This window comes from Narcine bancroftii, chromosome 12 (assembly GCF_036971445.1).
Source record: "Narcine bancroftii isolate sNarBan1 chromosome 12, sNarBan1.hap1, whole genome shotgun sequence".
Lineage (NCBI taxonomy): Eukaryota > Metazoa > Chordata > Chondrichthyes > Torpediniformes > Narcinidae > Narcine > Narcine bancroftii.
Window position 1 is genome coordinate 80,550,506 of NC_091480.1, and position 71,300 is coordinate 80,621,805.

The 71,300-nt window shown below is 42.9% G+C and overlaps 2 protein-coding genes across 4 annotated transcripts; one reads left to right on the top strand and one right to left on the bottom strand.

Annotated features, from left to right (window-relative positions):
- The first annotated feature begins 20,009 nt into the window (after positions 1 to 20,009).
- prr15lb (proline rich 15 like b) lies at positions 20,010 to 21,264 on the top strand. The gene has a single exon (XM_069907089.1). It carries the CDS (start codon positions 20,182 to 20,184, stop codon positions 20,497 to 20,499), a length of 318 nt encoding a protein of 105 aa, XP_069763190.1. The 5' UTR covers positions 20,010 to 20,181; the 3' UTR covers positions 20,500 to 21,264.
- A 7,648-nt stretch (positions 21,265 to 28,912) lies between these two features.
- Positions 28,913 to 53,625, bottom strand: pnpo (pyridoxamine 5'-phosphate oxidase). Of its 3 annotated transcripts, none has more exons than XM_069907086.1 (8): positions 53,216 to 53,624; positions 48,374 to 48,498; positions 46,975 to 47,074; positions 46,500 to 46,553; positions 45,227 to 45,355; positions 43,863 to 43,933; positions 41,397 to 41,530; positions 28,913 to 29,067 (listed from the first exon to the last, which is right to left on the bottom strand). In XM_069907086.1, the coding sequence occupies exons 1-8, from the start codon at positions 53,393 to 53,395 to the stop codon at positions 28,928 to 28,930; spliced, it is 933 nt and encodes a 310-aa protein (XP_069763187.1). In that variant the 5' UTR covers positions 53,396 to 53,624; the 3' UTR covers positions 28,913 to 28,927. The 3 variants fall into 3 exon arrangements, with proteins under 3 accessions (XP_069763187.1, XP_069763186.1, XP_069763189.1); XM_069907085.1 differs by lacking the exon at positions 28,913 to 29,067 and adding an exon at positions 33,663 to 37,176 and having other exon boundaries at positions 53,216 to 53,625; XM_069907088.1 differs by lacking the exon at positions 28,913 to 29,067 and having other exon boundaries at positions 37,564 to 41,530; positions 53,216 to 53,615.
- Positions 53,626 to 71,300: the final 17,675 nt, after the last annotated feature.

Here is a 71,300-nt window from a genome sequence, read left to right on the forward strand (position 1 = left end):
ACGCCAATACCACAACAAGATCATAGACTTTGATTGGTGAGAGGTTGGGGCATTAGGGTTATGGAGAGGGTTTGATATAGAGAAAGGTCAGGATTGAGAATGAGCAAAGAACCAACTCTCAAACCAGTCTTTCTTTCTTTACCTCCCATGGACCTACTGAGTTCCTCCATAATTCTTATGTTCTTACTCTTTCTGTTGAAGTCTGTGCTATTTTAACACTTTTTATTTTGTTTTTAAACAAGTTAGAATTTTTTTATAGCCACAATGATCTCACCACCACTACCTTTCCAGAAGAGATTGCCAACTGGACAAAATTAAATTAATTGCTGTATGAAATTTCTACACGTGACAGAGCAACTGTTAGTGAGAGAGTGAGCATGGTTAATAATTGATCTTCTCTGTTAAACATTCACAGGGAATCAGCAAACTCGCATTTCTCCACAGCCGCAATTTAACCCTCGACATGCTGTCACTCCCAGAATTCCTTTTTGCGGAAAGCACTGTTTGCCCTTTGTGATCTCAGGAAACTGGGTAAAGTGGGGGGGAGACAGTAAATAAAAGACCTTGTAAAAGCCGGACAGCAACATCAAATTCTTCCTCTCTCACCCCGTTCCCTGAATCCAGTGTGGTCTCACCCGCTGGCTTGACATATTCTTGAAACTTCCACTGTGTGACCCCAATTTCACCTCCTCACCAGCGCCTTCATTCCTTCAGCATCAGTGTCGCTGACATGGAAAGGGAGCAATCTCTACCATATTGTAGCTTAAGTCCTGTGTGTTCCACAGACCCCTTTTTGGAAATATTTTGGAATGAATCAGCAAAGACGCATACATCTGGATGCTCTTTATTGACACAGCCAACATTCAACGCCATCATTCCCTCAAAAAATGATCAGCAAACTCCAAGACACAGGCCTCAATACCCCACTGTGTAGTAGGATCCTGGATTTCCTCACCTCCAGACCCCAGTCAGTGTGGATTGGCAAGAACATCTCCTGCACAATCTCCATTAGCACCACAGGGCTGTGTACTTAGGCCACTTCTCTACTTGCTACACACCTACGACTGAGCTCAGTCCGACAACCCCATTTACAAATTTGCTGATACCACAGTTTAGAAAGGGGTGTTGAGTCAGCACGAAGGAGGGAGATTGAAAACTTGTCTGAATAGTGCACCAACAACAACCTAGCACTCAATGTCACCAAAACCAAGGGGGTGATTGTAGATTTTGGAAAGGAAACCCAGAGGTGTACGATCTGGTGATCATTGGGGGATCAGAGGTGGAGAGGGGGTGAGCAAATTTAAATTCCTGGGAGTGATTCTCTCAGGGGCCCTTTCCTTGTCCCAACACACTAATGTCATCGTGAAGAAAGCACGTCAGTGCCTCTACTTCCTCAGGAGTTTGCAGAGGTTATGACATCGGAAACCTTGGCAAATTTTTGCAGGTGTGCAGTGGAAAGTGTGCTGACTGGCTGCATCACCACCTTTATTGGACGTACCAATATTTCTGAGTGGAAAACTGTGCAAAAGGTAGTGAACACAGCCCATTACATCACAGACAAAACTTTTACCATCATCGAGAAAATGTGCGTGGAACGCTGACGACAGAGAGCAGCTGCAATCATCAAGATTCTATGCCATCCAGGACATGCTCTATTCTCACTGCTGCCATCAGGAAAGAGGTATAGGTGCCACAAGACTCATACCAGGAATAGTTGCTACCCCTTCACCATCAGATTCCTGAACAAGATTCAATCAGAGTCTCATTTAAGGAATCTTTCTTTGCACATTATTTATTTTACTGAATATTTTCTTCTGTATTTTCACAGTCAGTTTATTTCTTTGTTTACATTTCTCTCTTTTGCATACTGTTTGTCTCATTTTCTTGAATACAGTTTACATTACTGATAAGTCGAAATTCTGCCTGGCCCACAGGGGAAAAAAAAGAATCTCAGGATTGTATGTGAAGTCATGTATGGACTCTGACAATAAATTTGAACCTTGATTTGACCCTAAAGTTTTCAGACAAAACTAGAACAACTCTGTAACTTTGGAAATGGTACAGACAGGATTTACCAGAATTTTAAATTTAAATTTAGCAATACAGCACGGTAACAAGCCATTTCATCCAGGAGTCCATGCCACCCAATTTACACCCAATTAACCTACATCCTCAGTACATTTTCAGTACATTTCGAATGGTGGGTGGGAAACAGGAGCCCCTGGGGAAATCCTGGGGAGAATGTACAAATTCCTTACACACAATGTGGGATTAGTGGGCAAATGTTTAAAGGGAATATGCAGAGTGAGATTTTTACCCAGAGAATTATGGGTGCCTGGAATAGGCTGCCAGGAGTAGTGGTGGAAACAGATACAATAGTAGTGTTTAAGGGGCTTCTGGATAGGCACATGAATATGCAGGGAATAAAGGGATATGTGCAAACAGCGCAGTTTTACTTTAAATTGGACATCATGTTCAGCACAGACAGGTGGGCTGAAGGGCCTGTTCCTGTGCCGTATTCTTCTATGTTCTAAATGATGTTATTCTGTCTATTCTGATTAATTTCACAAATATTTTGGAGGGTGTGTCGCATTCTGAGAGACGTGGAGCCCAATATTGGCCTCATATGCACACACACACTTGTTTCAATCTCTCCTGGCTTGCACTCCTTCATGGATGCTCCCTTTTGTTTCTTTCTCCCCTCCCTCTGTATCAGGTTAATGATCTTTCAAGAGGAAGATTCCATCAACTCTATGAACATCCCTTGGTGCCTCTGGAAACCTTGGGAAAGCTGCCAATATACTAAAGGACCCATCCCACCCTGGTCATACTCCCTGCTCCCCACTTCCACCAGGCAGAAGATACATGAACTTGAAAACACAAATCTTCTGTTTCAATGTTTCTTTCCAGCTGTTATTAAACTTTTGAAAGGACCTCCCATTTGTAAAGATGATGCCCCTGCACTGTTTAACTGTAGCTTCTTTACATCCTGTACAGTGTCTTTGTCTCACTACACCCTGCACTCTCTGACTTACTGTAACACTACACCCTGCAGTTTTTCTTATTGCACTACCGGCTGGAGTTAAGTATGGGTTGACTTGCCTGGACAGCATGAAAAACAAAGCTTTTCATTGTATCTTGGTACACGTGACAATAAACAATACAAATCAATAAGAACATTTCCTTTTATAACCATTCCCCACGATTTCTCGTCTGACTTTTGGTCGTCCTGGTGTCCAGCCTAGGCAGTCTTCATCCCCAGTGCTGCTCAGGTTGTGATTTCTTTTGGTCGTCCTGGTGTCCAGCCTAGGCAGTCTTCATCCCCAGTGCTGCTCAGGTTGTGATTTCTTTAAAGTTAACTTACCTTTTCAGTGAATGGGGTATATATTTGGTCAAGTCACCATTCTAAATATTTCTGCCGTTGCCTTTGTTTCAAAGCCACACAATTTCTCAAAATTACATTCTCTTAAAAAGGCTCAAAAGCTTACAGCAGTGTCTGGGGATATAAACAAATGTGTTCAGTGTCAAGTGCAGGAGGTTGAGATGGGGCCCCAAGCTGCTGTTCCAAAAAACAGAGATTATTGATACATAAAATTCCACATCATTTTATTACTGCACAGGATCAGGCTGTTCAGCTTGATTCCAACTCTCATTAAATTGTTTGCATATCAAATGGTTTCAGTTATTATTTAGGGATGTGTTTAATCCTAGATAGGATCTGCCTCTTTTACAGACTTCTGCCAGATGAAATGGGATGTTATCAAAATGCTGGCGTACTTTAACCCTGAAAGTATGAGGTGAGTCATTGCTATGAATCTGGCTGCTTGTGTTGGACTGATGTCACCTTCAACCACACTGCTATGATGGGCATTAGATCATGTACATCGACCTTGCCTTTGTCAAGTGCCCCCTCTTGTTATTTGCCTTGCCCACAGATGAACTGACCTCTCCCTGAAAGCAAGAGACACTATGACCCAGAACGCCAGCCCTCTCTGGTTCAAGTATAAGATCACGCGGCAGTATTTTGAAAAGAGCAGGGGGATTCTCCCCAGCGAGGCTCTGGTATTCAATGATCTCACTTCTGCCTGGGTGATCCTGTGTACCCACTAGGTGCTCTTGTTTCCACACTGCAGTATGTAACTACAATTATTCTGTTATCTCCCTGTTAATGTAAAGCACTTTCAGTCATCCTGTAACTGTGAAGAAAGCTTTAGTCTTTGTTTTAATTAAAACAAGCGTGGTGATACACTGTCTGTGACTGCCTGCACCTGTCTGCATTCCTGCCTGCCTACTGCAGGGGGCAACCCACTATACCTGCAGGGAGGTAACATGGGAGGCTGGCTCCATCTTCTCCCTGCCATTCACCGGCCCCATTATAAAGGCTCATGCCGGCCCTTGGGTAGGAGTAGAGCACATGGAGCCAGAAGAGCTATTGAACCTTGTGTGCAAGTTTTAAGCTAATTAAAGCCTGTAGTACAGCCTTCATAGTTTGAGCGTGTTTGTTCACACTAAGGTGCATCTCAACAAGAGTGGTGTTTCTGCTATTCAAGAGGCTTGTGATCTTGCTGCTCTATAAACTACTACAGTATTAACAATAATCATTGTTATGAACATGTCACGAAATTCGTTGATTTGCAGCACCATCACAGGTGCAAATATTGCTCTAAGATTACATTTAAAAATAAATAAAGTAGTGCAAAAAGAAGAGAAAGTGAGGTCGTGGCTGCCTGTTCAGAAATCTGATGGCGGAGGGGAAGAAGCTGTCCTTGTGCCGCTGGATGTTCGCCTTCAGGCTCCTGCACCTCCTTCCTGATGGTAGCAGTGAAGAGAGGCATGGCCTGGGTAGTGAGGGTCCTTGACGATAGAGGCTGCAATAGACACTGTCTCCAATACAATGGAAGCATAAAAACGTATGGCACATTTTTAAAACATCATTCAGCCCGTTCCAAACATATTGGCCAAGGCTACACAAACTAATCCCATCCCCCGGCCTTGTAAGTTACTGCTCCTCACATCAATGAAGGATTCTGCTTCCACTACACTTTCGGGAAGTGAGGCTCTACTTCTTATAACTGATCAAATTTCATCACCTCCCTCTAATCCTGTTACCAATGACCTCATCTCTATCTAACCAAGTTATTGACCTTCATGTTCATTCTATAACTGTGGTTCTCAACCATTTCTTTCCACTCACATACCACTTTAATATTCCCTATGCCATCAATGTTCTGTGATTAGTAAGGGATTGCTTAAGGTGGGATGTGGGTGGAAAGAAAAAGTTTGAAAACTACTGTTTTAATTGTACCTCATTGACTCAGTATGTGCACGGTTTCATAACTCCCAAGGAAATGGGCCAATGACCATTTTTCTCAAGTAAAATATTTCAGTAAAAATTGGGTCTGGAGCAGTGATTTTCAACCTTCCCTTCCCACTCACATATCACCTGAAGCAATCCTTTACTAATCACAGAGGCATAGGGATTACCTCAAGTGGTGGAAAGAAAAAGGTTGAGAACCACTGTTCTATAGAGACCTCTTACAGTTTTATAAACCTCAATTAAATGTCCTATTGAAAAATATTGATTGGACAGAATCCACAATGTATTTTATCTTTCATTGTAAATATAGGAGAGTCTGCAATTCAAGTATTGCTTTTATCAGGGATAGTCCATGGCATGCAGCCCATAATAGAGGCAGCTATTGTTATCTTTTGAGTTTCGCTTCATTGTATCCCACTACGAGTTGGTTTCTTTTGGCACAATTTACATTCAAATGTGAAAGGACAAGTCTAACTTGTCCCTTGGAGCTTGTTTCATGTCTAACTGCTGGAGACTGCCCAGAATAGGGACTAACTCAAATAAATAATAGCAGAGTTAAGGAAGTTCTATGCCCTTTAGGCACAAGTTGTGTGTTTCATTTATTCCCCTTTTTGAAAATCTCCTGGCACTGCTTACTGTACTTTTTATATATCTCCACCCAGATCAACAAAGCAGATTGTTCTGTTGGCCATGCATCTTTTGCTGTTTAGGAGTGCAAATTGGCTGCTTTGTAGACTTTAGAGCTGATTGGGGAATCAGAGGGTGAGCAACTTTAAATTCCTGGGGGGGGGGGGGGGCGGGGGGAAGGCTGCTATCTCAGAGGACCTATCCTGGACCCATCATATTAACTCTTTCAGGAGTTCACAGAGGTTCAGCATGTCATCAGAAATCTTTGCAAACTTCTGCAGATGTGTCGTGGAAAGTGCGCTAACCGGCTCCATCACAATTGGTACGGAGGCACCAATGCCTCTGAGCGGAAAGCTCTGCAGAAGATACTTGACTCATCCCAGAACATCACAGATAAAACCCTGCCCACCATCAAGAACATCCACAAGGAAATTTGCCATCGGAGAGCATCAGCAATTATCAAGGATCTGCACCATGCTCTGTTCTCGCTGCTGCCTTCAAGAAGGAAGTGCAGGTACCACTGGACTCGTACCTGCAGGTTCAGAAATAGTTGCTACCCCTCAACTATCAGATTCCTGAACAACAGACTCAATCAGAGACTCATTTAAGGACGTAGTTTGCTCATTATTTATTCGTACTTCATACTTATTTAAATTTATACTTCTGTATTTGCACAGTCAGTTTGTTTACAGTTCTTTCTTTGAGTACAGTTTACAGTTACCGGTAATTGAAATTCAGTCTAGCCCATGGAAAAAGAATCCCCTGATTATATGTGATATCAGGCATGTTTTCTAACAATAAATTTGAACTTTGATCTTTGAACCCACTTCTTAGGTGGAACACACTGTAAGGTATTTTGGAATCCAATAGTTTAATGGATATGCAAATGTTTTATTTGTAACCATAACAAAACCAGGTTGGCAACTTCATCAAGAGTGAGCAATGACTGAATAAACACAATCTGACAGGAGGAAGCATCAGCAAACAATGAGCTGCTGAAGGGGCTCAGCAGGTCGCAAAGCATCTGTGGGCAAAAGTGGTCAGTCAGCATTTCGGGTTGGGGCCACTTTCTAGACCAGTGGTTCTCAACCTTTTTCTTTCCACTCACATACCACTTTAAGTAATCCCTATGCCATCAGTGCTCAGAAAAGGATCGCTTAAGGTGGGATGTGAGTGGGAAGGGAAGGTTGAGAATCACTGCTCTAGACCAAATTGTCACTGAAATATTTTGCTTGAGAAAAATTGTCATTGGCCCATTTCCTTTGGAGTTATGAAACCATGCACATAACGAGTCAATGAGGTACGATTAAAACAGTGGTTTTCAACCTTTTTCTTTCCACCCACTTACCTCCTTAAGCAATCCCTTACTAATCACAGAGCACCTATGGCATAGGGAATACTTAAAGTGGTATGTGAGTGGAAAGAAAAAGGTTGAGAACCACTGATTTCTAGACAAAGTAGGAGGAGATGATACCAGGTATATGATGGGAGAAAGAAACTGGGAGGGATCACGAGGAGATAGGGTATAGGACAGATGGGAGGAGAGGTGGAGAGACAGGAGGAGGGGAAAGACCACTGGAGTGGGAAAGGTCAAGAGGAAAATTAAGAGTAGATAGAGATAGAAACAGTGGATCTACATTGGTGTGGAGGTTACTTAAAACTAGAAAAAAGTAATGTTTGTGATGTTAGCTTTAAGGCTGTCCAGGAGGAATAGATGTGTTTTTCCTCACATTTATGTTTGGCCTCACCCTGACAATGGATGAGGTCAAGGACAGACATGTCTGTGTGGGAATGCTGAGGAGAGTTGAAATGGTTGGCGACCGGGAGTTTTAGCTTTGGCCCACGGACAGAGTGCATGAGTTCGGTGAAGCGCTACCCTCTGCTGGTAGATCAGCACCAACTATCTCCTTCTGGTTTCCTTCTACCCTCCAAAAACATAGAGGGTTGGAGGTTAGTTGGGCGACATAAGCTTCATGGACCGGAAGGACCTTCTACTGCGCTGAATAATTAAAATAAAAGTCCCATCAACTCGAGATTCTTCCACTCACAAGGAACAATTTATAGCAGCAGTGTAACCTACCAACCTACCAGTGGGATGAAACCCATGTGATCACAGGAAAAGTGAAAACTCCACTAAGATAGCACCGCAGATCAGGTTTGAACCTCAGTCTCTGGTGGTGTGAGGCAGTGGCTCTATGTGGTATGCCACTGTACATCCTTCCTCCTATGAGGGTAGAGTAGTACAGGGCCCAGACTGTTCAGTCAAAATACCATCAAACAAAGGGCAGGGAACTTTGGCACACGGTTAGTGTCATGATTAGCGTGACTCTATTACAGTGCCAGCAACCAAGGTTCGAATCCGACACTGTCTGTAAGGAGTTCTCCCCATGTCTGCATGGGTTTCCTCCCACCCTTTAAAATATACGGCATTGTAGGTTAATTTGGGAGTAATTGGGAGTCACAGGTTTAAATAGACAGAATTGGCTTCTACCGTGCTGTGAATAAAATTTCAATTTAGAAATCTCCCTTAAAAAGCCATTGAGGCTGGAGATCGACATGAAATGACAGAACTTTAGGTTTTGTGAAAGAAATGTATTTAAGATTACAGACCAATGGATTTTGGCTACTCTGCACCTTCACTCTAATTGACCGTGGATCAGTCTGAGGAGGTCAATGGCCTTTTCTTGACTCTTTGGATAGGCTCAGGTTGAAGAAATTCCAGATGAAATTTCATTGACTTGCAATTGAGAAAGGAAATTGGTGATTGATAGAAAGGTGTGGTGGTCAGTGGAATTTCTCAAACTCCATCCACGTCCCCTGAAGGACGAGGGGTGTGACTAAAGCCTTCTTGAGTGATTCATAAGCTACTGAATTTATTGATTTATTTTTAATCTAGACATACAGCACTGTAACAGGCCAATTTAGCCCTATGAGCCTGTTCCGCCCAATTTACACCCCAGTAAGGAATAACCACGTAGACATGGGGAGAATGTACAAACTCCTTTAAGACAGTGCGGGATTCGAACCCCGGTCCCGATTGCTGGTGCTGCAAAGGTGTTGCACTAACCGCTATGCCAATCGTGCCACCCATTGGCAGATATTGGAGAAGCCACACAGGGTACTGTGAAATTAAGCATGGGTGCATTAGTGGGAAATGGCTCACCCATTCAACAAATTCATAGGGAGGAGGGGAGGACATCCACAGAGGGTAAATTTTGGGTTCAAAGTGTCAATCAAACAGTCGATTCTTAGAACAGTCAGTTCTTTCACATACCTTGCTGGTTTCACTACCCTCAAGAACAAAGGAGATAACGAAAGTTAAACAGGAATCTCCACCCTTGCGCATACATTCCAGCTGAGGACTGGAATGAAGTAAGAGGGGGCAAAGCCTCCAACTGATACTGGCGAGAAAGTTTCATACAATTCCTCCCACACTGCCACAGGCAAACAAATGAGCACCTGCACCTTTCCCTGCTTCCACATTCTGTGGAAGCATCACCCAACAACCAATGGGAACCCCTCCCATTCACTGCAGGAGGTCCAATGGGCTGGAAGGGGTAATATGACAAATTCAAGGACACCATGTGGAGGCCTGGGGGCAGAGTATCAGACAACGCCAGATGTGACACCTGGTTGAGGACAGGAGCAAGATAACCAGACTTTTCTGGAGAAACAAACACAGGGATGAGAAGATCCTTGACACCCCTGGCCACATGAAAATCAGTGCACTTCCATTTGAATTTTCAATTAATTCTCAACTGACAAAACCTCAAAGTGTGTAAATTAAATTATAACTGTATCAGTGGATCTGACGTTTATGATTTCTGGTGAGCTGTTTGCATTTCAAAATCAGAAAAATTACGAGCAGCACAGTTAGTGCAGCGGTGAGTGCATCGCTGTAACCCTGCCAGTGACTGGTGTTTGAATCCAGCGTTGTCTGTAATGAGTTTGTACGTTCTCCCCTTGTCTCTGTGGGTTTCCTCCAGGTGCACCCACTTCCTCCCGATGGTGAAAGGCATTTCCGTTGATGTATAGACCGGCCAGTCCGAACCTCCCTGACCTTCCCTAACCCCTCCTTTGGCTTCTTGTCAGATTTCCCAATAATGGCTGGTGTGCCCAGACTTGCCCCCTGTTGCTCCTGTACCTGGAATCTGGTCAAGTAATGTATCAGTAATGCTCAGTTTTTTGTAATGAAAGCCATTTAATCACTCCATCATGTCGATGTGATTTTGTGTGCACCACACTCCCACCATTCAAAATCGTATCGGGGACATAGGTCGATCGAGTTCTTGGGAGTCACTATCTTGGTGGATCTTTCCTGGACCCAACGCACTGATGGCATCGTGAAGAAGACGTATCAGCACCTCAACTTCCTCAGGAGTTTGCGAAGGTTTGCTCTGACATTGACTGGTGAATTTCTACAGATGTGTGATGGAGAGTATGCATCATGGTCTGGTATGAGGACGCCCATACCCCCGAGCATAAAGCCCTGCAAAAGATAGTGGGTACAGCCCAGGACATCACAGGCAAAGCACACCCCACCATCGAGAACATCTATGGGTAATGCTTGCATCGGAGAGCAGCAGCAATCATCAAGGATCCACACCACTCAGCACATGCTCTGTTCTTGCTGCTGCCATCAAGAAAGAGGTCTAGGTGCCACAAGACTCGCACCACCAGGTTCAGAAACAGCCCCCCTCCACCATCTGACTCCTCAACAACAAATTCAATCAGGGACCTATTTAAGGGCTCTTAAATCGTGTACAGTTTTTTTTGGACTGCCAATAAGTGGTAATTCTGCCTCGCCCCCCAGGAAAAGGAATATCAGGGTTGTATGTGATGTCGTCTATGTACTGACAATAAATCTGAAATCTGAATTTAATTGGGCGGCAAGAGCCTGTTACCGTGCTGTATATAAAAAAAAGAGTGCTGAGAGTAGGGATAGCCTTCCTCTCAGGCTTTCCCTACAAAGGGTTACATACAAGTGAAGCTCCCTTACAATATCCCATAACACTTTCTCTAGGCAAGGGTTAGATATCGAGTGCAAGTGCATTGACTTTATCCTTAGTGTCCCAGGGCATAGGTGAAATACAGAACGATGCTCCCTGTTCCAAAAATAGTCCTCAACATTATCCCAGATAGGTATAGGATAAATAGGATGCCTAGATTATGATAATTATTCACTCGTGATATGATAATGGATTTATATCTTCTGCACGTGACACATTTCTCAGAGTCAGGCTCCCAGGTGTAATCAGGTTCATCATCAAGTAACAGTGGACAACACAGCCTTTATCAGCATGACTAACCCCTGCAATGTTAGTTTAATCTCAGGAAGTGCTGGCATGTTAACAAAATACCTTTCTGTTGAGTCACCTGAAAGATTGGTGCTTTGCTGTGAAGGTCAGTACTCAACTGCCTAGTCTGGACAGTGCCAAGAACAAGTGCTTCCCCAAACACAGGCAAGGTGTGATGATTTTCAGTCATGTTGGGTTGTGAGTGTCGAGTATGTCCATGTGGACAGCAATATAATTCCCCCATCTCCAACCTCCATTTCCTTTCTGTTTAAACATGTTCTCTCCTCCCATATTAGTTAATTTTTCCACAACTTCATGTTGGTACCACATTTTTTCTGTCACTGTACAAATATTAGTCGAAGTTATTGAAGGTCAACTTCATCGGTCACAGGACAACCTTGGCAGAGTTTCGCAGGATAGTGTCCCAGCCTTTATCAAAACCACAAAAGTCAAATGATCACAAGATATTGGAGCAGAAGTCGGCACAACAGTCCATCGAATCCGCTCCACTATTCTAATCATGAGCTGATCCATCCTCTTACTCAGCCCCACTCCCCGGCTTTCTCCCCATAACCCTTGATGCCCTGTCAATCTCTGCCCTAAATACACCCAACAACCTCATTTCCACAGCTGCCAGTGGCAACAAATTCCACAGACTCACAACCCTCTGGCTAAAGAAATTTTTCCACATCTCTGTTTTAAATTGATGCCCTTTTATCCTGAACTTGTGCCCTCTTATCCTAGACTCCCCAACCATAAGAAATATCCTTGCCACATCTACTTTGTCCAGGCCTTTCAGCATTTGAAATGCCTCTATAAGGTCCCCTCCCCTCATCTTTCTATACTTCATCTCTGAGTACACTCCAAGAGCTGACAAATGCTCCTCATATACTAACCCTTTCATTCCTGGTACCAGTCTAGTAAGTCTTCTCTGAACCCTCTGCAACTCCAGCACTTTTTCTCAAATAAGGTGCCCAAAACTGTACACTCCAAGTGAGGTCTCACCAACGCGTTGCAGAGTCTCATCATTACATCCCTGCTCTTATATGCCTTCACTTTCTCATTCGGTCAGCACCCTTGATGCTTTCTAGCTTCTTTTATCCTCCATTGCTTAGCTCAGCAGGATCACATTTCCATCCTTGCATCAACATTCTCAGTCAGTGAGTCTCTCGCAGAGGCTTGGGTTCCCACGCCTTATGGCATTGTCCTTGGAAAACCCTTACTAATCACAGAGCACCTATGGCATAGGAATTACTTAAGATGATATTTAAGTAGAAAGGAAAGGTTTGAAAACCATTGCTTTAGTCCCTCGCCACCAGCCACTTCCCTCTCCAGAGGGCTCAACTAAACCATTCATGGTCCCAACATCTTGCTTCACCCAACTCCATCTTCACCATTCCTGCTCTGCAACCTTATATACCTTTCCTCAGATCCACCTTGCCGGCAGCTAAAGCACTCCACTGACCAACGATGGCTCTATCGTTGAGGTCGTCAAGAGTATCAAGTTTCTTGGCGTGCACTTAGCAGAGAATCTCACCTGGTCCCTCAACACCAGCTCCATAGCCAAGAAAGCCCAGCAGCGCCTCTACTTCCTGTGAAGACTGAGGAAAGTTCATCTCCCACCCTCCATCCTCACTACTTTCTACAAAGGATGTATCAAGGGCATTCTGAGCAATTGCATCACTGCCTGGTTTGGAATCTGTACCACCTCAGACCATAAGACCCTGCAGAGGATAGTGAAGTCAGCAGAAAAGATCATTGGGGTCTCTCTTCCTACCATGAAGGAGATCTACAACACATGATGCATGCAAAAGGCAAATAACTTATCACACCCCTCTGATAAACTTTTCTTCCTTCTGCCATCTGGAAGGAGGTACCAAAACATTCAGGCCCACACGTCCAGATTGTGCAACAGCTTTTCCCCCCAAGCCATCAGGCTCCTCAATTCCAAGAATATACATGCAACTAGTATACCATGGATTTTTATTGTATTGTGTTTTAATATTTAACTCTTATTTATGTAAATCTGCCCAACAATGAAGACGCTGTTTACATCCGGTACCGCACGGATGGCAGTCTCTTCAATCTGAGGCGCCTGCAAGCTCACACCAAGACACAAGAGAAACTTGTCCGTGAACTACTCTTTGCAGATGATGCCGCTTTAGTTGCCCATTCAGAGCCAGCTCTTCAGCGCTTGACGTCCTGCTTTGCGGAAACTGCCAAAATGTTTGGCCTGGAAGTCAGCCTGAAGAAAACTGAGGTCCTCCATCAGCCAGCTCCCCACCATGACTACCAGCCCCCCCACATCTCCATCGGGCACACAAAACTCAAAACGGTCAACCAGTTTACCTATCTCGGCTGCACCATTTCATCAGATGCAAGGATCGACAATGAGATAGACAACAGACTCGCCAAGGCAAATAGCGCCTTTGGAAGACTACACAAAAGAGTCTGGAAAAACAACCAACTGAAAAACCTCACAAAGATAAGCGTATACAGAGCCGTTGTCATACCCACACTCCTGTTCGGCTCCGAATCATGGGTCCTCTACCGGCACCACCTACGGCTCCTAGAACGCTTCCACCAGCGTTGTCTCCGCTCCATCCTCAACATCCATTGGAGCGCTCACACCCCTAACGTCGAGGTACTCGAGATGGCAGAGGTCGACAGCATCGAGTCCACGCTGCTGAAGATCCAGCTGCGCTGGATGGGTCACGTCTCCAGAATGGAGGACCATCGCCTTCCCAAGATCGTATTATATGGCGAGCTCTCCACTGGCCACCGTGACAGAGGTGCACCAAAGAAAAGGTACAAGGACTGCCTAAAGAAATCTCTTGGTGCCTGCCACATTGACCACCGCCAGTGGGCTGATAACGCCTCAAACCGTGCATCTTGGCGCCTCACAGTTTGGCGGGCAGCAGCCTCCTTTGAAGAAGACCGCAGAGCCCACCTCACTGACAAAAGGCAAAGGAGGAAAAACCCAACACCCAACCCCAACCAACCAATTTTCCCTTGCAACCGCTGCAATCGTGTCTGCCTGTCCCGCATCGGACTGGTCAGCCACAAACGAGCCTGCAGCTGACGTGGACTTTTTACCCCCTCCATAAATCTTCGTCCACGAAGCCAAGCCAAAGAAGAAGATGTAAATCTGCTCCATGGAGGAACACTTTCATCCTTACTGTACATTGCATTGGTAGTTCTGGTATGAACAACAAATAAAGATGACTTGACTATTTTAGTGTATATTCCACAATATTATCTGCATTAATTAATTAATCCCTCTAATCTTTAGTTGTCAGTGTGCCCAAAAATCTTATGTTGGGCACATTTTTTTTTCCTGTGACAAAAGTATGGTGCACTGAATGCTTGTGCAAATGTAAACTTGCAATTGTTTCAAGATTAATTTGGCATAGCCTATCTCTCATGACTAATAAAACTGTATTGGCGTGTTTTAATATAATACAAGCATAGTTAACTACTCATTTAACCCACTAACTAGTGAACAGAAACAGATTAAATAAGAGATTATTTTCAATAAGTATCATTATTAATGACTACATTAGTTTAGATCACTTACTTTTTGTGCACACATGCATTTCTTTTGTGCGCTGGTCACAGGCTGTGTGTGTGCGCACATGCGCACAGCTTAGAGGGAACAGCCGTGTTAACCCTAATTGGAATGGACAATAACACTGTAAATCAGAGTATTTTAGAATTGAATATCCAACATCTGACTCAGTGGTGTCCACACTGTTACTCTGGTACACAGGATGTACGGGAGAACAAGTACAGCAGGTGGTGCACAAGCAGACGGTTTTAAACTTGACTTTACCCAGTCAAGTTTGAAACAATTTTCTAAATTTTTGACTTTGCTGACCAGATGTCAAGAAACTGAGTAAAAAGTTTACTCTAAGATCCAAACTTTCCTTCCCATGAGCCATTGTCAGGCATATTCCACCCCGAATGGAATTCTCTTCGCTCAGTTAATTGAAACCATTTATAACTTTTTACAAGAAAAGTGGGTAACTTTAGTTTGTAAAACGTACTCTGTGTTGCTCAGCCGCAACCTGTCCTTCCCCGAGCCTTTGTGACTCTGGCTTCCTATGACATCCCTCTTATCCATGCAAAGACCTAGGGCAGGCTCTATTCCCTAGGGCAGTTTCCAGTTCTCATCGTCTGGGCTTCATAGTTCATCAGGGGAAAACACAAGATGGGAAGAAATTTCAGAACAACCCACAGGCAAGAAATGAAACCATTGACACCGAGCCTAAGGAACATGAGAAGCAGCAGGAAGGTTCAGGAGTCAGCTTTGCAGCTTCTTCAAGTTACACTCCCACTCAACAGGATTGTGGCTGATTTTGACATTAATTCCACCTTCCTGCCCAATCATACTGAGCTTCCCCCCCCTCCCCCAACCATTCTATTGGTTGTTGATGACTCTGTCAAGTGTGATTCAACAGGATGCACTCTTACCATGGCTCAGATGGAACTGGGTAATGATAATAGAAATGAGAATCAGCTTTTTGTCACATACCTACAGCAAAAGTCCTAAACTCCAGACTGCTTGGGGATTGGGTCCATCCGGATTTTCAGATTTTCTGGATTCTCGGGCAGTACTTTTAAAATTCATATTTAAGGAGGAGAATAAATAGGTAAATTTTGATAGTTTATTCATGAAACATTTTTTTCATATATATTTTTAATTTTCCATGTTTACGCATGGTTGCTTGTTGTCATCGTGCCTCTGTGGCACTTACGCATGCACGCCCACAAATGCTGAGAGTTTACGAGAAGTCCAGATTCTCAGGTGGACTGGACTTCTGGCATCCGGATTTTCAGAATTTTTAATGTACATACAATGTGCATATGCACCAAAATTCTTACTTGTTACAGGGGGAAATAAAAGTTATGTAAGATACATCCACTATGGTATAAATTAAATTACGCCAACACAGAAAGAGATAAATATAAAGGATAGAAAGATAAATAAATATTCACAGGTCATGTCCCATTCCAAGGCCACAAGCATTCAAGTCTCGACTAATAGGGAGAGTAATGTGCAATCAGAGAAATGCCTTTAGGACGAGACAATAACCCAAGGAGATGCAAGAAGTCCCATAGCATTGCAGTATTTAAAAGAGATGAAGTTCTTCCAGGGTAAATGTCACCCTCATCCTTGCTGTTTCTCCAGTCATGGTCACATTACCCTGTGTGTAAGTTTGCTACATGCAGATTGGAAGCTGTGTTTCCTACATTACCGTGGTGACTTCACTTCATCTGTGCTTATCCATCCCAAGGATTTATGCTGACACCCAGTTTTGAGTAATTTGCCTTCAGTGTGAAACTTTGTTGGAAGCCTTTTTAAAGATTGGTTCAGTTTTATTGGGTGTCTTGGGTTATCATTGCTCAAAAAAAAAATCAAGGAGGTTGGATAGAAATGATTATTCTTGGCTGAATCCATGTTAGTTAAACATAATCTTTTCAGTTAACCAGGTAATTTCAGCTCTGACTATCTCCAGCACTCCAAATAAACAATTCTCTTTGTGACAGAAATGTACACTCCCCAGCAAGAGATAGCACAGGTAGACATGGTGAAACTCCCTCTACATCAGGGGTGTCAAACTCAAATTCACGGAGGGCCAAAATTAAAAACCTGGACTAAGTCGAGGGCCGAACTAAATATTTATTGAAAATTTTCAACAACATCTACATGTTTTCTCTTCTTTCAACATATGTAATGTTAAACTTTTTCTTATTAAAATAAATGTTTAATAATAGTTTTGGATAAACTCTTTCCAGAAGCATTAACAAATGAGAAATAAAATATTCAATAAATAATATTTCTCTATAGAGGATTTGTCAAATGTTGCTAGTGTGCTGTCGAATAGTAAAATCTGAGGGCTATTGAGAATGTGGGAGAATAACATGATTCCTGAAACAATCAAATGGGTAACTGATTGTGGGCATGAACTCTAGCAGGGTTATTTGCCATGCCCTTTTTCCATTGGTACAGATATCCTTTGATTTACACACTTTTCAAGTTTTATGCCTAATGATCTTGTATCCAGGTGCAGGACCATTTTTAACCAGGAATATATTTATCACTGTGACATGAAACTATTGGAAGATCATTTTATCCTGAGATTAAAATTCATAATCCTTACTCAGGCCTGTGTGCGGGAGGGCGGGGTTTGCGGGCGATCGGGTTGGACAACGACAGTGCGGGGGCATCGGTTCTCGCAGCAGGGTGGCATCTCGGCGGATCAGCGGCCCCGTCACCGTGAGTCGCGGGTCGGCCTGCGGCAGGGAGGGGGAGTGGGCAACGGTCCTGGCGAGGTCAGGCCCGAGGCCTCCGGTTCCGGGCGCTGGGAAGCGGCCTTGGCTTCCCCTGACACCGGCCAGGCCCCAAAACCAGAGTCCACGGTGAGACCCTGCAACGAAAACAGAGGAGGTGGGGGCGATTAGCGGGCTGACGCCAATGCATTCTGGGATTTATAGTATTAGCTGTGCATGCGCTATACTGGCGCGGCGGCTAGCGGGCCACCTCTATACATTTTTGAAATGATCTTGCGGGCCAAATATAATTATATCTTGGCCCGCGGGCCAGAGTTTGACATGTGTGCTCTACATCATTACATCACACCGTCCAGGACATTGAGACTGGAATAGTGTAGAGCTCTCTCCAAATTGTTCCATTGCACACTCCCACACTGCAGGTTAGAAAATGTAAAGCTCCTTCTGCACCATCCCATCAACCCCCTTCCCTCAGTGGTTCTCAACCTTTTTCTTTCCACTCACTTACCACTTTGAGTATTCCCTATGCCATCGGTGCTCTGTGATTAGTAAGGGATTGCTTAAAGTGGTATGTGGGTGGAGAGAAAAAGGTTGAAAATCACTGTTTTAATCGTATCTAATTGACTCATTATGTGCACGGTTCATAACTCCAAAGGAAATAGACCACTGACAATTTTTCTCAAGCAAAATATTTCAGTGACAATTGTGTCTAGAGCAGTGATTCTCAACCTTCCCTTCCCACCCACATACCACCTTAAGCAATCCCTTACTAATCACAGAGCTCCGATGGCAGCAAGGGAATAGGATAGCCACTGGGAGATCCTCGCTTTGTGGCAGACAGAGCTGAGGTGCTCAACAAAGTGTTCTCCCAGTCTGTCCAATGTAGAGGAGACCAAGCAGGGATGGGAAAGTGCTGGTGTGGAAATCAAGGAAGCAATGAGCAAGTTCACAGGTGTATGCGTCAGAGAGCAGCTGGCATAATGCACAGCACAGCATAACCAACGATCATTAACACTCACTAATAATGATATGAAGGTCGGTGGAGGAGCAGATAGCATTGAGGAAACAGGGAGGCTCCAGAAGGACTTGCATAAGGAGAATGGGTAGAGAAGGGGCAAATTAAATATAATGTCGCAGTGTGTGGTCATGCACTTTGGTAGAAGAAATAAATGGACAGACTATTTTCTAAATGGGGAGAAAATTGAATTCCCAGATGCAAAGGGACCTGGGAGTCCTCGTGCAGCATAGTCTGAAGGTAAACTTGCAGGTTGAGTCAGTAGTGAAGAAGGCAAATGCAATGCTGGCATTCATTTCAAAAGGAATAGAATATAAGAGCAGGGATGTGATGTTGATGCTTTATACGGTACTGGTGACATCTCATGGAGGATTATGAGCAGTTTTGGGATCCTCATTTAAGAAAGTTAACGCAACGCCTTTACAGTGCCAGTGATCGAGACCTCGAATCTCACACTGTCTGTAAGGAGCTTGTATGTTCTCCCCATGGATTTTCTCCAGTTTCCTCCCACCGTTCAAAACATATCATGTGTATAGGTTAATTGGGTGTAAAAATTGGGCGGCATGGGCTCATGGGCCGAAATGGCCTGATACCACATTGCATGTCTAAAAAAAAAAGGATGTGCTGACGTTAGAGAGGGTTCAGAGGTGGTTCACAAAGATGATTCTGGGAACGAGGGGGTTATCATATGAGGAGCATTATCATATGAGGAGCGTTTGACAGCTCTTGGCTTGTATTCATTGGAATTTAGGAGAATGGGCGGGGGGATTCTCATTGAAACATTTTGAATGTTGAAAAGTATGGACAGAGTAGATGTAGAAAAGTTGTTTGCCATGATGGGAGAGTCTAGGACAAAGGGGCACAACTTCAGGATTAAAGGGCATCCATTAGAAAAACGATGCAGAGGAATTTCTTCAGCTAGAGGGTGGTAAATCTGTGGAATTTGTTACAACAGGCAGATGTGGAGGCCGGGTCATTGGGTGCATTTAAGGCCGAGATGGATTGGTTCTTGATTAGTCAGGGCATCAAAGGTTATGGGCAGTGGGGCTGAATGGGCTCGACGGGCCGAATGGCCTATTTCTGCTCCTGTTTTCTAGTCTTCTTATCACTATAGTCGACCTGTTTCTCACGTTGGCTTTTCACCCGCTCGCCAATGACCGTCAAACACTCCTGGGGAGTTCGGTCCGATCTCAGGCTTTCCCTGCATTCAGCAGGTTCGGCCGCGGAGGTGCAGAGATCCGAGTTGAGTGAGCAAACTCTTCACCGGTCTTCTCTCTCCGCGGATACTGCCTGGCCTGCTGAGTGCCTCCTGCGTGTAATCAGGTTGCCAGTATCTGCAGCTTCTCTCCACGTTCTGTAAAGTTTCGGCATTCCCTGGCATCTGGAGAAATCCTCCCTGCGCACTGGTTGTGGGCCAGCGCTACCCTGTGAGCGGCACCTTTTCACCCTCCGGCCCCGCCCGGTTCCGGGAGAGCAGACGGAGTTCATTGGCGAGCGATGCGCACACGCTCACTCCTGCAGCCTCGCCCGCGGACTGACGCCAGCCCATGTGACTGGGAGAAGCACCGCTTCACTCCCACCTGGACAGGTGAAGAGAACCACCTGCCCAAAACGGCACCTCTCTCCGAGCCATGGGTGACGGGGCCCCTCAGAGCTGGTGGAAATTCACCTTCCTGCGCAAGAAGAACGGCTCCAAGGTGCTGAGCGAGCTGCCCGTGGAGCGGGGCAGCAACACCGAGAGCGCGGACAGGGAGAGCAAGGGCGACTCGCAGCTGGAAGCCAGGCTGGAAAAGATCATGGAGAAGAGCACGGAGAAGAGTACCAAAGGCAGGCACGTGAGAGTGTCCCACTCGGGCCGCTTCAAGGAGAAGAAGAAAGTGCGCTCAAGCCTGTCCGAAAACCCCAGCTTCTTCAGTCAGGCAGAGAAGGCAGGCGGAGGGGAGCCCTGAGCCGCTTCAATCCAGGGACTGCCACACACAGCCCACCCTTGCAGAGACAGCTTCCCTCAAAGGGTTAACAGGCAATGCACTCGGTTAAGGCCTGGACCCAAGCGATAACTAGCAATCGGCTGAGTTAACTCCAATTTGCGTCAAGAGTTAGCTACAATCCGCTGATTGCCCTGGGATGGATTTAAAGGGTTAACCCTGCAACTCCCAAGGAGTTGTTCCGCCCCCCCCCCCAATAATTCAGAAGGAGCAGGCTCGTCGCTCACAATGGACTGGCTTTTTAAAAGCGGCGAAGGGGAATTGACTTTTGTTTTCACAACTAATTGAACTTCTTGAAAAAGCAATGGGGTTCCAAAGTGTGATTGATGAGTGGGTTTTGGAAGCGAACGCTGCTCTCCGGAGGAGCGGGACAGAGGGCACGGATCCGTGCACCGTGACTGAACCAATCTCCGGCGTGTGCCTGCCTGCGACAGCGGCTGTCAATTTCACAGGTGTCGCACAAAGAAGCGACTTCAATCCGCGTCGTGAACAGAGAACGTTTAATTTTGCAAAAAAAAAGTGAGAGCAAGATAATGTTTTGAGTAAAAATAAAAAATATTGAATTGTGTTTTGACAACAACCTGGCTTGGAAAAAAAAATTCGATCACGGGAACTGAGTTTTGGTTGTGTGCCAGGGTTGTGTGAAGTGTACCTGTGGAAGACGGGAATAATGAGGGAGTGATTGACGTTCCCTTAAAATAGATTTAATTAAACCACAATTTCACTACATCTTGGTGTCACTGTTTTTGCCGACACTCCTTGGAACATACAAATGTGCTTTAATTACAAGTTGTTCTATTATCATAAATAGGTGGGCCTGATTACAAGGAACTTTGAGTGAACTGATCTGGCCGGATCAGGTAATGTCTCTGTGAGAGAGAGGTCGTTGCTTGTTTGGAGAAACTGAAACCATGGTATGAGCTTTTAACATCAATTTTTTTAAAAGGTTGCTGTGTAATTTAGTGCAGTTGCTTTAAAGGCAAGATCTTGCTTTTAACATTGTGGATTCCCTTAGGTATTCGCCCTTCATTAAGGGTGTTAATCGCATCCTGCTGCTGGGGTTTTTGGTATCCAGGAGACAGAATGATTCAAGCAATTGCAGACGCTGGAGTCTGGAGCGGACCCCCCCCCCCCAAACCGCTGGAAGAATTGAGCGGGTTGTGCAGAATCTGCGGAAGCAAAAGGATAGTTGACATTGGGGTTGAGAGCCTGGGTCAGCAGACAGACGGGCCGGATCAACAATCCAGGGCACAGACCCTTGAGATGACGAGTGCATATGGACAACACACCAGGGAAAACTTTCCATTGCTCCCATCTGCCCCATCCTTAAGTTTAAAGTTGATGCCTAAAGAGTAACCACATTTGGCCAATTGTATTTTTAAAAATTTTTTTTTAACCAAACATGGAGTCAATTACAGAGTTAAAAAAAAAAGTACAAAAGTATATCCAATATTTACTTCATGATGGTATTAACCTAATTCTTCCCCCCCCCCCAAAAAAAAGACCCAAAAGAAATGAATGAACATATAGAAAAGCAAGAAAAAGATAAGATAGCAAAGAAAGAGAGAAAATGGATTGGATTGCAGAAAAGTGACACATACTTCACGGATCACAAATTTCTCTTCTATTTAGCTTTCCTTGAGAAGATCAACTCTGGTCTCAAGGGTTGGGAAGAACTCGGCAAAAGATTTATGCCTGAATTTTGTAAATATGGTTGCCAAATTTGTAAAAATGTCATACTTGAGTTGTAGGTAATCTTCTACAGGGGAATACAATTATGTAGCTCTGTGTTCCAAGGTGCCATACCTAGATGTGGATCCCATGCAACAGGTATACATTTTCTGGCCACTGCCAGTGCAATTTTTACAAATTCTATTTGATATTTGGGCAATTTCAATTTGGGTCTTATCCCTGTAATGATCCCTAGTAAAAATAATTCTGTATTTCTGAATGGTAAAAAAAAATTGATGGTATAAATTGACAGTGAAAAAACATTATCTAAGATTGCAACAGGGCCTGGAAGAACTGAGAAAGTTGGCCACGGAATGGCAGATGGAATTTAACTGTGGGGTATTGCACTGTGGGTTAAACCAGAGCAGGACTTGTTGGGTGAGTGGTCAGGCCCAGGGAACAAAGAGAATTGGTGTACATGTGTTTGGTTAATTTAAAGTGGTAACATGGGTAGATGGAATTGTGAAGAGGTGATTGCCATGCGTTTCTTCATTGGTCAGGACGTTGAGAGCAGGAACAGGCCATTTTGTTACAACTTTACTCCCAGCTGGAGGATGGATATTAGGGTGGAAGGGGTGCAGAAAAGATTCAGGAGAACATGGCCAGGACAGGTAGGGAAAATTACAAGAAAGCATAGATAGACTGGTACTTTTCTTCTAGAAGGGTAGGAGGCTGGGTGGGGTGTGGGGGGGGGGGGAAGGGGTGATCTCTTGGAGGTTTATAAAATCATCAGGTAAGTAGTCATAGCCCTTTTTCCTCAGAGTAGGTGAATATAAAACTAGAGGGCATAAATTTTGGGTAATGGGAAAGATTTAAATGGGACCTGAGGGGTACATTCTTCACAGAGGGTGAATATATGGGACAAGATGCTAGAGGAAGTTGCAGGGCTGGGTGCAATTGTCACATTAAAAAAAACCATTTAGACAGGTATGTGAATTGGAAAGATTCAGAGGAATAAGGGCAGAATATAGGAATATGGACAAAATGTAGGCAAATAGGGCTAACTTGATCAGCATGGACAAGTTGGGCTGAAGATCCTGTTTCTATGTTGTAGATCTCTGACTCCATGTTAAGATGTAATTAATGGATCTTTATTGCTCACAATCTTGATACAGTAAAACCTTTGATATCTGATAACTTGCAAAGAAAATCAAGGAAATATTTTTTAAAGATTAAAGTCAGAATAACATAATAGGTTAAAAATTAGACAAGTTAAAAATTGTAAAAGTAAATCTTCTCTGAAGTAGCACAAATATTTGGTGAAGATGGAAACAAATATTCAGCCAGCGCACTGCCTTGATCATGCATTGATCGTAGCAGCTGTTTGAATAAAATGGCTTCGACCAGGATGAAGAGGGTGACTCCTTATCCCTGGTTAGTAAGGGTTGCACCAGTCAGGCACATTATCTGTAAACTTGAGGGAGGGGTTTAATTATCAAAAATGTTATTGTATATCTTTCAGGCTGCTCTGTGGAGGGGGGAGGAAACAGCAGATGCAGAGATGGTTAAATATTTTCAAATGTGACTAAAAACAATGTTTATATATTCATGTAAATGAAGCTTGCTCAGTACAAGTACAGTATTGATTTTTTTTGTCTTTTAAACTGTTTATTCTTAATGCAGGTGTATTAATTGGGCATTGTAAGAGTGAGTCTCAAGCAACCAGAAAATACACTTAACCGGCATCTTCCAATCCCCATAGGTGTCGGATACCAGAGGTTTTACTGTATTTGTATTCTTACTGTGCAAGCATGTACATCTTGTCAACAACCTTCCAAGGGTTAAAGCTTAGAAAACAATGAGCATTTTTTGTTTCTGAAATGACTCCAGGTGTTTCCATTGAAAACTTTGTGTGTGGGACTGTGGAATAGATCAAGGAGAACCAGTGACATCACTAGGGTTGGTGTCACTTCCCCCCCCCCCCCCCCCGCCACCATGGACCTCCTACCGTACCAGACCATACAGAATCCTCAGTAATATTTTTTGTGCTAATGTCACTCGTATATCACTGAATGTAACGGCAATAGTGGTGAGATAAACAACTAACAAAATTAAAAGTACACCTTTAAATTACAATATCATATGCATAGCAGCAATGAAAACAACTGCGTGAACTTGTAGCGCGTGCAGACGAAGCCGCGTGATTCGAAGCGTCATTGTAATCGGGTAACGATGACAGCTCTGACCGGAGCGCATTAGAAGATTCAAAAGGTAAGTTATCATAGAACTTTAGCCTTGTAGGTATATTGACACCCTGTATGCTGGGCTTGTGAAAAATGTTTTTGTTGTTTAACTGCAGGGATATTTTTATAAAAAATAATACATTTCTACAGAAACACAAAAACGTTATAGACAGTCATTTTGGTGTCACCCGGTGTGGTCCGCACCCCTCAGTGATGCTAGTGGGGAGAATCAGAGGATGTGCACATGGACTTTCAGAAGGCCTTTGATTACATTGTATCTAAGATGTTAGTGTGGAAAAATTAAAGCTAGTAGGTAACATGCTGGCCTGGATGGGAAAATGGTTGACGGATGGGAATCAACCTGGAAATAAACAGGATGCTCTCAGGCTCATTAATTGGGTGCGATGGGGACCAGTGCTTGGGGCCCCAACTATACACATCAATTATGTGAATGAGGGAACTGAATGTGATATTAAATTTGTCTCCAACCCAAATGGGTGGAATTGTGAACTGTGTGGAATGAAGGCGATTTAGACCAGTTGAGTGGGTTGATGAATATGAAAGGCATCCTTAAGATGAGGATGAATGGAGTGGGGGCAAGTATGAACATGTACAGATAAGGCGGATATTTAGGATATATCATTCGTGAGTGGAATGCTGCAGTATTTGATACACCACTTCATGATGTACCTTAATGATTTGCAAGAGGGGACACTAAATCTGATGATGCTAAATTGAGCCGAAAAGTAAATTGTGCAGATGATGTGGAGATTTGGCAGAGAAATAGAGATGGGTTAAGTGAGTGAGCAAGGTCTGGAGAACAATGTCAGTAAATGTGAGGTCATCCACTTTGGAAGGAAAAAAAGATCAGATTTTGTTTTAATTCTGAAAGTTTGCAACATGCTTTTGACCAGAGGGACTTGGTACGTTGGCAGCTGCAGCAGGTAATCAACAAGGCAAATAGGATGTTGGCCCTCATTGCTAGAGGGCTTGAATTTAAGACCAGGGAGATTATGCTGCAACTGTACAGGTAAGGCCACACCTCGGGTACTGTGTGTAGTTCTGGTCTCTGTACTTGAGAAAGGATATCCTGGCTTTGGAGGCAGTGCAGTAGAGGCTCACCAGGTTGATTCCAAAGAAGACCGGGTTAATTTATGCGGAGAGATTGAGTTGTCTGGGACTGTACTCCCAGGAATTTAGAAGAATGGAAGGGGATCTTCTAGAAACACTTCTGTATTTTAAAGATTAACTTTATTTGCAATGAAAATATATTACAAAAGAAAACAGTGCAGTCTTTTCTTGGAGCCATATTCGTATCTATGTTTCATTCCTGAACATTGTAATATAATCCTTTATTTCATCTCAGCAGCACCCTTGTCACTGATGTAGCCCCGTACAAGTTACTCTTTCCTCTGTGGTTTGAGGGATTTCACTACTGGTAGCAAACTCATCAATGCCTTGTAGAAACGTATCTAATTATGAAAGGGATCAATCAGAGGTAGGAAAATAGTTTTCACAGGCAGATGAGATTAGAACCAGAGGACATCACCTCAAGATTCAGGGAGTAGATGAGGAGGAACTACTTCTCCGAGAGGTTAGTGAATCTGAGGAATTCTTTGCCCATGGAAGCAGTAGAGGCTGCCTCATTTAAGACAAGTAAGATAGATTTTTGCATAGTAGGGAATTAAGGGATATGGAAAAAAGGCAGGTAACTGGAGCTGAGTCCATGGGCAGAGCAGGGTTGATGGCCAAATGGCCTGCTTCTGCTCTGATCGGTTATGTTCTTGCGTATCCATGTTTTACCTGCTAAGTGAGGTTTGAAAAACAAAAGCAAAGGATTAATAAAATCGTGATCGAGTTGGAAATGTGGATGTGCAAAAGCACCTGGGCAGCCTTGTACACCCACAAACCTGCAGATGTGATGATCAGATAAGAAAGCACATGAGGTGTTGGCTTCATTGCAAGAGGTTTTGAGTACAGGAATAAGGCTGTCTTACTACAGTTATGAAGGACGTTAGAGAGACTTCACTTGGAATATTGCATGCTGTTTTGGCCTCCTTAACTGAGGAATTGAATGGTTTATTGTAAATGCACTGAGATACTGTGGTGGGGGGGGGTGAGAGCAAATGTTTTGCTTGCCATCCATGGGGTCAATATATCCTTGAGTACAATAGATATTGCAAAATAAAACAAGTGTTGAGTGTAGTGTTGCAGAGGGGAGTGTCGTATTGGGATAGAGGATCAGACGTGATTGTATCTAGAGGGCAGCATTCTGCCTCACAGCTCGTGTTCGACCCTAGCCTTGGTTATTGTCCGTGTAGAGTTTACATGTTCTCTCTTTGATTGTGTAGGTGTCCCCAGGTATTCTGGTTTCCTCCCACATTCCCAACGATCTTCCAGTGGTTAATCCTCTTCTATAAATTACCCTTGGTTCATTGGGTGGCAGAGTATCCAGGGGATGGGGATTTGATAGGCATGTGGAAAAAGAATATATTACAAGTACATGGAGGAGATTGGAATTGGTCTGGATGGGTTGAAAGGCCTATCAGAAGGAATGTATCAAAGCAGGCTCAAAGGTTGAACGGTGAAAGTCTGGTTTTCTTTGTTATGTGTGTTTTCAAATGGTGTACTTTCTCACCAACAGGTTTTGGAGTGGAGTTACTGTTGTCATCTCAGAATCCAGCCTGTTTCTGCACAGTGAGCTCCCACAAACAGCAACAACAGCCAAATGCCATGATTGTTATAAGTAGGAAACACTGGACATGGAGCAACTGTGTTGGCAGATGCTTTAGTTTGGAGATTGCAGTCGTAATGTGATGATGGTCAGGTCTGCTGCTTCAGGGATAAAGGATACCACGTGAACCCCATCCCGGGTCTTCAATAAAATGCAGTGAACCTGTCTAGTTTTAATGTCATAAGGAAAATGTAACCACAAGCCCTACAAATAGTGCTGGAATGAAATGCTAGAACTGTTTGTGTACAAGTGTCTGGTGTGGGACTGAACCTTCTGACTCACATCAGGTAAACATGTACGTAGAAAGTGTATTTATCTGTGTTGTGTGCAAGTTTGGTTTATCTTGTTTTCTCTCTGTGACTAATAGTATCCTGTAGCCACACCCAAGTCTAATCAGCAAACTCTATTTAGCAGCATAAGGGTCGTTGTGTAGCTTTCCCCATGGTTACTAAGAATAATCCACCTGTTGTTTAATGGTGAATGTTTTGCAAAGTCTGCAGAAGTAATAGCTAGTTCTTGTGCATTTTTTTAAAAAGTAAAACAGAATTCTGAAATGCAAGTTCCAATTTTTGATTTGAACCAAGGAGGTTGTTCAATCTGTGTTGAACACTAATTGGACGTGGTAATTCATAGTGTCACCCCCCTCCCCCCACCCCACCCCACCATGGACCTCCTCCCATACCAGACCATACAGAATCCTTAGTAATGTTTTTTTTTGTCCTAATGTTATTCTTAAATCACATACTAATTACCACAATATTGTAGCTAAAACACCAGAAGTTTTGACAAAAGCTGTGATTATAATAACACCAGCAGCAACAAAAACAACAGCGTGTGCTTGTAGTGCATGCAGATGAAACTACATGATTTGAAGTGTCATTGTAATTGAGTAATAACGACAGCTCTTACCAGAGCACATTATAAGGTTCAACAAGTAAATTAGCAGAACGTTTTAGCCTCATTGGTATATTGATGCATATTAAGCTAGGCTTACGAAAAACATTTTTGTTATAAATAACTACAGGGGTAATACATTTCTGCTGAAATACTGCACAAAAATATTATAGACAGTCATTTTGGTGTCACCTGGTGTGGTCTGCACCACCTTAGTGGTGCCAGTGGCTGCCAAAATGTCACATTTAAAAAAAAAACAGTTGCAAACTAAAATAAAAACCATGTCTGGCAGCAACAGAGGAAGGAGAAACAGTTAATATATTTAATGGAAGCTGGAAAAGCATTTGTTTAAAGTTGGCAGTGAATTAGGTTGAAACGAGTTGACCAAAGGCCAAGCATCTGAAAGAGTGACAATGAGCTATTGAGGAAACTGTCCTGTTAATAAATTATTGAGAGTGGTTAGAGAGAATAAACAAACAAATGAAGATTTGAAATGCAGGTCAGAGTTGTGGGACATGGGCGCAATATTAATAGAGTTAAACTGTGTGGTTGATGTGGAAGGGTTACCCATAGCAGGCCTGGCCAGTTCTGATACAAACCGTTGAATTTGCTGTTCAGACGGGAAGTTTACAACATGCGCAGATGGAAAATTAGCTCCTGTTCCTCAGGCTTCCATTGAAAACATCCACAGGGAATGCTGCTGTCGGAGATCACCCAGTACACACTCTGTTCTCACTACCGGCATCAGGAAAGAGGTATAGTACCACAGGAATTGCACCTTTAGGTTCAGGAACAGCTGGTCCCCCTCCACCACCAGACTCCTCAACAACCAACTCAATCAGGGACTCATTTAAGGACTCTGACTTGTGCACTTTATTGATTTTTTTTTCCCTCTCTGTATTGCACAGTCAGTTTGTTTACATTTCTTTTTGTTTACATGTGTACATATCTTCTTGAGCACAGTTTTTGCACGTGGTAATTCTGCCTCGCCTGCAGGAAAAAAGAATCTCAAGGTTGAATTTGTCATGTATGTACTCTGACAACAGTAAATATGAACTTTGAAAAGACACAATTTTGCCATTGTCCCACCCTAGGAAGGTTTGGAGGTGTTTTGGGTCCAGCAAAGTCTCAAATGGGTAGCTTTTAAGGTGTTGAAATCTGATCAGTGCTGTTGATGGTAGAGCAAACTTGAGAGGCTGAGTCATCTACCATTTCTTTTTTTTTTATATTTTTCACACTGTCATCACCTACCATTTCTTTTAAACTTTTTTTTAAATTTTCACTCTGTAGTCACCTACCATTCTTGTATCTTCTGCAAATCTCTGTTTCACTATATGTCAACCTTTCAGAGCTTGTTGGTCCAGCACTCCAGAGCTGGTATACTGGGGTTCAAACACGCTTCAGATATAACCCCACATTTGAAAGCCTGAGAGAAAGCTGTTGGCAGCTTTCAAATATGATACCTTTATTTTGTCTCACTTATCTATGGTCCTTTATTACAGGAATGTCAGAGTTAGGTGATGCTCAGTGGAGCAGGCTACTCCAACTCCTCAATACTATTCCTCTGGCATGACTGATTGGAATACAGTCAGGCTTGGCTACAAGGTTCCTTGCAGTGCCATAGCTGGTCATGACTACAGCCAAACACTTCCCATTACCTGACCTATTATTCAACAATGCAATTTTCTCTATGCTCAGATGCTGGCTGGTCAGAGTTTTTCCAGTTTTTTAAAAAATGTCTGATTTTAAAATAGTCTGCTTGATAATAGTATTTGTTCAACCACTGACAGCTGTGTTTTTGGCTCAAAGTCTAAAAAAAAGACTCCCTTCCTAAATTGTCTGACCCCACTTTTCAATGCTCCTTCATGAAAACTCCCTCATGTTTACCTCCAGGACATTCTTCACACTTGTCCTAATTTATCCTGGAACTTCAGTGTCCATTTTTGTTTGACAATCACTGAAATGAAAAGCCTCCGGGTGCTTTCATTTGTAAATGGAATTATATTAATGTAAGCCTCCTGAAAGAATTCCAGTGGAGTTGAATCCATTTTTACTATGGTCATTGCTGAAGGCATCTGCTTATTCACTGAAAAGAGTCACTGAGCAGTCTCCAGAGAAACTGTGGACTGTGGCAGTCCGAGGAAGACTGATCCTTTGTGAGTGACAGAAATAACAACCAAGGCGAGAAGAAGAGGACCGAGAGTTACAGAAGTAAATACGTAACATATTTCAATGAATTGCTACTGGAATTAATTTGAGCTGTTTTATTCTCATGATGTTGGTGAGTTTTAGAGTCTCAGTGGGTGGCTTGAGAAGAGACAACTGGTGAACACCAGACACCAGAAATATAAGGGTTTAGGGCTTTGTCCAATTAATATTGGACATTTGAATTTGCATCAGAAGTAAAAATTCCCAGTGTGTGAATGAAGAGCTATTTTAATATGTTGTTCACTATCTACTCCCACTCACCACCTGACACCTTCCAAGCAAGTAACCTGGTGCTAGTTATCTGTGTACATACAGACAGACGGAGAGAGAAAAGGACATTTCATTTCAGGCCTCTGCCTGTAAGCTGGCTACAAGAGTGGATCTAAAACTTAAATCTTACCTTTCAGTCAACAGCCCTAAAAGGTTGCTCCAGCGTCGCATTCATATCGAGAGGTGCCTCGAGGCACTCACCGGAGCAGATGGAGGTGGGACAACTGGTGCCGTAGTGCCACCCATCATAAAAACGCGGCAGAGCAATGGCCGTCTTCCCTACCCATAATCCCCCATGCAGCTGGAACCGCTCTGTGGATCTTAGAACGGTTCCAGCTATGTGGAGGATTATGGGTAGGGAAGATGACCATTGCTCTGCCGCATTTTGAGCTGGAGACAGTGGCCCTGAAAGCCGAAGCGGCCGGGTGTAACTGTCTCAGCCCGCACTGGCTGCTAACTGACGGCTCCGCCAGCCCTCACTGCCTCAGAGAGAGAAGGATGAGTGGGGAGATAGGTCGCAGTCTGATGGCATCATCAGCCTCCTCCTAACTAGCTGCTTGCAGCGACTACATTCAGGTCAGGAGGCGGAGAAGGGTTGGAATCGGTGTCTTGGAGCCGACCACCAGGAAGGTACATCTTTAGCCATAAGGGCAAAGAACCTCCACCTTTACAGACTAGTGTTTTCCCTGCTTGAAAGTGCCGAGAGAGAGTCTCTCTCTCTCACACACACACACACACACAGACCTCCTAAAATAAGTGCTAATTTCTTACAGAAAGTCATTTGGATGGTTTTTGGCCAACACTCTAATACTATAAAAATTTAAACCTTGTCATTTGAGCTTCCTAATATAGCTGAGAGTAACTCCAGACTGTTGGGTGGTAAGTTGATACAAGCTACTAACTCCACAGTGCAGCCTGATGAAAGTGGAGAGGTTGGAACCATATTCTCTCATTGGGGTCGTTACTGAAGGCAGTGGCTTCAGAGTCCTTTAAAATTTCAGTTTAACATGGAGCAAAGTATGTGCTGTCTACTCCTGAGACTCTTGTTACTGGTTTTACTAGACCTACTGCAGCCTTCAGTAGGTGGATTAACTCCTTGTTACTGGCTTTACTAAACCCACTGCAGCCTTTGGTAGGTGGATTAGCTCCTTGTTTCAACATCTTAGCCACTGATGACTGGATCACAAAGCTGGAATCCCTGCTGGAGAATGTTGTGAAAGGAGTTCTAGTTGGCAGCTTGGCAGCTTCTTGGAAACAGTTTGGGATAGACAAAAAGTGCTTGCCTTTTGCAAAGGTCACAGATCTCCTAGTGGCAAAAAAAAAACTCCTATTTCAATTCCTCGTCCCATTCCCTTGCTGACATGTCTGACCGTGGTCTCATGCACTGCCAGACTGACACCACCTGTGGATTGGAGGAACAACACTTCATTTTCTGACTGGGCACCCTCTAACTGGATGGCATAAATATAGACTTCTCTGGCTTTTGTTTAAACCCCCCCCCCCACCCCCTCCACTTCTTCCCCAACGCTTTCCCCCAACTTTGTCTCTCTCCTTTTTCCTAGTCTCCTTTCGCACAGATATAATCAATTCTCACCTCTCCCCTTGTTTTATCTAAGTAACACCTTCTGTGGTCTGCTCTCCTTCCCCAGCTGGCATTGTCTGAATTCTGAGATTTCCTGATTTTTTTTTTTTGTTGCTCATTCTGCTTATTCCTTGAAGAAGGGCTCAAGCCCGCAATATTATCTTTGGCTCCTATGGATGCTAAAAGACCAGCTGAGTTCCTCCAGCATTTCAGGGGGTGTTTTCCTATAATTTCCAAAAAGTCTTTTATTTTGACAGTGGTCTTTTGGGGATGATTAACTCTTTGGCCATAAAACTCAGGAGAAGAGACAAGTGAAGCACAATTCCTCAGACTGCCACTGAATGGCCTCCCCACAACCCATAAGACTATCAGTGCAGAATTAGGCCATTCAGCCCATAGAGTCTGCTCTGCCATTCACTTCTTGGGGACTGCATGGGGGACCACTTAAGTGTCCATTCCTCGGTAACCAAGTAGTGCAGAGTAGAAGCCATTGCGTCTCCCCTCGCTGTCTCTGGTTTGATTCCGACCTTGGGTGCTGTTTGTCTAGTGTATCTGGATGCATCATAGCTTGGTACTGAAGCTGCTCTGCCCAAGATTGGAAGCTGCAGAAGGTGGTGAATGCAGCTGAGAATATCATGCAAACTTCCCTCCCCTCCATCGGATTGCTTGTTCTTGCCATTTAAAAAGTGATTCTTTTTTAAATTCTGTATATTCCGCGTTACTCATTGGCATCACTTCACTTTTATTTGTGTTGATCTTGTATTTCTCCAAACTCCTTCAATTTCTTATGTAATTCTTTTATTGATATTTCTGGTTCTGTTAGGTATACTATGATGTCATCTGCAAATAAGCTGATTTTATACTCCTTCTCCTTTATTTTTATCCCTTTTTTTATTTTCTGTTCTTATCAGTTCAGCCAATGGTTCTTTTGCTAAGGCGAACAATGAGGGGGATAATGGACATCCCTGTCTAGTTGACCTACATAATTTAAATTGGCTCGATACATATCCATTTACTGTTACCTTCGCCAACGGACCATTATACAATGCTTTAATCCAATTAATATATTTTTCTGGTAGATTGAACCTCTGTAATACTTTAAATAAATAGTTCCACTTTACTCTGTCAAAGACTTTTTCTGCATCTAGAGCAACAGCCACTGTTGGCTTCTTATTTCCTTTAACTGCATGAATTAAATTAATAAATTTACAGACATTGTCCACTGTTCGTCTTTTCTTAATAAATCCAGTTTGATCTTGTTTTACTATTTTTGGTACACAGTTGGCCAAACTGTTTGCTAATATTATCTTATTATCTGAATTAAGTAGAGATATTGGTCTATATGATGCTGGTGTTAGTGGATCCTTCCCCGTCTTTGGTATTACTGTAATTATTGCTGTCTTACATGAATCTGGCAAGTTTTGTGTTTCTTCTATCTGATTCATTACTTCCAGGAGAGGAGGAATTAATAACTCTTTAAATGTTTTATAGAATTCTACTGGGAATCCATCCTCTCCAGGCGTTTTATTGTTCCGCAGCTTTTTAAATATATCCTGTACTTTCTCTATTTCAAGTGGTTTTATCAGTTTGTTTTGTTCCTCTTCTTGCAATTTCGGCAGTTCAATTTTAGCTAAAAACTCTTCTATTTTATCATCTTTCCCCTTGTTCTCAGTCTGGTATAATTGTTCATAAAATTCCTTAGTTTTCATTAATCTCTATTGGGTTATATGTAATTTGTTTGTCCTTTTTCCTTGATGCCAATACAGTTCTTTTAGCTTGTTCTGTTTTAAGTTGCTAGGCTAATATTTTCTGTGTTTTTTCTCCCAGTTCGTAATACTTCTGCTTTATTTTCATTATGTTCTTCTCCACCTTGTACATTTGTAATGTTTCGTATTTTATTTTATTGTCCACCAATTCTCTCTTTTTCGTTATATCATCCCTTTTTACTAGTTCCTTTTCTGTACTTAGTATCTCCCTTTCCAACTGCTCTATTTCCCGATTGTAGTCCTTTTTCATCTTAGTCACATAACTTATTATCTGTCCTCTAATGAAGGCTTTCATTGCGTCCCATAATATAAATTTGTCTTTCACTGATTCCGTGTTTATTTCAAAATATGTTTTAATTTGGCATTCAATAAACTCTCTAAATTCCTCCCGTTCTATTGCTAATAACAGGGGTGAATGATCAGATAGTAGTCTAGCTTTATGCTCAGTTTTCCTAACTCCCTTGAATATGGGCTGACAACAAAAACAATTTATGCCTACTCAAATAATATGAATATTCCTTCTCTCTTGGGTGCTGCCTCCTCCATATATCCACAAGTTTCTTTTCCTGCATTGATTTATCCATAAATTTGGCCACTTTATTCTTTTTATTAGTCTTTTGTCCAGTTTTATCCAACATTGGGTCCAAATTAAGGTTAAAATCCCCTCCTATCAATATATTTCCTTGTGTATCTACAATCTTCAAAAAAATATCCTGCATAAACTTTTGATCCTCCTCGTTAGGTGAATATATATTGAGCAAATTCCAAAATTCTGAGTACATCTTACACTTTGTCATTATATACCTCCCAGCTGGATCTATTATTTCCTCCTCTATTTTGATTGGTACATTTTTATTAATTAATATAGCTACACCTCTAGCTTTTGAATTATCTGATGCTGCCACTATGTGCCCTACCCAGTCTCTCTTTAATTTATGTTCCATTTCAGTTAGATGCGTTTCCTGCACAAATCTATAATTTTATCTTTTTTCAGTAAATTTAATAGCTTCTTTTAATTTGGTTATGTATTTGATTAATGTTTATAGTCATATAGTTCAACGTGGCCATCTTGTATCTTGTTTACACCTCATTTCTGCTTCCTCACCACCTCCATCCCCCTTTCCCCATTTTCATCTCTCAGTTTTCCCTTTTTAAATTCAATGTATGGCAACACATTTAAAACATAAAATACTCCAACAATTCCCACATCCAATATTACCTTAACCCCAAATGCCCCCTCCCTCTCTGAGTTGCCCCTTATCCCTTGCCGGGCAACCACAACTCCCCTTTCCATTTGGATTACGATCTTGTTCGCAAGCATCAACTGATTTCGCAGTGACGGTTATTCTCTTCCAAGCCCCCCCAGAAATTTTTTTTTCACACATATAACAAAGCTCTCCCTTTTTTCCCCTTCCTTCCTTCCCTTCTCTTTTCCCTCTTTAGTTCTTTACATATACATTGTTTTTACATCTTTATATATAATTTTTCACTGTTTTTCATTCTTATTACATCTCTTCATCTCTCCTTCTGTCCTGCAAATGCTCTGCAAATTATTGTGCTTCCTCCAGATCCGAGAACAGTCTGTTTTGCTCCCCGGGGATAAATATTTTAAGCACAGCTGGATGTCTTAACATGAATTTATAACCTTTTTTCCATAGGATGGATTTTACTGTATTAAACTCCTTCCTCTTCTTTAAGAGTTCAAAACTTATGTCTGGGTAAAAAAATATTTTTTGACCCTTGTATTCCAATGGTTTATTATCTTCTCTAATTTTATTCCTTGCCTGCTCCAGTATATTTTCTCTTGTCGTATATCTCAAAAATTTTGCTAAAATGGATCTTGGTTTTTGATGTGTCTGTGGAGATAGTGTTCTGTGTGCCCTTCTATTTCCATTCCTTCCTGGATTTCTGTCGTTCTCAGGACCTTCGGGATCCATTCTTTTATAAATTCCTTCATATCTGTGCCCTCTTCATCTTCCTTTAGACCCACTATTTTTATGTTGTTTCACCTATTATAATTTTCCAACATATCAATTTTCTGAGATAACAACTCTTGTGTCTCTAATTTTTTTTGTCACTTTCTTCCAATTTTTCTCGTTATTCACTTCCATTTCTACAGCCGTTTCTCGTTTTTCCACATTTTCTACTCTTTTCCCTATTTCTGTCATGACTAGTTCTAATCTTTGCATTTTATCTTCTGTTCTTTTTTCTTTTAATTGCACTAAATTCTAATGACAACCATTCTTTTAATGCTTCCATTTGTTCTTCAAAAAAAAGCTTTATCTATATTCTGTCCATCAGTTATACCTTCTATTTCTCTGTGTAGATCTTGATCTTCTTCCTCTTCTGTGTGTGTACCTGGTGTTGGGCATTCCTCAGCTGGTTGCGCCGTGGTTGCCCGCTCCTCGGCTGAGCCCCCCTCCCATTGGTGATTTTTTTTTTAAACCTTTGATTGTGCACTGCTCATGCGCGACTCCTCGAGCATGCACAGTTGCGCACTTTTGTTTGGCTCAGAGCCATTTTTGCAGTCCACCAGTCGGGGGGGGGGGTCACGACTCCGCAGGGCTGGCACCAACCTTGGAGAACAGACGTTCTTCACCACCACAGCTTCCTGTTCCTTTGTGCAGGTAAGGCCGCCTTCTTTCTTTTCTGGTGACTTCTTTTTTTTCCCGTTTTTACTTTTTCCTTCTTGGGTGCCATCTTCTTTCTCTTCAACTTTATCTTCTATTTCTTATATTTTATATTTGTTGAACTTTGTCTTTTCTTGACTTTTTTTCTTTTTTTCTGGGGAGGGCTGGTTTTACCCTACCGGCCACTACTCCATCACGTGACTCCTCCCCTGTGACCATGAACTTGAACTTGTTCATTCTATACCACTGAGTGAGCAGTTGTGACCCCAACTGTTTTGGTAATGTCTGTTCACTGAAGAAACAGTAGGAATTGTGCACATGGAAAGACGGTGTGACAAGAAAGAGTGCTGGTGTCTGATGTAGCATAGATCAGCCATTCACAACTTTTTTTTTCAGCTATTCCCCCCACCCAAGGATTCTGCTCAAAGTTTACGGGCCCCCTTTCCTGCGAAGCAGTCATATTTTGGTTTCTTCCCTACTTCTCTCCTACCGACTGCACAAAAGATATTTTTGTTACGTTTGTGCAAAGAAAACAAGGCTTTTAAGTAAATATGCTGTGGCCCCCAGTGGTGCTGTAGTGCTCCTGTTGAGAATGGCTTGTCTAGATGATATGTCTGGAAGAATTCAGCAGGCCAAGTAGCATCTGTGGGAGGAAAAAAAATGACCATCGATGTGGCTTGCAGGATTCTGACCCTGTGGTGATACACCACTGGCCTACTGCAGGGCGCAACCTCTGTACCTGCAGAAGACAACACAAGACACCTGGCTGGCTGTCAATCAGCCAACCTGAATGGTGTCAATCACCCTCCGGGATATAAGCCAGAGCCGGCCCTTCGAAGACGCTCTGAGTTCAGCAGCACAATCTCACAGCTGGCTCTGTGGAAGTTTATGTCGAATAAAGCTTGCTGAACAGACTTTGTTTTCTGTGTTTGCTTCTGTCAGATAGCACATCACAGACCCGCAAAACCAGGGAAGCTATGATAAAGGTCTATCTGTGCTTCTGCTGTGTAAGACTGATGATACGATTAGGTTCAACTGAGATCAGTTTATTTATTAACAATAGTCACATATCTAATAGTAACTGCACAACAATTAATTGGGTGTGAAACACTGAGCTGTTTCTGAAAGATTGTATCAACAACCATAAAATGGCAACTTTATCCCATCATGTACATATTCACTAGAAACCCAGAGATTTGAATCTCGTTTTGCAACCCTGTTGAAATAAGTAATTTGCCACAGATGCTGGAATTCCAAAATAAAACAAAATATTGCAAATACTCAGCAGGTCAAGCAGCTTCTATGGAGAAATGAGTTACATTTCATGTTAATGACCTTTCAGCAGTTGCGGTGCAGAGCAAACACATTTTCTTTGCCCATTTGAAATTTGGAGGGGGGGGTGGGGGAGGTGCAGACCTTTGTTGTCCACCTCCGGATACTGAACCACTTCAAAATACAGATGGAGGGTAAAGGTTGGGATGTGGAACTGGAGTGAGCGTGGACAGAGATATCCCAGTGAAGACGGTGGGTTATCCTCCCCAGTTGGCATTTCATAGCAGCCTGTGAGATTTCTAATTCTCTTGTCATGGGAAGTCTTGTTCATTTCTGATCGTTAAATGACCACATGGTAATTTGAACTTGGATTAATTAGTTCAGGTCTCTGAGTAGCCCCTGTCCCCTTTAGTCATGTAATATTTCTCTTTTTATCTTGGTTTTCACAAAGGGTCCAGACTGGAAATGCTGACTGACCACTGGTGCCCATTGATGCTCTCTGACCTGTTGAGTTCCTCCAGCAATTCTTTGTCTGCTTTGGGTTGCTCATCCAGCACCAGAATTGGCACACTAGTTGGCTTTATTGGTATAGTTGTGCAATGAAGAAACTTACTATAATCTCAGAAAAGGACTGAAGAGGAATAATCAGACACCACTTGGTCTGAATAACAAGAATAACCTACCAACCTATTGTATGGTGTTTGGAGTCACGTGGTTACAGTGTAATTCTCACTCACTTTTATAATATGGCAGATAAAAAACAATTTTTGTAAATGTTTACACCTTCCTGCAAATGGAAATGTAATCAAACTCATTAAAGAACTTCAAGCAGATAACTGTTATGCAAACAATTGGAATGAACCCTCTCAATGGACATAACAGGAACCCCTCCTTTGCAATCTGAGGGATAAGATTCCTTATGATGTGGACCCTAGACACTACACATGGCCACATAAGGTGGACCCTGAGTGGGACAAGGACCTCTAATGCCACTCCATGTCCATTCACCACCCTCCCACCACCGGTCCCAATAGGGAGAGATTGCAATCTGGCCAAAACCTCAGTCCCAAACCTAGCACTGCTATTTTGATTCGACATATTCCTGGTGAGAGCCTATCTGAAAACAAGTTGTTTTCTCAGTAGCTAGCATTTAAGAGGCATTCAGATTGACACGTGAATATGCAGGGAATGGAGGGGTGGGATCATGTGCGGACAGATGACATTTTGTTAAATTTGGCATCGTGCTTGATGGGGATATTCTGGGCAGAAGATCCCTATGCTGTACTGTTCTTTATCCTGTCCAATGAAATAATTCTGGATTCATTCTTACAGCCTATTCTATCATCTTCAACACTCTTCAGAAACTAATCGAGCATACAGAGAATGCACACATTTCAATGCCCTTGCTGTAGAGTGGCAGGTGCCAGTGTCAAAATAGTGGAAGTTACTTTATTGGGGCCCACCATCCTGCAGGTGTGTCACTCCACCCTTCTTTCCTCCCCCCCCCCCCCCCCACATCCCTGACTCCTCCTATGGACTATCCCAGGATGTGACTGCCCACATTGCCAGTCCGAACCCATTAACCCTCCAGCCTCCCCGCTTCACAGGTAAATATTTAATGAGCTTTGAATCTGGTTAGATACATGGGGGGAGAGGGAATGAATGGAGATGGTGATGGGGGAGATAAAGAGTGGTGGGAAGAACCTGGTATGGAGCAAGAATACTGGGAAAGGGCTGAGCAGTCTTGAAAGTTTTGGGGAGATTCAGTCATCTCCAGTCTACTCTACATTGGGAAGAATGGGCTCACAAATAGTGCCTGTCCTTAGCTAATGGATGCTATAGAAGGGCTGAGCTAACACCATATTAACCCTTTGGTTAAGGTGTATGGAAGCTATTCACACTGAATAGAATGCCATCAATTTCTACCCCCACCCTGGCCCCCTTCCTCACCTCCAAACCAGATTCCGAGCTTGTGGAATGCACGTACAGACTTGAATACAAGTTAGCTTAGAGCATCAGCCCACTAAAACTAAAGGGTCTTGAGGAGGTGAGTGGAAAGGATTGGAGCAGGGAGATCAATAAACAAAGAAAGTCATTGGCTGAAGAGAAATCTTTTCACCATTGGATGGTTGGGATGGAGTGTGGGGCTGTTGAGGTGGGGATGGTGATCTGAGACTTCCTACCCAAGTTATGGACCCTCTCATTTTATAAGATGCCTGGACAAGCATTTGAAGGGTGTAGACCCAACAGGTTCCAGACTAGTGGGGATGGGGTTGGTGGAATTAGATGAGGTGGATCTTTATGCTGGCATCGATGAATGGGCCAAATAGTTTCCAAATGTGCCATAAATTTCCATGTCTGTGGAGATGACATAGTCTCTATTACCTTAAACTGTCAGGACATGAGCTCTAGAACCCTAAACCTTTCCTCCTCTCTGACTTCTATCAGAACATATGCTGTGTTGGTGTTGGACCAACCATAGATTGTGCTGAGTTGCATTCACAATGGGGAGCTCACCAACCTACTCAATGGGGAGAACCTCTCCTCTCAACTCAATGGGGAGGCGGAAGGAACCTCCCCTCCCGACGCAGTGGGGGGGGGGGGAACCTCCCCTCCCGACGCAGTGGGGGGGAGGGGGAAATTTCCCCTCCCGACGCAGTGGGGGGGAGGGGGAAATTTCTCCTCATCACCACAGGGAAGAACCCTGACCCCTCCCCCCCATCTCTCTCAATAATACGAATCATAGGTGATTGGTTGACATAATGGTGAAGTGTATTTAATCTTTCCTGGATCACGCCTGCTCTCAAGTGGTTGGGAGAAGACTGCTAGACTGTATGCAACTGGGCAGGATCAAAGCAAAACCCTGACAGTGTTGGGCCTCAGTGTAATCATGTGTATTCCAAAGATAGAAAATGCAAGCTGTCATCAGGCGACACACTTAGCATAGACAATGCTGTTACATCACCAGCAACCTGGGTTCAAACACGGCGCTGTCTTTAAGGAGTTTGTACATTCTCCCTGTGTCTGGTGGGTTTCCTTTTGGGGCTCTGGTTTCCTCCCATCTTTCAAAGCATACCAGGGTTAGAGGTCAATTGGGTGTAATTGGGCGGTATGGGCTCATGGGCCAAGAGGACTTGTTACTGTGCTGTATGACTACCATAAATTTAAATTAGGGTGGCTCTGTTAACGAAGAGGTTAGCACAACACTGTTACAGTGCCAGCGCCAGGGTTTGAATCCGGCATTGACTCTAAGGAGTTTGTAAGTCTGCGTGGGTTTCCTCTAGGTGCTCCGGTTTCCTCCCACCCTTCAAAATGTACGGGAGTTGTAGGTTAATTGGGCACGGGTTCATGGGCCAGAAGGGCCTGTTACCATGCTTTATGTCTAAATTTAAATTTAAATCAGGAAGAAGGCAACTTGGAAAGTCTGTTCCTATCGCAGGGTCTTTCATTTGATCCCAATGTGAGACGTGGTCAGATTTGTAGAATTTGTCAAAGAAATAGACAGTGTTGAGAATGGACTGAGGGACTTGCAAACTGGATTGTGACTTAATGACAGCTGTCATGGCGACAGTCTTTGATACACCCAATCACCTTCAGCCTTGTGGATGAGGGTGGAGTCCGGCACCTGCCCCTCCTTCAGACGCTGGAACAGGATCCGGTCGTGCAGGCGGTTGGTCTGTCCTTGCCAGAACTCCATGGTGTCAGGCTCCAGGAGATAGCCACCCCTTCAAAACACACAAATACACCAAGTTGCAGCACAGAGGCAAAGCATTTGGCCAATAAACTAGTCATTCAATCCTTGCCCCACCCCTGTCCACAACACATTTCATGTATTGCCAGTTTCCCATTAAATTTTAAATTTAGATTTACAGCACAGTAACCAACCATTTTGGCTCACATGTCTCTACTGCCCAATTCACACCCAATTAACCTACATCCCCTCAGTTTTGAACCGGTGGGAGGAAACTGGAGCCCCCCAGGGAAAACCTATGCAGACACTGGGAGAATGTACAAGCTCCTTACAGAGAGCACGGTTTCAAACCCAGGTCCCGATCACTGGCGCTGTAAAGGTGTTGCACTAACTGCTATGCCAACCACGCTGCCCTTGGTCCCTTATCCACTCACACAAGTAGAGTACAGGTACATAATTCCCTGAAAGTGGTGACACGGTTATGCAGAGTGATGAAGAATGTATTTGGCATGCTTGCTATCATTGCTCAGGACGTTGAGTGCAGGGGAATGTGACTGTTACAATTGTATCAAACTTGGTGAGACCACTCTTGGAACATTCTGGGTAGTTTTAGTCATCCAGCTACAGGAAAGATATTATGGAGCTGGAAAAGGTGCAGGAAGTGGGGATAACTGTAACATTCAAAAGGCATTTAGGTAGGAAAGACTTGGAAGGATATGGGCCAATTGTAGGTCAATAGGATTAGCTAGGGTAGCATAGACAAGTTGGACTGAATGGCCTGCTAGGTGCTGTAGAACTCTGTGACCCTAGAGCTTTGCTGTAGAAGTATCTCTGCAACTCACCCTAATTGTATCTCCCTGCTCCTTAATGAATACTGTGAATACATACAATCTAACTCCTATAAAAATGCTTGGAGGTCCAAATATAACATCAAGCATAAATATAAGGAGAACATCATTTGGCACCAATACTTGTTCCAACGTTCAATATAATCTCATGTGATCTTTTTACCACAACACCTCTTTCCTGCACAAACCCCATTCACCTTGCTTCTTGTACTGTCCAAATTTCTAGTGACCCATCTTTTGAATGCCCTGGGGGATGATGGCTCTGCACCCCTCCTTTACAGAGAATTCCTAAGTGTTGCCACCCTTTGGAATAAAGAATATTCTCTCATCTCTGTCCTGAATGGCTGCTCCCTTTTGGGACTGTGACCCTTGATTCTGGACACATCATTGAGAAGAAGCAACCTTGCTGTATCTCCCCTGGCAAGCCCTCTGAGAATTTTTGCATGTTTCCGTGACACCACTTTGGATTCTTCTAAATTCTAGAGAGTACAGGCCCATGGAACAGTCTCCCAAGTCAGGAAACAGGCTGGTGAATATTTGTTTCACTCTCCTCATCATCAAAAACCTACATGATCTTCTCGAGCAGCCATACTCAACCTTTTTTTTTTGGCTTAGGACTCTGCTCACATTTTATGAACCCCCTTTCCCTGTGAAGCCTTCAAGTTTAGTTGGTTTCTTGCGTACTTCCACCAACAACATAAAAATAACATTAAAAATATTTTATGATTTCAGTCTGTGTTCCCCCTTAAATGTGCATTGAGAATGGCTCTTCTAAATGCTGTCTCACCATCTTTATAATCACAGAAGCACCTCTACTCCTGTTCTCCAAGCCTCCTCCCTGAAAGGACACCATACTCTTTGCTTTCCTCACTGCTAGCTTTGCCTACAAATTAACTGAGGGATACTGGCTCCTTCTGAACTATGAAAACTTTTCAGTCTCTCACCATTTAAAAATACTCCCCTTTTTCAGCTTTTCCAAATTGGATGACTACACATTTTCCCACATTCCAACCCATCTGCTTTTCCTTAACCATTCACTTAATATCCCCTGATGGTGCTCTGCATTCCCGTAACAATTCACACTGATATATTAGACTTGATCCCCTCATCCAAACCACTGATATTGAGAGAGATCGTAAACAGCTGGAGCCCAGACCAATCTTATGATACCCCCAGTCAAAGCTTCCCAACCTAAATGTGACTTAGTTATTCTGACTGTTTCTGTCTGCTATTAATTTGTGACAGAAGATTACCTGCAATCTTGTGCTCTCTAATATTTAATTTCCCTGCCATTTCATTATACCCCAAATTAGTTCACGATGACCTGCTGCAGGCCATTTTGGCACTGAGGTTGAACTAGTTGGGGTTTCTGATGGATTTATACACAAATTTTCCTGGTTTGAGGTTATGTAAGGGTTTCCAGGTGGGTTATCAACTGGTGTCCTCTGGACTCACCAGCCTGGCAAATGCTCAACTCCATCCACCCTTGGGTAGCACATCTGCTCAGCCATCACTCACCAATAGTTGGGTATTGGTACCTCCTGGTCTTTGTAGAGTTCCTCCAGCTCTGCATTCTTCTTCCTTAAAAACTGGCACAGAACATAAATGAGGAAACATTAAATAAAAACAGACTGGGCACTGTGTTAAAATCTGATCATATCCTATCTGGGAAATTGCATTCCGCTTTAGGCAGGGTTCCTCAGGGAGAATGTGTTGGTCTTGGACTTGGAGCTGTGCAGGGACATCGGAGTAGGGTGATCTTGTTCAGGGAGTTTATAAACTAATTTACCACTAGATCACTACACCACCCCCCCCCTCGAGGTTGTTCACTATTGTCCATCTGGCTCCCTAACCCCTGGGGTTGTTCACTATTTCCCATCCACTGGCTATCTTTTCCCTTTCCCCCCCTCCCCACCCGGGTTGTTCACTATTGCCCAACCACTTGCCCATTCTTCAAGATTCCTCTGGCTTGGACAGGAAGTGCCTTTTGTAGTCTGTGTCATTGGGAATGCAGGTGGAGTTTATTTAGAGTTTCCCGACAATGTAATCAGTGCCTTATGCTGCTGGGTTAACAGATTGGCCAGGGAACGCATCTGGAGCCTGTTTGTTTACAACTCGGCAACGCGTGGCTGCTCGCGTGGATCTCAGGGCCAGGAGATTACTCTCACCGGGACTGTGCTGGATTCCCATTCAACCAACAAAGACCAAACGGCTCCTGGAGTGGCAGGAAGCCGCTGGGGATGAATCTGATTGGCTTGTTACGTTACAATGCTAGGAACCCAGTTTGACCATTGTCACGATTAACCCGGTTACCTTAATTCACCATGTGCTTTTCTCAAGTGTGGCAATCTTTTACAATGCTTGGAGAGTTTGTGGGCTCTGGGATGGAGAGAGTCAGTGACAGTGGGGAATCCAGGCTCTGAGAGGGGTTCAGTTTGTCTAAGTGCAGAAATGCTGGAGGAACTCAGCCAGTCTCACAATCCATAGGAGGTAAAGATATATTACTGACATATCAGGCCTGAGCTCTTCCTCAAGGTGTGAATGAATTAAAGGTTGGGGAAAGGGGAAGAATGGGAGGGGGAGGAGTCCAGACCAACAAGAGTCATCAACAGTGGGGAGTATGGCCACTGGGAGGGGATTGAGTTGGTGGAGAGTCTGTGGAGTATGGGAAGGGATTCTGTCAGTGAGTAATCAGTAGTAGAGGAGACTTGTGGCAGTTGGGAGGAGAATCAGATGGTGGAGAGAGTTGTGAGGCCAGGCATATCTGTGGGCAGACAGTGTCTGTGATCATGATTCACGTCCCCATGTCGTGATGAGAAATTGGTTTTACTCAGTCCCTGCTTCTACTAAATGCCAAAACCTGGATGGATTTGTACACCAACCTCTCGGTCAGGAATGGCTGAACTCTGTCGACTAACCACAGCACCGATCTGGCTACTCTTGGGTCGGGAATGAAAATACTCCTCTGATTCCTTGCTCAGTAACTTTGCCACACGTCCTTCAATGCGTATCTAAAGACACAGAATAGTCTTGGTTAATAGCATCTGGGAGCGGATCGGAAGCGTATGCATTGCTGGAACAGGGAAGATGAAATCAATGATCCTGGGAGTGAGTTGGAGGTTGACAGCTTTGTCCAATTTTACACCAAACGCAATCATTTGCTCAGAAACAGACTAATTAGTCAGGGAAGGAAACTCATGAGTAAATGAAAAATTGATCTGCTTGTCCCCTGGAATCAAATTCCTCCCGATAGAAAGATGATGCAGGGAGGGCTGTGCACTTGGTTCGCTTTGAAGGGGAAGGGAACCGATGACCTGATGGAAATCTTTTAAAGGTTTTTAGAGAGTGAAAGCAGAGGGAATGTTTCTATTTGTGGACAAATCTAAATCCAGTGATAAATTAGAAATCTCCTTCCTGGGAGATTGAGGGGAATGGTAGCCAGTGTCACCGGGTGCAGGGGGAAGTGACTATTGGGGTGCATTGAATGAGAGCTGAATGGAGGGGAGAGCTGCATGTGTTTGAAGTTGGAAAGATGATTGCTAGGGGGCCTGAGATCTGGCTCAGGTTGGACAGGAACCTGGCTGATCTTTCCCTCTCCTGGCACAGTGAAACAGTGCAGTGCCTTCCATCAGGAGTACACAGCCTCTTTAGTGGTATTGACCCAATGGGTTTCATGGCTCCACCACTTAAGCCCATTCTCTAGAACAGCATCAGGGAGCTCTACCCTGTTGGAGCTGAGGTAGGCCCTGACTGCTGCCTTATAAAGATTGGATGGCACTCACTACTCCTGATCAATATTAATCCCTGTCAAATTTCAGTGAAACACATTTGTCTCTAATTGGTGCTTCCGATCCTCATGTGAACAATTTGTCCACTGACTTTTTCCTTCAGTAACTGTCCTTCAAGAGGCAATGAGCATGAATGAAAGATATTATTATATTGCTGGGAGAAGCAGTTGGAGTTTTCATGTGTAAAATTACCTTCCTCTGGCCTCTGTGAATATTGACAATTTACTTTTCATTTGAGTACTTTCTTGTGAACTTGGAGATAACTCTTACCCCATCTCCATGGACACTCAGTCGCACAATTTAATTCTATCAATTCATTAGGAAAACAAAGTGCACTCAGTAAATCAATATGTAACTCAGAACGTACTTGCCTATTCAGTGGTTCCCAATAAAATACAATTGCTGCAAATGGATTGGTCTCCTAGAGAAAGAAGAAATATCAGTAAATTCAGTGATCAAACTAAGTAAAGTTACACGTGGCATGGTTGGCAATGCCTTTACAGTGCCAGCAATTGGGACTGGGGTTTGAATCCCGCGTTGTCCTTAAGGAGTTTGTACATTTTCCTCATGTATGTGCGGCTTTTCCCCAGAGGCTCTGGTTTCCTCCAACCATTTGAAACTTACCGGGGGTTGTAGGTTAATTGGGTGTAAATTGGGCATCACGGGCTCGTGAGCCAAAATAGCCTGTTACCGTGCCACATGTCTAAAAAAAAATTAATTTCATAAAGGTGTGGTATAACAGTGTATAATAATTGTATTGTTATGGGGGTTGTGCAATAAAACATAAGTGTTCTGAGGGTTGTGATTTATATTGGTGCCACCATGGCAGGTTATCTACTCACCAGTTCTCTCCCCTTCCTGCTCTCATAGTTGGTGAAGAATCGGAACCCATCAGGTCCAAAACCTTTCAGAAGCAACATTCGAGCAGAGGGCTTTCCATCTCTAGAGAAGAAGAAAAAGTAGACAGTCTTGTTGTAACTACAAACATTTCCATTGCTCGTGTTTCCCACTGAATATCTGCTTATGTTTAACAGCTTTTTCTCAACCAATCAAATCACTGAGAGTTAGTTACTATTGGCCAAAATGGACAACTTCACATTTGCACATTGAAATGCTGGAAGATCTCAGCCGGTCTCGCAGCGTCCATAGGAGATAAAGATATATTACCAATGATTTGGGCCAGGGCGCAGACTGGGAGATCGCTTAGTTGAGCTCCTTGGCTCTGTCCACTGCAATAACGTGGATCTCCCAGTGGCACTCATTTCATTTCCCCATCCCATTCCCTTGCTAACATGTCTGTCCATGGTCTTGTGCACTGCCAGACTGAGAACACCTGCAAATTGGAGGAACAACACCTCATCTTCCGTCTGGGTACCCTCACATCAATTTCTCAAGTTTCCATTAGACTTCCCCCTGTCACCTTTCCCCCATCTCTGTCTCTCTCTCTCTTTCCTTTTCCCTTTGAGTCCTTTCAGAGCCAAAAATCAATTCTCGCCTTTCCTCTTATTATATCCAATTAACACCTTTTGGCTCTTCCCCCTCCCATTTTTCAGTCTTTATTCAGATGACTTCCTGTCTTTTGTTTATACCTTAAAGAAGGGCCCAGGCCCGAAACGTTGGTAAAATATCTTTACTTCCTATGGAAGTAATGCTGAGTTCCTCCAGCATTTCTGTGTGTTTTTACTACTCTCAGTGTCTAGAGACTTTCATGTTTCACTCCAACTTCATATTTGCCCACATTAGACTCCATTTGCCAGATACTTGGGACTCTCTAACTTTTCATGTTTTTAAAGAAGCTTTTAAAGGGATAAATAAGCAGGGAATGGAGGGACAATGATGGATATGCAGGCAGAAGGGATTGAATTTAATTTGAAACTGTGCTCAGTGCAGACTTCATGGGATGGGGCCTGTTCCTGTGCTTGATTGTTCTGTGTTCCATGATCTCTCAGTTCTGGTGGACTGACAGGTAAAAGCCAATGTTTTCCACAAGACCATCTGCCCCACCCTCCTTCCCCAAGAGTATTTCCCATTCGTTCAAGAACCAAACCCATCGTATTTTTTGAATCACATTTGAATGTGTGTCATAACCTGAATTAACTAAAACAGAAAAATCCTTTAACCCAGAGACCCTCAGGTTGGGAGCACAGACAATGTCAAAGCTGAGTTCTATTTCAGGGATTTAAAACTAAAATAAGGAGACATTCCCTTGGATTCAGCAAAGTGACAGGCAAAGGTGGTTACTTAGTACAAGTGGCAAGGCACATGGCATTGACTTCTTGGATAGACGGGCACTTTGCAGCTTCTTGGAACCAGTCACCAAATTGTTTCATTGGGTCCAGAGAAACCAGATGATTCTCTTCAAAAGCCTGGTCAAAAAGAGAGAGAGAGAGGTCATCAGAAACAGTGAAGGTCTTTTTCTTGAGGGTAGGAGTGTCTAAAACGAGAGGCGCAGGGAGAGATTTTAAAGGAACCTGGGGTCACCTTTTTTCACACAGAGGGTGGTGGGTATATAGAATGAGCTGCCAGAGAAAGTGGTAGAGGCAGGTACAATTACATTTATAACACATTAGGACAGGTACATGGATAGGAAAGGTTTAGAGCAATCATTCCCAAAGTGGCCTCACCTCCGTGGGCAGTGGAAAGATCCAAGGGGACGGTGAGGAAAATGGGGGTGGTCCGAACATTTCCAGCAAATTCAGCCCACAATGCTCATCGTGCACTATCCATCGGGTAAGGGGGGGGGGGAAGGGGGTGATTGACAGGGATGGTGACGTCTGGGCATGGTGTCTGGCTGGGACAGCGACCAATCAGGATGGTAACTGCCTGGGACAGTGACTGCCGGGGATGATAACCACTCAGGAGGGTGACCACTCAGGATGGGACCACTCAGGATGGCGGCTGACTGTCTGGGTACTTCCCAGGAAGGTTCCTTCCATACTTCTCTCTTATGGACTTCATAAAAAATATTTGTGTTATGTGAGGCAAAAAGAAAACAAGGCTTTTACTTAAAGTGCTGTGGCCTTCATTGAGAATGGCTGTCCCAGGTTGTCACTGTAAGACCATCTCCATGCCATTATTGATCCAGTAAAAAAACCCTACAGTTATTGAAAGGCAGGATTCATCAGATCACTCCTAAATGATTGCATTTCTAGATCATAACTATAGGCCCATCTCAGTTGGTTTGCCTCATCTGACCATCTCTGAGATAACTAGGTGGTCTCCCTGGGGCTCTCTCTATAGGATCATTGTCATGGGTCAGTGTTGGTGGATCAAGATTCTGATATTGTCATGTACACAGAATATAGAATATTTATTTTATTTTGTTCGTCCCAGAAAGGCCCATCACAGATTATTGATACATCTTTTTTTTTTTTTTTTTTTTTTCGCAGTAACTCAAATTCTATATATTTATTTATCTGTACTTTTATATTTATTATCTCTTTTTCTATGTTTCCATGTTGTGGTAAGTTAATTTATATTATTGTCGTTGAAGCTGGTGTGTGGCTGCAGCAAGCAAGAATTTTGGTGCAACCGTACATTTTACTTGTGTATAAGAAAACAAGTTCTCCTCCTCCTCTCTGTGATAGTAACACCACAGAGGCATTGCTGTTGGATCATCATCATTGAAAAAAGGATGGCCTCTGTAGCATCATTGCTGTGGAACCACCCCCATACTGTTGCAATACAGTCACCTCTTTGTGATCATAATTGTGGAATCATTTGTGAGGGGCCATAACCAGAGGGTTGCCTCTTCTTTCTTGATCTCTTTATTTTCTATGTTCTCTTCCTGTTGTTGTGTTGCAGCTGTCATCCTCAGCTGTGGAGATCAACTCCTCAGCTGGTCCCCCTCCCGTCAGTGTTTTTTTTTCATGCGCATCGCGCACTGCGCGAGGAGTCGCGCATGCGCGGTTGCGCACTTTTACTCAGCTCTGCGAGCCATTTTTTGTAATCCCGAGCTCGGGACTTCCACTGACCTTAGGGAGCGGGCTTCTCTCTCCGCGGCGAGCCTCCTCGGACAGGTAAGGCCTTCACCTTCTTCTTCCGACGTTCTTTCTTCTTCTCTTCTTCCCATTGCTTTCGACTTTTCTTTCTTCGCTGCCATTTTCTTCCCACCTTTACTTTCACTTTGTTTTAATTTTTATTCTTGTACCTTTGTGTTTTGTGTATTTTTTAAAAACTTTTCCGGAGAGGGCTGGAGTTCCCCGACCGGCCACTACTCCATCACGTGACTCCCCTCTCATTGGAGAGTGGTCATTGGAGAGTGGTCTCCATCGCGACACCATTGTGGCTTTATTCATTACACTATTATCTCCTGTATCATTACTCCAGGGTTAGAACTGTGGATTGTATCTGTATGTTGATATAGGATCCTGGCAGTAGGATTGTCACTGTCTGATTGTCTCTGTGGGATTGTTGTGTGGCATAATCTGACAACAATCCTACAGAGACATCTTTGCTGCTCAAATTTAGGCCTTAGACAAATATCTAAATTCTCCACTAAATGTCAACTATATTTTTTTTATTGTTACAGAAGATCGTTCATAGTGTCACAGAGTCATAGCAGTGAAACAGACCCTTCCCCAACTTGTCTCTCCCAACCAAGTTGGGACTTGTCCCATTTCCCTATATTTGCCCCATTTCAATTCAGAAACAGGATTTCACAAAAACTTTTTTAAAAATTCTTTCGGTGCCTCAGAGATTTTTCAGCTTGTTCACTCTGGAGATTTTTTTTAAAAATTCCTCAACCAAATATATTCAAGGACCCATCACACACACTTCTCCCTCCTCCCATCAGCAAGAAACCTTAAGAGTGTGAAATTACACACTTTTAACAGGCTTTTAAAAAAGTTTCTTCTCCACTCCTGAATGAACACATAACAGTATTCTCATGCTGCTTTTGATTGGTGCTAATGGATCTTCCTTCCATTGTAACTCGAAACACTGTAACGATGTTCAATATTGGAGACAACCCACAATCAACCCATTCAACCCACAATGTTGTGTTGACCAATATAAGCCTACTCAACAATCGAAACTTTACCTACCGCAACTAAGTTGCCTGTTCGCCCTTTTCACTGTACTAGGTATTTTGTGGAAAATAAACTGAACCTTAATCCAGTGGGCTTGCCAATGCTGTTCACATACAGGTTCTGCAAGAAACAGACCCCTGGTGAGCATAAAAGTGATGCTCTTGTTCTCAACAGCATGACACAGAGGCAGTTGGTCTGAACCTTGCACACCAGCATCTCCTAATGGTGTGTGATTGGTGTTACTGAAGGGTGTGAAGGAACTGCCTTTATGTGGCTTTCATTTGCCCTGTCAGAGTGTTAGGGAATTAAATAAAGGAACATTTGGAACTAAAAACAATAAATATTATCAACTATATCATCCATTTAGCTCAATGTGGAAGTCATGTTGTCCACAGATGGACAATAATTTAGACTTTATCCCTGCAAACAGGAGTGAGCTTCTCCAAATTGTCCACCCATTCAATTAGACAATGGGTGGCTGGGATCCACCAACCTTGCTTCTGTATCTTTGCAAAGTTCTATTGATCTACACCCCTTTTGGCCTCATCCTCAACAGTCTTCTGTAGGAAAAAAGTGCTCCAGATTTCTGCTCCCCTTTGTGCATCTCAGTCGCAGATTAATGTTATATCTTGTTCACACTAAACCCCACAGGCCTTCGCAACCACAGCTGTTAGCTTAGGAGGTGCTAATAATATGAGGAGATAAAATGAGAATCTGAAGTCAGAGGAAGATGCTGCAGAAACCAGGTTGAGGAAATTGCCATAATTGCAAGGTGTGAAGTCCTGTGGACGATCTCTGTCTTCGCTGCCTGGGGCTCCCTCTCATCACTGACTCGGAGGTCACTCTATGTTTGAAATGTTGCCTCTCTGAGATGATTGTCCATTTTCTCATGGATGGTGGATTTGCCAGGATCTTCAAAGGGTTGAACTGGTTGAGATCTGTCCTGACCAGTTGCATAACATAGGGCTCTCTGATCAACAGGCCAATCCCAGGGACTCACATTAGAGCAATCATTAACTGCTAATGCAAGATCTCTCAGGCTGTCCTTTTCCATTTATTAAAATTTTCACCATCTTGTTAGTCTGCACCAAAATATCCTCCTTCCCCTGTCTCTGCAAGGTCATCCAGCCCTCTGTGTTCCTTGAGTTCTGGTCTGATCTTCCTTCACCTGTACACTCCTGATTATCCACACTCCCACACACACACTCCCTCTCGCCCTCGCTTGCCTCCCTCACGCACACCTCCCTCATTCTTTCTCATTCTACCGCTTTGATTGAGGAAGGGGTAAAGCGAAGCACAAGCCCACAGGTGATTGGTGAATAAAGGTAGGAGGAGGAAGGAGCTGATGAGGGCACCGATGGGAGATGGAAGCAAAGAGGGTGGGAGCTGGAGGAAATGAGTCAGAGGGGTGAGAGGAAAAGAGACAAAAAGGGCAGGTTGGAGGCTGCCGAGATGGAATACAAGGCGTTTGTTGTTCCTCTACTTTACAAAACCAAAACTCAAAGTTACGTTTACTCTTGCACTAGTCTTTTTGTCGGGTGTTAATATTTGACCTGTAAAATGTTCTATAAGGTGCTTTGCGTCATTTTCACGCGTAAATACGCTATATAAATACAAGTGTCGTGCAGTTAGTGTCTCGCAGAGCGCAAGTTCAATAGATAATTGACAAACTGAATGTCACTGCAAGGACTTGTGCACACTGATGGCACAGACGCCTCGACAGAGGCCCCCAGAGAAAAAGTCACAAGAGTTATTTAATCGCTGGCTTTATCCCTTTAATATAAAATGAAATTATCTTCGGTGTGTTTGTTTTGGTTTTGTAATCGGGACATTTCCTACTGTCATAAAAACCTGCACATGAACGAGGACTCCAGGAGGAGGCGCTTTTTGTTTTTAATATCCAGATAAAAGGCAATATGAAAATAAAATAAAAGGGCTTCAAGTATTGAGCGGGGTGGGGGTGCACCCCGCGCCCACCCACCGATACATTACATCCGAATGGATACATTGCGGTCGGGAGTGTTACATCCGATCGTTACATTTCGCTACTCACGTCCTGGTCACATTTGTAACTCTTCCTCATGGCGGCCACGTCCAGCGAGCACCGGGGGACGGAGGAGGACATACTGTGGGGTCGAGGAGCGGGGGGCTGCCTCTTCTCACTGATCCGCGTCTGCGTGGGCCGTCGGGTGGTGAAACTGATCCTCAGCCTGTCAGTGACACGCCGCCACATCGCAGGCTGCGTGCGTGTGGGTCTCCTCACACTCCAAAAAAACCGCGAAGGCTCTCACACAAGATAGTTCCCCGTAATAATATTGCTAAATAAGCAATTACTTTCCAGACTTGGTTAATGATCACTTGTAATTCTTATTGATTAAGCAGTGTTTTATTTTTAATTCTTGCACGATAGATGGGTGTGGCCAGCATTTATTGCCCATCCCTGGTGTCCGTGAGTTGAGGCGCTGCAGTCCTTCGGAGGAGGTGCCTCTCCGAGCTGGTGGGGAGCGAGTTGCACGCAATGACATCGGAATCTTGGTAAATTTTTACAGATGTGTGGTGAAAAGTGCGCTGATCGTAGTGTGGTATGTGGTATGGCTTTGGGGACATCCATTCCCTTGAACGCAAAGCCCTGCAAAAGAGAGCAGCCCAGGACATCACAGGCAAAACCCTCCCCACTATCGACAACATCTACAGGGAACGCTGCCATCCAGAGAGAGCAATCATCAAGGATCCACACCACCTAGCACACACACACTCTGTTCTCGCTACTGCCATCAGGAAAGAGGTCTAGGTGCCACAAGTCTCCCACCACCAGGTTCACGAACAGCTGCTACCCCTCCACCATCAGTCCCCTCAACAACAAACTCATTTAAGGACTCTTACACTTTTTTTTGGCACAGTCTGTTTGGTTACATTTCTTTATTTGTTTACACAAGTACTTTACAGATTTTTTGCACTACCAATACAAGTGGTAATCCTGCCTTGCCTGCAAGAAAAGAATCTCAAGACCCTTTCACACTTGCCAGTGATCCCAGATTCAAACGCCAATCGGCCTTTAAGGTGGCAGGTGTGAAAGCAAAATCTGCTCAATGCTGGCGTAGGATGATGTCATCTTACACCGGGGATTGCCGGCCTGGACGCCTTGTACAATCCCCGGCATCTGCAGACGCCAGCATTGAGATTAGGCAAGTGTGAAACGGGCAATTGCATTATAGGCACTTCCTATTAAAGGTAGAACAAACAAACGCTGGGGATAACCCCTTGCAAGTGTGTAAGTGTTCAGTGTCCTGGTTAGGAGTGGTCTAGTATGAAAGGCCAAACCCTCATTCCTATCTCGGGACACTGAATGGCCAATTTACTGGGATGCAAGTGTGAAAGGGCCGTGAAAGGATGTTTTGTGTATGTATTCAGGCAAAAATATCTAAAGGCCATGAGAAATGGTGATATACTTTCAAGACAGGATGGGATGCAACTTAAAGTGGAATCTGTACCTGTTGGTTTTCACCTTGCATGGAGGAGGCAGTGAGTTTGGGAGGTGTTATCCAAGAACCCTTGTCAGGATCTTGCTGAGACAGATTGCTCAGTGCATGAAGGGTTAGCACCTTCCTCAACTAAGACCATATGTTACTACCCCATCCACACTTTCTTTCACCCACCTCCCATCAATAAGAAGATCCTACTCATAGATAGATATTATTGGACAGTTTATTCCTTCCTTCCCTAGCAGAAACATTCACATCACAGCCCCAGGGTCACCCTGATTCCAGTCCTGCTGTAACCATCCTCATTGTGCCTGGCCTGAGGAGAGAATGATACCAAATGCAAGGAGGCTATTCTGCTGAGTGGACCTCTGCTAGCAGAAAATGTCTTTACTGTTGAAGCACCATTTTTTTCTTACATTTTTATCTATATTTATAATTTCTTTATCTATCTTGACATGTGATCATTTAGTTTATACTGCTGAAGTACATAAGAATTTCAATGCATCTGTTCACTGTAATTATGAACATTACTTTAAACTCTTATCTTACCTCAAATAATTTCCCAGGCTAACCCCCACCCCCCCACCCCAGCTCAGAAGACTTTAGAAGGATATAGACCAAATGCAGGCAAATAGGACTGGCCCAGATTCCAACTTGGTCAGCCAAGATGGGCTGAAGGGTTTATTTCAGGGTTGTATGACTCACTGACTCTTGGTCTTCAGCTGCAGATTGAATATTTTATTCGTAAATTCATTTTTAAAGCCAACAAGATCATCAGCTTCAGAGGACAAAGGCAAGGAGGTTATGCTGGACATTTCTAAATCAGTAATTAGAGAGACTACTGGAGGAACCTTGCAGTGGAGCAGCATCTGTGTGTGTGGGACAATAATTAGGCTGCAGAGGCTGAGTTGGAAGCATCCTTGTTCCTCAGTCTGTTATGGGTTTAACCTCCCCATCCCCATCCCCCACCTTGAGACATGAGAATAAATATCCAGACTGATGTTTCACCTTTGGAAGATCATTTCCATTCACCTTCTCAGTGAATGGAAATGATTCCAGGGACTGTCTTGAAGAAAAACCAAGAGATTTCTTCCCAGTGCCTTGATCCTTCGATTATTTAAAAACCAGACTGTGAGCTGACATCCCTTGAGGAGCACTTCTGTCGCTAGAAAGCATTTGTTGTGGATTTTTTTTAAAAACTGAGGATAATTTACACCTCAAATAGTGGGATGAAACTAACCCCCAATTGACCTGGAAACCATGGAATGTTGGAAAATAACCCCCAATGCATGCATTATTTTTAGGGCCTCTTCTTACCTCCTCTGAGATGCAAACTATTGGACCAAGCGGATTTATTCCCCTTCAGTTCCTATAATTCCTACTCATTCTGATTTCCTTCAGTTTCTTACTCAAACCAGACATTAGGTTCCCCAATGTTTCTGGAACGTTATTTGATTCCTTCCTTGTGAAGCCAGAACCAAAATATTTGTTCAGTTGTTCTGCCATGTCTGTATTCCCCATTATAAATGTCCCTGTTTCTGATTGTAAGAGGCTACATTTATCTTCACTTTTTTTCTTCTTCAGTGATCGACAGAAAGTTTTACTGTTGGTTTCAAGTCCACCAGCCAAGTCTGGTGAGTGATTGTGAGAAGAGAAATCAAGTTAATGATTCAAGTTGAAGATCTGTTATCTGAACTGTTATGGGTTCATTGACCTTCAGCATCGACTGTTTCCTTTTTCACAGATTTTGAGTATTTCTGGCTCTTTCTGTTTTGATCTGAACCTTTGCAATCTTTCTTCATCAATAAAATCTTCTGGTGTAATAGCATCCTTGAAGATTCCCTCTGCACAATCTCCAGTGCAATATCTTCCTTCCTGTTAGGTGGAAACCAGAACTGCACACCATTTTCAACCTGTGGTCAAACGAATATTGTAAACAATTCTCATATAACCTCGCTGTTCTTATATTGTAGAAGTGGGCTAATAAAATAAGGCATTCTGTGTATCCTTTTATATCCTGATTAATAAATCTGACCTGAAGCATTGAGAATTCTTTTTCTCTCACTGATGCATCTTCACCTGCGGAGTTCCTCCAGCAGATTGTTTTTTTGCCCCCAATTTCAGCATCCATAGTCTTTCGTATATCTATACTTTTTAGCAATTTAGTTTGCTTCTTTCTAGGCACAGTTGACGTATCGGTTAGCACAACGCCTTTACAGTGCCAGCTATCAGGACCAAGGTTTGAATCCTGTGCTGTCTGTAAAGGGTTTGTAGGTTCTCCCCGTGTCTACATGGACTTTCCCCAGGGCGGGGGGTGGGGTGGGGGGGTGCTCCGGTTTCTTCCCACCATTCGAAAAGTACCAGGGGTGTTGGTTAATTGGGTGGCACGGGCTCATTGGCCGAAATGGCCCGTTACCGTGCTGTATGCCTAAATTTAAAAATAAATGTTTTTAAAATTTAGTGATGTGAAGACATCTAATCCAATAAAACACAGAATGCTGGAAGAACTCAGAGAGTCAGGCAGCTTCTCTGGAGGTATAAGGTGTATGTCGCTGCTTTGGATCAAGACCTTGCTTTAATTGGTTTAATCGAATGATGGCTTAGCTGGTGCATTATAGCTCCTATAGTTCGATGAAGACTAACTGCATACAGTAGCAGGTGCTCCCCTACTTACAATGGTCTGACTTATGATTTTTATAAGTTACGATGGTTCAAATCCATACTTTCAATTTCGAATTCCAATCTGTTCCTGCGCTTGTGATATGTGGATAAGAGAGTGAAATTGATGACCCTGTCGCTTTAGTGTCCTCACCATCCAGCAATTAATTTTAGTTCAATGCTTCAAACATTCTTCATGCCCAGTGTGCTTTCAGCTGTGTACATTAATTTTTTTTTCAGTATGGAATAAAGGTATTAAAAATGTAATTATATAAAATGGTAGTTATGGTATTTATTCTTTTTTGACTTTGCTGGGAAGCAACCCCATCACACGTTGAGGAGCCCCTGTACTTCATTGACTTAAAGCACGGTGGTGCATCCTGAGAGGCACCAGAGAAACAACAGCCAGAGGGAATTATGGACGGGGGTATAACAGAGGAATGAGCCAGAAGGATATGGACCAAATGCGTTTATTCAACTTTATTGTCACCTGAATCAAGATGTAGTTAAATGGAACTCGCCCAGAATGCCAACTTAGTAGACATAAACAAGGAAGGCCAAAGGGGTGGTTTGGTGCTGTATGACAACCATTCTCAATGGGGGCCATATGGCCCCTCTGGGAGCCACAGCACATTTAAGTCGGGGGGGGGCACGGACTGATGTCATAAAATATTATTTTATGTTTTTTATGTCATCGGTGGGAGAGAAGAACAAAAGAAACCAACTAAATGACTGCTTCACCGGGAAGGGGGCCCCATAAACTTTAAGCAGAGTCCTAAGGTGGGCATAGCCTAAAAAAGGCTGAGAATGGCTGCTGCATGACTCCGACTGGTCAGAGTTTAAAAGGCTGGATGCTGATCACAATGCTGTAATCCTTGCTTTGGCCAGCAGAGAGCCTGGGGGGCCTCGGTGCCTGGTGCTTCCCCCTTGTGACCAGGGGATACACAGCAGTTCTCACTATCTCACATTCTCCCGGTGGCCACCCATTTCAGATCCCCGTCCCATTCCCTTGCAATGGAAGCATCTGTCTGATATTGTTGGATTCCATTCTTTTCACTTTTGAGGTGTAACATATAATCTATGTAGCCAAATGTATTGTATCATATGAAACCGACTATTTATTGTAATACTCATGGTTCCTGCGCATAGTTCCTTCCATGTTTCATTCTTTATTCGTATATTTAAATCTTTTTCCCAATCTTGTTTGGGTTTATACATTGCTTCATCATTTTCCTTGTATTGCAATTTCCTGTACATGTCTGTAAAACTTTTTTTTTACTATTGTTGTGTCTGTAATTAAATTTCATAACAGCTATTCTCAGGCAATCTTAGGCTAGTTCCCAACTTTTCTTTTAAATAGGTTTTCAACTGATAGTATGAAAATACTATGTGATATTCTGTATTTGTCTTTTAACTGTTCAAATGTTCATAAATTATTTCCCAAAAAGCAATCTTTTATTCTTTTATTTCTTTTTCTAGCCCATTCCTTAAAAAAATTAATTGTCTATTGTAAAAGGTATTAATGGGTTTTGCGTTAGTAGCATTTTTGGTATTTGATAATGTGACAGAGTATATAGATATGATTTTGGGAGATAAATTGGGAAAAGTTAGAGTAGGTTACATACAAACACGTTAAAACAGATCTTATTTGAAATACTGGAGCTCTGCTAATGCTAGACATATCGACTCCACAGCTTTTGCAAGAGCTTTGGAGAGTGCCCAAGAGACTTTACTAATGGATTGTTGTTTACAAAAGGCAACAGAGGAAAGAGCATGTCGGAGCCATCTTCTGTCTGGAAGGGTACTTGCTGTTCTAAGAGGGTCATGTGGTTTTGCAAGCAGAGAGAGAAAAACAGGCTTTCTCTCAGAGAGAGAGAGAGAGAAAGAGAGAGAGAGACACACACACACACACACACACACACACACAGATCACTTGTACTATGTTACAGCCAGCAACAGTAGCTGGGACTGGAACAGGACAAGCTGGCAAGCTTGTGGAAAGCCCCATTTGGAAGACGGCCTGGTCAAAGCCCTTGTGGTTCATGCAAGAGGAGAGGACTGGCTGTCTAATGTTTCACTTGGAACTCAAGAAACAAAAAGGAACTCTGTGGTGACCTGAAAGAAAGAGATTATCATCTGGAGAACCCCAAAGGGGCATGTTTCGTCAGCAAGACACTGAAGTGGCTGATTAAAACGAAATCAGTTGTGGATGTCTGGGAACAACAAATCTCTCTCTGAAAACCGACAAGAACTTTCCTGAGTGGTAACCATTTACCTTTCAAGCACCAAAGCCTGGTGAACTTTATAAATGTTAAATTCTGTGCACAGTATAAGAATTGCCTGCAACCAGTGAACTTGGAGGAATGAGAAGTGAGATTGGACTGTGAACCAAAGAACTTTTCTGAACTTACACACACATTACATACACGTGCACTTAGAATTAAAAGGGGGTGGTTAAGGTTAAGTAAGTCAATAGTGATAAGTTAAAGTTTCATTCTATTTTCATGTTTAAAGATAATTAAAAACAATTTTTGTTTAAGTAACCATTTGTCTTGGTGAATATCTATTGCTACTGGGTTTTGGCGTCCTCTGGGCTTGTAACAGTACCTTCCCTTCAGGTTACAGGTAGTCTTCTCCAGGGGAACACAGGCTTGCATCTCCTTGCTCCACTGCACAATGCTCAGGTAAGAGTCGGTCTTCCAGGTAACCGCTATGCACTTCCTGGCCACTGCCAATGCGATCATTACAAATTGAATTTGGAATTTGGACAGCTTCATTGTAAGTCTTGTGTTCAACACGTTACCCAGCAGGAACAACTCAGGATCCTGCGGGAAGTCCTTACCTGTGATTTTCCCTAGGACTTCACCTAGCTCTACTCAGAAGGGCCTCACCTTGGTACATGTCCAGGTCACATGCACAAAAGTTTCTGGCTGAATGCTGCATCTGAAACACTGATCTGACAGTTCCAGCTGAGAACTGCTAATCCTTTGCGGTGTTAGATACAGCTGGTGCAGGAAGTTATATTGTGCCAGCCTGTATCTCGCATGGATTACCGCGATCATGGATTACCGTGATCATGGATTACCGTGATCATGCTGATCTGACATAGGTCGGACCAGCACAGCTCGTCAATTGTTCTCAAATCCGATTCCCATCTCTGTGTCGCTTTATGAAGACCTCGTTTAGGACCTTCTACTTGGAGCAGGAAATACATTGCTGAAATTAATTTTCATGTTTTCCTCCTTCGAATCCTGGTCTTTATGTCACTGCACTTTGGCAGGGCCTTGGTTGGACCTAGTTTGTCCTAGAGAAACGATCTTAGCTGAAGGTAGCAGTGGAATGTCTTATTTGATAAATTATATTTCTGCCTAATTACATTAATTGTCCCTCCTCATAGCAGTCCTCTATGCACCTGATGCCATTCCTGCGCCAGGCATCTAGGATCTTGTTACCTACCGTCAAAGGTATTAAGCAGTTTGGAGTCAGGGGTGATTTTGGAGACAGCCCCAATTTAATTCCTAAAAATCAGTTAATATCACTCCAAATGTGAATAATTTGTCTCAAAATGGGGATGTCTGTTTTTCCAGATAGTAATTTGGCATCCCATTTATAAATAAAGTCCTCTGCTACCCTCTCTCCCACCAAGTTGTGACCAATGGGAGATTTCATCTGGCCATCCTTGGCTACGTGGTGGAGAATGACATCATTGGCCCTGATCCCAATAGGATGCACCCCCTGTTAGAGCTCCCCATCCCCAGGACCACAAAGGCTTTGAGGAGATGCCTGGGGTTTTTTCTCACGTTACACCCAATGGATCCCTCAATACGCTGATAAGGTTCGCCTTCTCTTAAAAACCACTAATTTTCCCGGCTGAAGCCCAAATGGCTTTTAACTACCTCCGGAACCATATTGCAAAATCCGCCATACACGCGGTGGACGAGAATGTACCTTTCCAAGTGGAAAGCAAAGCATCAGACTTAGCCCTGGCCGTTACCCTCAACCAGGCAGGTAGGCCGGTTGCATTTTTTTTAAGACATTACAAGGCCATGAGCTCCGGAACCCATCGGTGGAAAAGGAGGATCACTGCCATTGTAGAAGCCGTAAGGCATTGAAGGCACTACCTGGCAGGTAGAAGATTTACACTCCTCACTGACCAGTGCTCGGTCGCATTCATGTTTAATAAAGTCTAGAGGGGCAAAATCAAGAATGACAAGATTGCTAGGTGGAGGATCGAGCTCTCCACCTATAATTATGACATTGCCTATTGGCCAGGAGCCCTTAATGAGCCTCCATATGCCTTATCCAGAGGAACTTGTGCCTCTGCACACATCAGCCAACTGTGGTCTATGCATATTGAGCTCTGCCATCCACAGGTCACCCGTATGGCTCATTTTGTCAAGGCGCGCAATTTGCCCTACTCCATGGATGATGTCAGGGAAATGACCAGGTCTTGCCAGGTTTGCGCGGAGTGCAAGCCGCACTTCTACCGCTCCACAAAGGCACACCTGATTAAGTCATCCAGGTCCTTTAATTTGTCGAGTATGTCCCTCATGCGATGTAAATGATGTCACCAAGATCCTAAATGTTTCAGAGGAAATCTCAACTCCAGCTAGGGATCAGCGAGGTTCGATTTGCAGCTGCTGAAGATGAAGTAAGTAATGCATAAACCGGTAAGTTTTTCTGAGGTAAAGAATGACAAAGGGTCATTCACTCAAATATTAAGGAAATGGTCAAAGAATAAATTGTGAATGGTACCGTGAAATGCAGATTAGCATAGGGTGTGGAGTATTGTTTTGGGATAGCCTTGGTACTGATCCCAAGGTGGATTCAATGATCTCAATAACCTAGAAAATAATAAAATGCTTTGGCGTATATTAAATTTTATCAGAGCATTATAGACTGGGGAAAATGCAGGTCTTAAGTGTTTTGAATGGCTAACATCTTCACCCTGTACTACAGACAGGATCTCTCCTTGCTCCAGAAAACCCAAGCTTCCAAAATGCTTCAAAGCACGTTTGTCAATCCTGAGAACGTGATTGAGAACAAGAGTGGAGGGAAACTGTGCCTGGTGACTTCTAAAGCTGCCATAGACCTGTGCCTTGGCTGTACCCGCTCATCAAAGTGCAAGTTTAGACAAAAGGATCACAACACAGTCAGGGACAATGTGAATGCTTGAAGCTTGATAGTTATTATTGGTGATTGGATCAGTGCAGCCTCGCTCTTTTCCTCCACAGTGGCTCAATGTTTTCATTCATTTCTTTAGTACTTTATTTTACCTTTGACTCTTTGATGAACCTGCCCCAATTTCACCCAACTATCTCACTTTTGTGGAAGGTTCAAAAGTTCCTTTTATTGACATGTAATAAATATATAGAATATACATAGTATTTGTTATAAAAGCACTTTAGCCCCTGTGCTCCAGTTTTACATTTGTAATTAAACAATTCATATTTGATTAAAATGTACATTCCAGATTTTATCCAAGGTTCTTTGTTCAAATTTTGGTTTGATCATGTAGAAATAACAGCACATTCCAGGGCACCATAATGTTTGGGACATTTGGCTTCATAGGTGTTTGTGATTAATCGGGTATGTTTAATTGTTTCATTTGTACAGCTTTAAGAGAACTAGGTTTGCTTCTAAGCTTTTGATCACCTTTGGAATCTGCAGTTACCATTTTTTAACATGATGACCAGAGTTGTGCCAATGAAAATGAAAGAAGCCATTATGAGGCTGAAAAACACGAATAAAACATGAGACATTGCCCAAAACTTAGGATTACCAAAATCAACTGTTGGAACATCATTAAGAAGAAAGAGTGTACTGGTGAGTCCAGTAATGACAAAGGGTCTGGTCAGCCGAGGAAGACATCCACGATTGATGACAGAAGAATTCTCATCATGATGAAGAAAAATCCCCAAATGCCTGTCCTACAGATCAGAAACACACTTCAGGAGGCAGGAGTGGATATGTTAATGATTACTGCTGCAGAAGACTTAATGAACAGAAATACAGAGGTTACACTGCATGATGCAAACCTCTAGTTAGCCATAGAAACAGGATGGTCAGATTACAGTTTGCAAAGAAGTATTTAAAAGAACCTGTAGAATTTCTGGAAAAAGGTCTTGTGGACAGATGAGACCAAGATTAACCTGTGATGGCAAAAGCAGTGTGGAGGCATAAAGCAGTGGTTCCCAAACGTTTTGTGCTGCCGCCCCCTTGGGCTCCAGGCCACATTTTGAGTGCCCCCCCCATACAACGGCACTGGGGATGGGGTTAGTGGCAGTGCTGAGAGGGGTGGGAGGGTTACTGGTGGCGCTGACTGGGGTTGAGGGGGTAGTGGTGGCACTGAGCGGGGTGGGGGAGACGAGAAGTAGTGGCGCTGAGCCGGGCAGGGCATTAGTGGCGGCGCTGAGTGGGGTAGGGGGTTAGTGGTGGCACTGAGCGGAGTGTGGGGGGTTAATGCTGATGCTGAGACAGGGGTTGGTGGCAGCACTGGGTGGGGGGGGGGGGTGATGACGCTGAGAGGGCCGTAGTGATGTCAGTACAACATAGCAGCAAACACCTGGTACATGGTTATATGATTATATGGTTAAGACCAGCTCTAGTGAGAATGCCTTGGAGCCATTTATTTTGCTCACTACTGCCTCCCTGAGTCTGGCCAGAAAATTACTGCACTGGCTTCTTCATTAAACTTAGCAGCAAACTGAATAATAACAAGATGAAAGGTTTTGACCGTCCCCTTTTTCCTCACGGCCCACTTAGATCTTTCCACCGCCTACAGGTGGGCCACAGCGCCCACTTTGGGAATCACTAGCGTAAAGGAACTGCCCAAGATCCAAAGCATACGCTGTAGTCTGAAGCCAAACACAATCTAATCTCATACAAAATGTTCAAGCCTATAAGAATTTTGTAAGATTCAATGACACCTCCTCTCATTCTTCCAAACTCTACAAAATGAAATACTGACTTGTTCCCTTCTCATGTGACAACTACACCTGGAATCAGGCTGGTGAACACTTCCTCATTGGCAAGCACATACCTTTTTGGTAAAGAGTCCAAAGCTGTACTCAATGCTCCAGATGCACTCACCAGGCCATCTATAAAAGCCTTAAGATTTCCTTTCTCTTCGACTCAACTTCTCTTTAATAAAGACCAGCAACTGTTTGCCTTCCTAATTGCTTGCATCACCGATACCTTGGCTTTCAGTTACTTTCATACAGATGTAATCTCGTCTCTTCAAAAATTAGCATTACTCAGTCTTGCACCTTTCAAAAAACAATTCTATTTTGCCAAGGTGGTATGTCACTCAGCTTATGTATATCCCCTTGAAGCATCATTGTTGATGTGGATTGTGAACACCTGGGGCCCAAGTGGTGTACCCTGCCACTCCCCACTCGTCACAGGTCGAGAACATTTCCTCCCATTCTTTGGGAAACAAGATGCTGACTATCTATTACCTTGCATGGATGCTGAGTTCCTCCAGCATCTTGTGTGTTTCTTCCCAGACTTTTGTTTTCTGTCTGATGGCCCATAGCCGTTAATTTTCTCTAATTAGTTGGGCTCTGACCTTTGTGGCCTACCACTTGTGAGGGACCTTATCAAAAGTTCTATAAAAATCCAATTAAATCACATCCAGAGGTTCCTCCTCATCTATTCCACAAGTCAGATTTCCAATGAACATTTCTTTACAAAATTTCATGTAGACTGTTGTCACTCTGAATGAGTCATTGGAGCCTGAAGTTAATGGATATAAAAGGTCTTTATTCATCAGAAGAAAGTTCTGTAAAATCTGTTTGTCCACTCATGATACTCAATAATACAGTAATGTTTTAGATTTCTTTTAACATAAAGACAACAATAAAACAATTCATTACAGTTTCAATGGATATAATTGCCAACAATGTTTTGAGTTTAGACAGGCAACTTTACAGATTTATATATTTACAATAGGAACAAAGTTCAATTGGGAGAACGCCAAAGTTCAGAAAACGGTGACTGGTCCAAAGGTTCTGAATACAAGGCACCCAGAATATACTTTGGTTACAGTACTGAGGGATGGCTCCCCAGATAAACAAAGAACCAGAATATTAAGCAATATGTTTTGAAGTGTGTATTAAGTTCCAGGAAAATGTCTTTAAAGATGAGGTAAAACAGGAGGCCGACAGCATCGAATCCACACTGCTGAAGATCCAACTGCGCTGGGTAGGTCACGTCTCCAGAATGGAGGACCATTGCCTTCCCAAGATCGTGTTATATGGTGAGCTCTCCACTAGCCACCGAGACAGAGGTGCACCAAAGAAGAGGTACAAGGACTGCCTAAAGAAATCTCTTGGTGCCTGCCACATTGACCACAGCCAGTGGGCTGATATCGCCTCAAACCGTGCATCTTGGGGGAGTCACGTGATGGAATAGTGGCCGGACGGTGAACTCCAGCCCTCTCCAGAAAAGTCGGGAAAAACAAAGGAAAACACAAAGGCACAGAAATAAAAGTTACAGAAAAGTGAGTATAAAGGTGGAAAGAAGATGGCGACAAAAAAAGAAAAATCGAAAGCAACGGTAAGAAGAGAGGAAGAGAAGACAAAGGAGGAAAAAGGTGAAGGCCTTACCTGTCCGAAGAGGCCCGCTGCGGAGAGAGAAACCCGCTCCCTCAGGTCGGTAAATAATGGACTACAAAAATGGCTCGCAGAGCCGAGTAAAAGTGCGCAACCGCGCATGCGCGATACTTCGCGCATGCGCGATGCGAATGAAAAAAAACACACCGACGGGAGGGGAGACCAGCTGGGGAGTCGATCTCCACAGCCGGCAACGACAGCTGCAGAACACCTGCAGCAAGAAGAGACCACAGAAGACAATAGAAACAAGAAAGAAGAGGAGGAAAGGGCACCAAAGAAACAACAGATGGTCAACCCAGAGGAAGAAGAAGAGGAAGAGGAAGAGTACAGGGAAATAGAAGAAGAAAAGAAAGGCAAGGTAAAGGATATACTTGCTCTTATTAAAGGATACATGGAGTCATTTAAAGAATGGCAAACACAGGAATGTAAGGATTTAAGAAAAAGAATAAACAACACAGAAGAGAAAATAAATAAAATGGAGATGACCTTAACAGAAATGGGAAAGAAAATGGACAAGATGGAAGAGCGGGCAGTAGCAGCAGAAATGGAGGTAGAAGACTTAAAAAAGAAATTGGAGAAATCTAATAAAAAAACTAAAGAGACACAAGAACTACTAGCTCAAAAAATAGATACAATGGAAAACCATAACAGAAGAAATAACATAAAGATAGTGGGCCTTAAGGAAGATGAAGAAGGCAAGAATATGAGGGAGTTTATAAAAGAGTGGATCCCTAAGACCCTAGGATGTCCAGAACTACAGCAAGAAATGGAAATAGAAAGGGCACATAGAGTATTGGCCTCTAAACCACAACCACAACAAAAACCAAGATCTATTGTGGTAAAATTCCTAAGATATACTACAAGAGAAAAGGTACTGGAGAAGACAATGGAAAAAGTAAGAGAGGGCAACAAACCACTGGAGTATAAAGGGCAAAAAATCTTCATTTATCCAGATATAAGTTTTGAACTCCTAAAGAAGAGAAAAGAGTTCAATACAGCAAAGGCGATTTTATGGAAGAAAGGGTATAAATTTATACTAAAGCATCCAGCGGTATTGAAAATATTTATTCCAGGACAACAAAACAGACTATTCTCGGATCCAGAAGAAGCACGAAAATTTGCAGAACAATTACAAAAATAGACTGAGGGAGGAAGACGGGTAATGAGAGTTAAAATGATCACGATTGATATGTATGTGGGTAAAGACAAAAATAGACTGAGGGATGAAGACGGGTAATGAGAGTAAAAATGATCACGATTGATATGTATGCGGGTAAAGAGGTATAAGAGTGAATAGAGACAATGAGCATACATGAATGTATCTGTACTTAGAGGAAAATATAGATAGTATAGACAAGAATTAATAAGGGAAGGTAATGGAATAGAGAGAATAAGGAGGGAATTAAAAGAGTGACCTTTGTGACATATGAAAAGTGAAATCTTTTCTGGGGGAGGCGGGGTGGGGGGAAATAGCGGTCACTGCAAAATCAGTTGACGCTTGCGAGTGGATTCGCAAATCCAAATGGAGAGGGGAGATGTGGTTGTCCGACAAGGGATAAAGGACAACTCAGGAGGTGAAGGGGAGATTGGGGATAAATAAGATAGAAATAGGAGAATAAGGAAAATGTTGGATGTTGTAGAAATGTTGTCTTATAAAGAGTTGAAAATAAGAAAACAGAAATGGAAAAGGAGGAAAGGTAATGATGGAAAAACGGAAAGAGAAGATAAACAAAATATAAAAGGGCTACGCTGAACTATATGTCTTTAAATATTAATGGAATACATAACAAAATTAAAAGGAAGAAACTACTAAATTTAAATGAATAAATGTATTCCATTAGAAAAAATAACATATAGGTTAAGAAATAATATTGAAATATTCGAACAAGTATAGGAGCCTTACATTAAATACAATAGCGAAAACCTACCGGGGACAAACATTACCTAAGTTGATGGAAGGAGAAGGAAAGAAAAGAATGGACTCAGTAGAATTTCTGGTGTAATTTTGTTGAATGACAACATTGTCTGACTGGCTTAATGCAACCTAGATTGTATACCTAAAATGGATGAGAGGGGGGGGGTGGGGGGGTGGGTTGGGAGGAGGGGGGGGAGAAAAAGTCACTGTATATGTGTGAAAAAGAAATAGTGTATATCATGGCTAATGTGATTTATGGTGTGAAAAATAAAAAAATTAAAAAAAAAAAAACCGTGCATCTTGGCGCCTCACAGTTCGGCGGGCAGCAACCTCCTTTGAAGAAGACCCCAGAGCCCACCTCACTGACAAAAGGCAAAGGAGGAAAAACCCAACACCCAACCCCAACCAACCAATTTTCCCCTGCAACCGCTGCAATCGTGTCTGCCTGTCCCGCATCGGACTTGTCAGCCACAAACGAGCCTGCAGCTGACGTGGACATTACCCCTCCATAAATCTTCATCCGCGAAGCCAAAGCCAAAGGAATACGGGTGGAATCAACTCAATGCTTTCCTTGACCTCATCATGAGGCTTTCTAGTGAGGGTGGATTAACATGAACATTTATTAATCATCTTCCCCTAAATAGTTACATTGATACAGAATTGGAATGTCCCACATCATTGATCAAGTATCAATGGAAGTTAAATTGTGAATATTTAATTTATTCTCTGATATAAATTCTTTGGTGTCTGAGTGTAAGTGAATCAAGTTTTTACTCATTTGTCATTTCCAATTTGTATCCTTGTAGAACCTCCAATTTTCTCTAAGTTTCTCTTTAATATGTCCTCATATTTTATCATGCCTTTTTTTTATCAATTCCTTGCCTTTTGCTGAATTTTAAATTGCTCCAAATTCTGGCAGCTTTATAAACCTCTTACTTTGATCTAAGTTAATTTCTCATATCAGCTACAGAAGAATCATTTTCCTAATTAGTGTTTAGTGCTTTTAAAGGATTTATTTTGGCAATTTATGCATTACAGGTACTCCCCGACCTGCAACCTATTGGACATGTCCATCCGCACATATGACCAAATTAAAAAAAAAATATATATAAGAAAATCTATAAAATTTACGTGGTGTATGTTTTATTTGACAAACTATAACAAGGATACAGGACATGCAAGAGCCAAAATGCGCGTACTTACCTTATTAGTCAGCGTCCAGGGTCCAAAGGCTGGGCACGACCATCTTGATACCTGTGCGCATGCGCGAGTCTTAGGTTGGCGCACGCGCAATGGTTTTGTGTATTGGAGTTCAGTTGGTGCATGCGCGAGAGTTAAAGGCGAAAGTTCGATAATGTCAGGAGGCTTAACTCTCACCTACTCTCAGTGGAAAAATCTTTCCTATATTTATTCTGTCTATCCCTTTCATAATTTTAAATACCTTTATCAAATCTCCACTCATTCTTCTACATTCCAGGGAATAAAGTCCTAACCTGCTTAACCTTTCCCTAGTAAATCTTCTCTGCAATATTTCTATCTTATTGATAATCTTTCTTGTAGTTAGGTGACCAAAACTGCACATAATATTCCAAATTTGGCCTCACCAGTGTCTTATACAACTTTACCATAACATCCCAACTCCTATTCTCAATATTTTGATCTAGAAATCCACCTTGTATATAATTCTCCTCCATCTCAATATAATTAATGTGATTTATCCAATCTCTGTATGGTATTAAAGCCCCCATTCCATCATTACTGCACTATCTCTGACACATGCATCTCTCCATAACTCAACTTTCAACCTGCCTTATGAAAACTTTATACAATGCTTCAGAGTTTTGCTGCATTTCCTTTCAGGCACCAGTGCTCAAGGTAGTCCTGCTACTGGTTGAGGCATTCCTTAATTAATCTAGTGCTTGAGACAGTGCAACACACCTGCTTAGCCAACTCTCAGATCATCATAGGCTTGTTCTTTCAATTCAATCACTAAGTATGATAAAACTTTGTAACTTAACTGAGCATGGCAATTTCATTTTTTAATAATGCATTATTATGCAAAATAAAACAGCTGGAGGAACGTCTCTATATTATTTAAATTATTTATGGTCCCTCTTCATCTTAACAAATTGCTTAATCAGCATTTAGTATTTTTGAATTTTCTTATCTGCCTATGAAATCACCTACAGCATTGAATGGGATGTGGCCAAGTACATTTACGTTACATGAATCACATTGTGTTCACTGTAGAGAAAGCCATTCTGCCTCACAGGAACTTGATGGCATTTGTGCTTCACATAAACTCCCCTACTGTGCAAAAATTGAACAATCCGCATCTTAAATATATTTAATTAGGCAACTCCTGTTGCTTCCCCAGGAAGGATTCACTACCTACCTCAAGAGTCTGGTTGCACACCCCAGCTTAATTGTGAGACCCAATCCCCCAAATCTGTGGTGCACCTGATCATCCTTTCACCAGCATCACTTTCTACCCTGACAGTTGCTCCATTTTCAATCGGGCCATTAGCAGTTTTGCCCTTTAATTATATAAATATTACATTTTAGTTGCAGTAACTTAGCCTCCTACTCTCTTCGCTGTATCTTACTGAATATTGAAAGCTATATCTTTACATAATTATTCATGCAAATGAGAATAGTCTGAAACAATGACACGAGTTTAACAACTTTTTCCAAATAAATTGTTCATATGAAGCCTTTATCAAATGATTAAAATATAAAAGTTATACAAAAAAAGGAGAAAACTTTAACCATTGTAAAGTTCTTGCATGGAAGAGGATTTTGACTTACATTTATGGAGCTTGTGATTAATTAGGCTTTCATGGTTGCTTAATTGGGATATGATTCTGATTTACTGTTCATATTACAATTTCTTCATGCCACAAATCAGAAATGAGTTGTTACTTGAAATCTGCTTTGGTATAAGATTTTAATTAATTCTAGATGTGATATGGCTCATGCACCTCATTTGCTTGATGCATTAAAATTCCTTTTGATAAAAGTGCAATGTTAATAATACTGACACTAATATGGAATTGGATTAAAAACAAATAATGCAAAAACTTCTTAGGGTTTAGGCAGCTTAGAGAGAGAAAAACAGGATTAAAGTTTCAGTTTGATAGTCTTTTATTTAATCCATTTCTAATTAAAGGTCATCAGCCTGGAACAATAACTGTTTCTCACTCCACAGTGGCTGCCTAACTTGCTGAGTAGTTGCAATATTTCAGTTTTTATTTCAAATCCACATGAGAACTCAAGAACTGGAAGCAGGAGTCAGCTATCTGGCCCGTTGAGCCTGCTCTGCCATTCGACAAGATCATGGCTGATCTGGCCGTGGACTCTGCTCCACCTATCTGCCTTTTTCCCAAAACCCCTAATTCCCCTACCATGCAAGAATATAACTAACTGTATCTAAGTACGTTTAATGAACAAGCTTTTTGCTTCCATGAG

Bases quoted from the DNA above. Each gene is read 5' to 3' on its own strand.
- pnpo (XM_069907085.1), bottom strand. From the start codon at position 53,395: ATGTGGCGGCGTGTCACTGACAGGCTGAGGATCAGTTTCACCACCCGA. The intron at 48,499-53,215 runs GTGAGTAGCGAA...CTTTTTGACCAG, and splicing joins GTTACAAATGTGACCAGGAC to GCTTTTGAAGAGAATCATCT. The intron at 46,554-46,974 runs GTGAGTAGATAA...TTCTTTCTCTAG, and splicing joins GCAGGAAGGGGAGAGAACTG to GAGACCAATCCATTTGCAGC.
- prr15lb (XM_069907089.1), top strand. From the start codon at position 20,182: ATGGGTGACGGGGCCCCTCAGAGCTGGTGGAAATTCACCTTCCTGCGC.